Source organism: Sciurus carolinensis, chromosome 1 (genome assembly GCF_902686445.1).
Source record: "Sciurus carolinensis chromosome 1, mSciCar1.2, whole genome shotgun sequence".
Taxonomy (NCBI): Eukaryota; Metazoa; Chordata; class Mammalia; order Rodentia; family Sciuridae; genus Sciurus; species Sciurus carolinensis.
The window spans coordinates 45,577,515-45,649,603 of record NC_062213.1 but is presented as its reverse complement, the minus strand read 5'-3'; positions in this window follow the sequence as shown (position 1 = coordinate 45,649,603).

The window sequence follows — 72,089 nt, the reverse complement described above, 5'->3', positions numbered from 1 at the left end:
CATAGTATTTAAATCATTTTTTTTTCTGAATTTCATTAAAATACAGTAAAATCTTTTTTAAGTCATGAACTCTCTTTAATTAAAAAACAGCTTTATTGAGATATAATTCACATGCCACCCTACTAATGTGTACAGTTGCATAATGTGTACAGTTGCATAGATTTTAGTCTATTGGCAGAGTTATGTAACTAATACCACAACCTAATTTTATAATATTTATTCTTCATTCCACCCTCCTCTAGTCCCTGTCAATCATTAATCTATTTGCTGCCTCTGTGGATTTATTTGTTCTAAAATGTTATATAAATGAAATTATGCAATAGATGATCTTTTATGATTGGTTTCTTATAAATAGCACAATGTTTTCAAGATTGATCTATGTGGTACAATGTATTAATACTTCTTTTTTTTTAGAATGACAAATACATGTATATACTGCATTTTTTCACTCATTCATTTACTATGAACATTTAGGTTGTTTGTACTTTTTGGCTATTATGATGCTACTCTGAACAGTCATACAAGTTTTTGTGTGGACATGTGCTTTCATTTCCCTTGAGCATGTACCTAAGAGTCATATAGTAACTATGTTTGACATTTGTTTTTTGGCACTGGGGATTGAACCCAGAGGTGTTCTATCACTGAGCTATACCCCCAGTCTTATTAAATTTTTACTTTGAGACAGGATCTTGCTAAATTGCCCAGACTGACCTCTAATTTGTGATCCTCCTGACTCAACCTTTGGAGTCACTGGGATTATAGGTGTGCAGGGATTACAAGTGTGTGCCACTGTGTTCAGCACATGTTTGATGTTTTGAGGAAGTGCCAAACCATTTTCCAAAATGATTGCACTATTTTACATTCCTACCAGCAAAGGATGAAATCCCAAATGTCTCAACATTTTTGCCAATACTTGTTATTGTCCTTTTTTTAAAAAAAAAATATAACTGTACTAGATGATGTTCTTTTGATTTACAGTTCTTTAATTACTAATTGTATCTTTCCATGTGATTATTGGCCATTTATATGCTTTTTCTTTGCAGAAATGTCTATTTAAATCTTTTGTTTATATGGAAACTTGATTGTCATTTTATTGTCAAGTTGTAAGTTTTTATGTATGTTGACTGGAAATCTCATGTCAGATATTGATTTGCAAATATTTTCTGCCGTTCTGTGGGATATCTTTTCATTTTCATCATAGTATCCTTTGACACACATATGTGGCAAATATAATTCCTTTTGTTGATTATGCTTTAGCTATTGCTTCTGGGACCCATTCCCTAATCCATGTGACATTCTACATGTCTGCATTGTATTGTATTAGGTATTACACTTAGTTCTATGATTCATTTGAGTTTATTTTTATATATGGGTTGGAGGTGGTGGTCCAACTTCATTCTTTTGCATGTGGGTATTCAGTTGTGCCATAATATTTGAAGAACACTATTCTTTCCTCCATTGAATTTTCCTGGTATACTTGTTAAAAATCAATTGATCATAAATCTAAGGGTTTTTTTAAAAATGGATTCTCAGTTCCATTCCACTGATCTATAATTCTACCCTTATATCATGCAGTCTGAGGGGAAGATGCAGAGGTATACAAGCCTTGACTTTAAAGTTCAAACAGAGCTTAAAGGTGCTCACAACTGAGGTTGTTATCAAACTGTTCTTTCAGGAGGCATCTCCATGACTGCCACACTCCATTTTATAGATAAGCCAAGATGAAGGAAAGCAAAACGCTTGCCAAATGTTACACATAAATCTCAGGTTTGAATCCAGGTCTATCTGAGTCTAGATCATATGTGCTGAGTCATGATATAATACCTCTCTTTTAATCAATTCCATGGTTTAGTACATTGTAATTTCTCAATAAATATTAGATAGTTCCTTTAGAATGGCACCATTTTTTTTCCAGTTTCCTGGTATAGTAAGCTGAAGTGATCTTTGGTTTGTCCCCTTCCCTGACTCTACTTTTTCCCATTTTTTTTTAAAAATCAGTGCATTATAGTTGTACATGCTGATAGAATTTGTTGTTACACATTTGTACATGCACACAATATAACAATATAATTTGGCCACTATCACTTCCTCCCTACTTTTGATTGACAACTGATTCCTCTCCATTCCAACTCTTTAGTATTCTTTATAATTCATTCATCTTTTCATTCAGTGTGGTAGGCTTTGTTGAAACATATTTCACCTGAATCACATGAATGGACTTCTAACTGGCCTCCCCACCTCCATCTCTCTCTATTGCTCCCCATTGACTACAAGATAACACTACAAAATTACTCCTTAGCATAGAATCCAAGATTCTCTGCTCTTTTCTTACATCTCTGTTTAGGACTATGTAGCCCTCTGAATGGCATTTTTATGCACAATGATACATTTATTAGCAATGTTCTTTCTTCTTTATCCACCTTATACACAGCTGCTCATCTTTTAATCCTTGTTTCACATTTTATGTTAAGAGTGACTTTCAGTTATTGCATTTCATGTTCACATTAACCACTTAATTTGACTACAAATAATTCATTTTGAAGTTTGGTTTTAGTCATTATCAAGGAATCTTTCCCTACTTTCAATATAAATGAATGCTTCCATGCATTAAGTTTAATGAATATTTTCTTATATGTTTCATGGTTTCAGCAAAAAGGTTGGTGAACTAGCTAAGCAGCACCCTCAGACCAGTAAATAATTGCTTGGCGTCATAGTAGACATGTCAAAGCTAGTGGGGAGGCTTGTATAAATGTCTCATTAGATATCTTTATAAAGTCCTAAGATTTTTATAATAATTTATTTCTAAATCAGAGTGAATGCACGATGATGTTGGGCTCACGTTCTAACCTTCAGATGTACCTTCTGAGTGAGAAAGGAAAGGGTGGACTAATTCCTATTAAGCAGAATTGTGACCATGCCAATGTGGTACTTGTGTGTGTGTGTTGTGATAGGAAAAAGCAGTGCACAGTGCTACCTACAAAGTTGTCACACAGCTCACACCACCAGGTAGCATTGCAAAGATTGTGTAAGGACACCCTCATGTGCCCAGAAGAAAGAGGAATCTCCTGTGATTTCTTTCCTGACATTTTCCTGTTTGACTAGTTTGTGTCTGGGCTGGGGAAATCATTGCCAGAAGTCAGTGCCGCAGCTGTGAGGCTAATGTTCAATGCCAATTACATGAAGTCACTGACTCTGACCCGACTCGCCCTGATTAGATTTCCTTTGAGGGCCATGTGCTTGAACCATGCAGAAGTATAGTGGTCCCCACACAGATCCTCTCTCCTTAATCCTTAATCACTTCCTCTACATGAATGTGTTTCAAAGAAGCTGGATGTATTGGTTAAACAGGAAGTTGCCCAAGGGTCTCTGCCATTAAGATCACAACAGATTCACTTTTTTTTTTTTGTAGATGGCCTGAATTTTCACTCCTTCCTATGCAAGGACCAGCTCTGCGAGTTTTCCTGAGTCCCTCTAAATGATTAGATTTCTGAAACTCCCGTACCTCTTCCCCTCCATACACACTGGAAGACAACTCAGCTATTAATTCTCTGTCAAAACAGGACTCTGTACCACTGTCTAATTACAGCGTCCAAGGCAGGAAGATTGGCAAGAGATTTCAATATGGAGAAGTGAGATTCCAAATTGTTTTTATTCTTACCTATTGATTTTTGTTTTATTTGAACACTTTGTGAGGCCCCACTGATAACCTCCATCTCCCCATCCCCCTTTATTATGGTACAAAGGATTGAACCCAGGGGTACTCTACCACTGAGCCACACCTCAGACCTTTTTATTTTTTATTTTAAGATGGGGTCTTATTAAGTTGCCTTGGTGGCCTCAAATTTGCTATCCTTCTACCTCAGACTCCAGAGTCACTGGAATTATATGCATGTACCACCATGCCTGGCCAAGATAATTTCTTTCTTTTTAAAAAATATTTAAAATTTATTCTAATTTGTTGTACATGAGAGTAGAATGCATTTATAGATTTTGATAGATCATACATAAATAGAGTGTAATCTCTCATTTTCCTGATTATACATATTGCAGGATCACATCTGTCATGCAGTCATACATGTACATGAGGTAATAAAGTCTGTTTCACTCTATCATTCCTTCCTCCATACCCCTTCCCTCCCTTCACTCTCTTCTACCTATTATAAAGTAACTCTATTCTTCCCTAGCCTGCCTCCCTTACTGTAAATTAACATCAGCATATCAGAGAAAACATCTGGCTTTTGGTTTTCTGGGTTTGGCTTATTTTGATTAGCATGATGTTCTCTAACTCCATCCATTTACCAACAAATGCCATAATTTCATTCTTCTTTAAAGCTGAGATAACTTATTTCTTAAGAAAGTTAAGAGTAACTTCTGAAATTCAATAAGGAAATCATGCTTCCAAACTGGCATGAACAGGATATATGAGATACTAAACTGGTCAAATTATGAATTAAGTACTCCTTCTTAGGAGTTTTCATGGGTTGAAATCACAAGAAGATTCATTTCCAACATGATGAAAGGCAGGGTAAACTGATTTTGTTTTTAATCTTCAAAGAACAGTGAAAGTGGGAGTAATATGATTTCTATTCTGTAATTTGTCATAATGGGTTTGAAATATTATTTAGTCTGCCATTTCTTCTGCAGTATGTATTACTTTCCTAAGTTGGCTATAACAAATGGCAATAAATGTGAGTGGGTGAAGACAAAAGAAATGTATTCTTCCACAGGATCTTAGAAGTCTGAGTCAAGTTGTTAGCAGAAGCATGTTAGCAGAACCATGCTCTCTCCTAGTCTCTGGTGGTTTCCAGTAATCTTTGGTATTCCTTAGTTTGCAACTGCATAATGGTTTCTGCCTCCATTGTCACATGGTCTTCTTCCCTCTGTGAGCCTGTCTTCATATAATTTTCTCTCTGTATGTCTCTGTGTCTTCTCTTCTCCTCCATACTGGAGGAATCATCCCCCCCCCCCATTCAAACATGGCCTACTCTTGGCATACAAATAAATTGCATTTATAAAGACTATTTCCACATAAGACACACTGACAGGTGGCAGTCATTAGTATTTCAACATATCTTTTCTGGGAACACAATGCCACCCACAACACATATTATTGCCTTCAGAAAAGAAACCTCTGTTGCTGTTGGGTTTTGAGAGTCTTTGGGGGCTTAGGTACAGGTAGCATGATCAAAAGAAAGTGTCAGATATTAAGATAAATCTGGCAATTATATATTCATTTTATTGTTATCTCCTTTAAAGTATCTATGAAGGAAACCAAATTTTTGTTCCATGATGTTCTCATTGCCCCATGTGTTTCTGGATACTTATCTTTATAAAGTGACTTAAGAGGGTGAATTATTTGAACATCTTCAAATTATGGCACATGTTCATTCTTTAAAGTAGCAATCTGCTGTAGTGGGGAAAATAGACAGTTTTGCTAGAAACTGGGGTTTCAACTTATTTTTCTGAGGGATGTTTAGCTCTGGTTACTATCTCTAAGCCAAAGAAAACTGGAGTATATTCTTATGTCAAAGAGTCTTGCTCTGTGACCTCACTGTAAAGATGCAGGAAACTTAGTCTGTCTTATTTTCCTCATCTCCAGTCCACGGGTATGTGGTGGTTGGGACAAATGTCACCATGTGACACTGGTGACCCAGTATGAAGACCAGACCTTCTTCCTCAGAGGTGCTGTTTAGTGGGGTGTTTCTAGGTTCAGGGACAGAAAAGGGAAGTTTCCCTTCCTCACTGTCTCAATTCTGTTAGATTCATTTGCCACTACAGTATATTCTTTATCAAGGAAATCAAAGAGATTTCTTACAAATATGCCTAACACTTACCTTCCAAGTTTGTAAGATAGGTGTGCTCTGACAAACCCTGTGCCCAGGGACACCCTTTTGCTCTTTGGATGTCTGCTGGAGAGAAGAGGAAGCTCCACACCCATCCTGAGCTCCACCTCCACTACCATTTGGAGGTGAAGCATGGAGAATTTTAGAATGTGGGTCTGGTGGCAGACCCATCTTTGCATTAGCAGAAGGTTGAACAATTTACTTAACTGCTCTGTGCCTCAGTATACTCAGGTATATAATGAGATATAACAGTACCTACATCAGCATTAGGATGAAAATAGACAATGACTTATGATGGTGCAACTTATGATTTTTTGACTCTACAATGTCATGAAAGCCATACACATAATGATATGCAGTATGATGCTCTCTCATGAAGCTGGGCAGCAGAAGTGGAACCACACCTTCCTTCCTCATCACCACTTGACCTTGAGGAAGGACCCATACTCTACTATACTGTATTGCTAAGCTCTGATGTTCAGTTGGTTAGGCATATTAAGTGAAATTTTGTCTTAAAACATTTTCAACTTGTAATGGGTTTATAGTGACACAACCCTATCACAAATCAGGGAGAATTTATAATCAGAACAATTGCTGGCTCTGCTCTATGAGGGCTTCCAATTCCAACTAGTACAACAGTAATAATCCCAGACTGAACTTCCACTCTCCCCTATTTTCTCCCCTTGCCTTCAGATCTTTTTTCTTCTGTGCTTCACCCTGAAATGGGGATTGGAGGATCACAGGGCTCTGTTCTGGGTGCCCTAGCACAGTCATCGTCACCTTTGCCTACTTGGTAAAATAGACTCTCGACTTATGTGGTTGCCCCTTTTGATCTCCTGTGATCCATTCTTCACAGAGGAGAGTAGTTTTCTAAAACATGAATCACATCATAACACACCTCTGCTTAAAAGGCCCTGATGACTCCCCAACTTTCTACACTTTCTACCTTTGTCTACACATCTCATGTCCAGCCTCTTCAGTCTCTGTGGCTATGCTGCCCTTGTCACCCTACATTCCAAGCTCACACCTCTCTGAGGACGCTTGTGATGAGAGTAGATGCCTAGAATGCTCACCCCATGTCACTCTTGAATATTTTCTCTAAGAGGCCTTTCACAGCCAACTAGTTCAAAATTCATACTCTGTCACTTCAGCTTACTGAAGTTCTCCTCATTGCACATATTACCCTAATACTTTCCTGTGATATACTAATTTTTATGACTTACCACCTCCCACTTAATGTAAGTTCCACGGGAACAGTGATTTTTCCTAAGTTATTCATCATACTGTCTTCTTCACCTGGAACAGTGCCTGGCAGAAAGCAGAGACTCAATAAATGTGTATTGTTAGAGTCATATTAACATTATTGTTGTACATTATAAATATTATAAATATTCATTGTATCTACCACAAGGTTCATTTTTGTTGTTGTTGATGAATAGCTTTACAGGGGGAGAATACAAATAGGGAGAGGACTAGGGTGAAAAGGCATTGAAGGAATATGTCAAAATATTCCATACTCAAAACACTTTTCTACTGTCTCATTATTCTATCTTTTAAAATATATACATTTTGAATGAAAAAATAAGCCACAAACTGAGAGAAAATATTTGGGAAAGATACATATGATAAATGCTATCCAAATTTTTCAAAAAGCTTTTAAAACTCAAAGGTAAGAAAACAACAACCTGATTACAAAATGGGTCAATAACATTAACAGATGCCTTACCAAGGAAGATGTTCAGTTGATGGAAAAGCATATTACTCTAGGGAAGTGCAATTAAAACAGTGAGATACCACTGCATACCTATTAGAAGGGTCAAATCCAGAATACTGATATCATAAATTGCTGACAAGGATGTGAAGTAACAGGAAATCTCATTGCTGATGGAAACACAAGTGGTATGACCTCTTGGAAAGGTAGTCTGGTGATTTCTTTGAACCCCTTGTAATCTAGCAATTGTGCTGGTTGATACTTACGCCAGAGTTGGAAACTTATGTCTACAAAAAACTTGAATACTGATTTTTACAGTAGCTTTATTCATAATTGCTAAACTAGGAAGCAATCAAAATATCCTTTGATAATCAGATAGATAAACTGTGGTATGTTCTGAGAGTGGAATATTATTCAGTGCTAAAAATAAATGATCTACTGAGCCATGAAAAGGCATGGAGGAAACCAAGTGAAAGAAGTCCAACTGGAAAAGCTATGTATTGTATGATTCCAACTCTTTAACATTTTGGGAAGGCAAAACTGTGGAGGTAGTAAAATGATCAGTGCTCACAAGGTTAGCAGGGAAGGAGAGATAAATAGGCAGAATTAAAGAAGATGCTTAGTGTTAAAATACTCTGTATGAGACTCTAATGGTGGTTATATATCACTATACATTTGTCCAGTCCCAGAGAATGTACAGCACTAAGAGTGAACCCCACCATAAACTATGGATTTGTGGTGATGATGTGCTAATATAGGTTCATTGAGTATACAAAAGTATCCCTGGAGATGGGTGCTGGTGGTAGGGGAGGCTACACATGATTGGAGGCTGGGAGTAAATAAGATATCTCTGTACCTTCATCTCACTTTTGCTGAGACTCTAAAACCATTCTAAAAGACATCATTACCCTGTGTACATGCATGATTACACGAATGGTATGAATGTACACCATAGAAATGAAATAATGTATCCCATTTGTGTACAATGAATCAAGATGCAGTCTGTAAAAAAATTAAAAATATATAATTTTAAAAATTATCTTTAAGCTATTTTTAAATGCACATTTGTATTTCATTTTATAGTAATCATTTTTATTTTAATAAATGATTCCTCCAATAAATTTCAAGTAAAAATGATGAACTATGCTGGGAATGCTGGCAAGATGAAATATTCAATTAATATTAATTTTTCTTTTATTGTATTCCTTTCCAAGAAATGTGACTTTGAGAAATAAATATTCAAGTTTCTACTTACATAAATAGTCAGAAAATGTTTGGAACACACTGTCAACATTGGTAGCTTCTGACAAGAGCATGGGAAGATAGCATGCCTGAAGAGGTCTTCATTCAGATTTTTGTTCTAGTTACTACTATGAAGCTTGGAATTCTTTTTTCTTTTTCTTTTTTTCTTTTTGATACTGGGGTTGGAACCCAGGGCCTTATGCATTCTAGGCAAGTACTCTACCATTGAGCTACATCCCCAGCCCCCCTAGTTTGTATAGTTTTAAAGGGATATTTTTTAAAAAAGTTCATGTATTACATGTGTGATTAGAAACAAATAAATGAATGGAAACAAGGAAGCAAAAGAAGGAGTGCTCTGTTTTTAAAATTGAAATAAAAAATGAGAAAACTAGAGAAATCTAAGTCTAATTTAAGGCTAGTAAGTTAAAAAATGACAATGTTTTATTTTGACAATGATTTCCCCTCTTTGTTTCTGATATTTTGACAAATGAATAAGCTAGGTGAGGTGGTGCACATCTATAATCCTTGTGATTCAGGAGGCCGAGGCAGGAGGATTGCAAGTTCAAGGCAAATCTCAGCAACTTAGTGAGGCCCTAAGAAACTCTATGAGACCCTGTCTCAAAAGAAAAAATAAAAGGGGCTTGGGATGTGGCTCATTGGTTAAATGGCCCTGGTTTCAATCCCTCATACAAAAAACAAAAAAACAAAAAAACAAAAAGAATAAGCAATTTGTTTTCTATTATGGCTTCAAGTTGACTTGAAAATATACCTGAAAAATATAGCCATTAGTTATTTAAAGCATATTGGGCTGGGGTTGTAACTCAATGGTAGAGTTCTTGCCTAACGTGTCTGAGGTAGTGGGTTCAATCCTCAGCACTACAAATAAAATAAAGGTATTGTGTCTGTCTACAACTAAAATAAAAGTATATTATGAGCAATAAAGGAAATGATTAATTTATGTAAGTTTTGATTGGGTTATTAGAAAATTGTATGACTTAAAGGAAACTCTAAAAAGAAAGTTCTGAAAATTGACAGCATTTTATAACCAGAGGAAAATCAGTTCCAAGTAGTTTTCACAATGTTCATACAAGTAGCTATCCTACTCTGTTTTCATTTGGATAAAGTCATGAAAATTAAAAAGTAAACATGGTAGGGATTCTTTGTGGTTTAATTTAATATTATAATTTTTTCATCTTTAATAAAAAACCTGATTATTACATGAAAAATTAAAGAATTTTTATTTATTTTATCTCACTTATTTTTGTCTTAATTTTCTAGTCAAACAATTTTATGTTCTAAAATTAATGCATAAGAATTGAGGATAAAATTATATACTCCATTTGTTTTGTCTTTATTATTTTCCTTCAATTGTTTTTAATTTCACTTTAATTTTTTCTTTATTTTTACTTTTTCAAAACAAGTGTTGCCTTTTTTTTCTTTTTCCTGATGTTGGTTCTAATAATTATATTTTTAAAAGGTGAGGTGAGTCATTTTGGGGAAAAAGAAAACATTTTTAATTTATTTTTTGGAGTCAGAAATTCAATGAACATGTGTAGAAATGGTATGTATGTTATGTTTCCAAATAGAAGGCAATAATCTATGTGAGAGCCACATGGAGACAGATGCTTTGAAAGATTGCTATATTTATATACAAGATTAGAATTTATCACACAGTAAGAAATAATTGATATCTATTAAGCTCTTAAAAATTAACAACACAGAAGAAATCATACCTTAGTTATAGCAAAAATATGATTTTCAATCTAATAGTTTAAAGATTCCAGTTATGAATGAAAAACGAAGTACAATTAGTGAAGTTTAAATATATAATTCAGCCATTAATATTTATCTCAATTCCAAATTTCAAATTGATAATAGGATTATCATGATATGATTAGTAAAACAATTATAAAAATCAAAAAATATTATAATTATTAAGATATAATTTTAATTATTAAAATACTATAATTACTAAAATATATGATAATGAAGTAATTATTATGTATATAACAAAATATAGTGATTATTTTTAAAATTTTGGATATACTAAACATTATGACTATCAATAATATAGTTTTTTTTTACAGTATCAGTTTCTTATACAGATATAAAGCCTGAAATGTTGTCTCCCCACAAACAAACAAAATACCCTACAACCTTACATTATTTTCAATGAATTTCTATCTAACAAGAGAAAGTCACACTCACACTTAAAGTTTGTTTTTATAACATTATGAATAGGTATTAAAATAAATGTTATTAACATGGCTATAAGAAGATCCTTTGAGTATAGATTTAAAGTTGTTACATATCTATTTAGGGGTATAAAATCATTTGAAATCAGTAGGGCAAGTAAAATTAGTACTAACTTCATAGGTAAAGATGTGTTTAGTATATATTTTTTGCCAAAGTCACACAAATATCCATTATGAGGAAGAGCTAAAAGCCAGTTCTTCTGATCCTTTGTAAATTCTATTTCCATTACTTTAGCAGCAGGAGTCTGTTACATAATATGAATCAGGAAATGTGTGTTTTAAAGTAAAATTGAGGAAAAATTTATGTGCAATAAACTGTATTTTTTTGGTGTCCAGTTCAATGAGACCTGACCAATGCATATAGTTGTATAACCATATATGTCTATATGCAAGACATATAGAATAATGCACCACCTTGAAAATTTTTCCTTGTGGCCTTTTGTAGGGCCTCTAACCTCTAGCTTCTAACAAATACTAATCTGTTTTCTGTATCTATAGTTTTATTTTATTTAAAATATAATATAAATGGATCATGTGGTCTATGATCACTCATGTCTGCCTTCTTCCATTTAGCATACTTTTGATACTCATCCATGTTGCTGAAATAGTAGTATTTCATTCTTTTATATAGTTTAGTAATATTCTCTTATGTGGATGCATCATAATTTAACTTTGCTTCCGGTGGTAGACATTTGGGTTGTTTCTGGTTTTGAGCACATTTTCATATGGATTGACAGATGTTTTTATTTTTCTTGGGTAAATATATAGGAATTATCAGGTAATGTGATAAGAGTATTTCTATTTCTACAAGTAATTGTCAAACTTTTTTCCAGTCGTTGTATTCTTTTAAATTTACATCAGAAACTTTGCATGAAAGTTCCACTTGTACCAAATCCTCATGAATACTTGGTACTATGAGTCTTTTCATTTTATTTATTTATTTAATTTTTTTATTAAAATCTTTTTTTTATTTTTACAGACTACATTTTGATTCATTGTACACAAACGGGGTACAACTTTTCATTTCTATGGTTGTACACAATGTGAATCTTCACACCATTCATGTAATCATACATATACATAGGGTAATACTATCTATTTCATTCTACTATCTTTCTGTCACCCAACCACTCCCACCCCATTTTCCTCTACACCATCCAAAGTTCCTTCATTCTTCTCTTCCCCTCTCATTACCTATCCTCATTATATATTGTCATGCACTTATCTGAGAAAACATTTGGCCTTTGGTTTTTTGGGCTTGGCCTATTTCACTTAGCATGATATTTTCTAACTTCATCCATTTACCAGCAAATGCCATAATTTTATTCTTCTTTATGTCTGAGTAATAGTCCATTGTATATATATACCACAGTTCCTTTATCCATTTGTCAATTGAAGGGCATCTAGGTTGGTTCCACAATCTAGCTATTGTAAATTGAGTTGCTGTGAACACTGATGTGGCTGCATCACTGTAGTATGCTGATTTTAAGTCCTTTGGGTATAAACTGAGGAGTGAGATAGCTGGGTCAAATGGTGGGTTCATTCCAAGCTTTCTGAGGAATCTCCATACTGCTTTCCAGAGTGGCTGCACCAATTTGCAACTCCACCAATTTGCAACTCCACCAGCAATGAATGAGTGTGCCTTTTTCCCCACATCCACACCAACACTTATTATTGCTTGTGTTCTTGATAATAGCCATTCTAATTGGAGTTAGATGAAATCTTAGGGTGGTTTTAATTTGCATTTCTCTAATTACTAGGGATGATGAGCACTTTTTCATATATTTATTGATCACCTGTGTATCTTCTTCTGTGAAGTGTCTGCCCATTTCCTTAGCCCATTTATTGATTGGGTTCTTTGTATTTTGAGTGTAAAGTTTTTTAAGTTCTTTATAAACTTTGGAGATTAGTGCTCTGTCTGAAGTGTGTGTGGAAAAGATTTTCTTCCACTCTGTAGGCTCTTTTTTCACATTATTGTTTCCTGTGCTGAGAAAAAATTTTTAGTTTGAATGTATCCCATTTATTTATTCTTGCTTTTATTTCTTGCTCTATGGGGGACTTGTTATGGAAGTCTGGTCCTAAGCCAATGTGATGGAGATTCAGGCCTACTCTTTTTCTTCTATTTGGTGAAGGGTCTTGGGTCTAATTCCTAGATCCTTGATCCATTTTCAGTTGAGTTTTGTACAGGGTGAGAGATAAGGGTTTAATTTCATTTTACTGCATATGGATTTCCAGTTTTGCCAGCACCATTTGTTGAACAGGCTATGTTTTCTCCATTGTAAGTTTTTGGCACCTTTGTCTAGTATGAGATTACTGTACTTATGTGGGTATGTCTCCATGTCTTCTATCCTGTACCATTGGTCTACCTGTCTATTTTGGTGCCCATACCATGCTGTTTTTGTTACTATTGCTCTATAGTAGAGTTTAAGGTCTGGTATTGTGATACCTCCTGCATCACTCTTCCTGCCCAGTATTGCCTTGGCTATTCTGGGTCTTTTGTTCTTCCACATGAATTTCATGATTGCTTTTTCTGTTTCTGTGAGAAATGTCATAGGGGAGTCTTTCCATTTTAGACTTTCTAATATATAGTTAAATCTCACTGTGGTTTTAATTTCATTTCCCTAAACACTAATGATTATGAATAACTTCTCTTGCGATAATTGGCTATTTGTTTACCTCCTTTGGTACAATGTCTATGCCAACATTTTTCCATTTTACAAATTGATTTTTTGTCTTATGTTTGAGTTTTAAGACATCTTCCCAAGTATGCAAGTGCTTTATCAAGTACATTTTACAAATATTTCATTCCAGTTTGTAGATTGCTTTGTATTATCTTAACAGTGATTCTGGAAGAACAAATTAATTTCAATGACAGTTGATTTGTCATTTTTTTTCTTTCAAGATTTCTTAGTTTTTTTAAATCATCTTATTTCATATATCTTTATACTAATACAAGTTTTAAAAAATTTTTCCATTGTTTTCTAAAGGATCAAAAATAATTTTAGCTTTTGCCTTTAGGCCTGCAATTCACTGTGATCTCATTTTTGTGTAAGGTATGAGTCATTTGTTAAAAGACTGATTTTTTTTTTCTAATTATTTTGGCATTTTTATTGAAAATCAATTCACCCTATAAATTTGGATCCATTTCTAGAATCTGTATTGTTCAACTAACTGATTTTTCTATTGTCTACCAATACCACATATTTTTATCTTTCCAAACATTATTGTAGTTTTAAAGTAAGTCCTAACACTGGAAAAATTAGTGTTTCCAATTTGTTGTTTTTGAAAATTATTTTATCTACTTTATATTTTTTACAAGTACACATAAATTTAAGAATTTTTTTTTCTATTATTGTAAACAAATGGGATACATGTTGTTTCTCTGCCTGTACATGGCATAAAGGCATACCATTTGTGTAATCATAAATTTACATAGGGTAATGTTGTTTGATTCATTCTGCCATTTTTTTCCCTTCCCCCTCACCCCTCCCACCCCTCCCCTCCCTCTATACAGTCCTTCCTTCCTCCATTCCTGCCCCCCTCCCTAAACCCAACTCCAACCCCAACACTAACCCCTCCCACCCCCCATTATGTGTCATCATCCACTTATTAACGATGTCATTCTTCCTTTGGTTTTTTGGAGATTGGCTTATCTCACTTAGCATGATATTCTCCAGTTTCATCCATTTGCCTGCAAATGACATAATTTTATCATTCTTTATGGCTGAGTAATATTCCATTGTATATATATACCACAGTTTCTTTATCCATTCATCAATTGAAGGACATCTAGGTTGGTTCCACAATCTGGCTATTGTGAACGGAGCAGCTATGAACATTGATGTGGCTGTATCTCTGTAGTATGCTGATTTTAAGTCCTTTGGGTATAGGCCAAGGAGTGGGATAGCTGGGTCAAATGGTGGTTCCATTCCAAGTTTTCTAAGGAGTCTCCATACTGCTTTCCAGAGTGGCTGCACTAATTTGCAGCCCCACCAGCAATGTATGAGTGTACCTTTCTCCCCACATCCTCGCCAACACCTGTTGTTGCTTGTATTCTTGATAATCGCCATTCTAATTGGGGTGAGATGGAATCTTAGGGTGGTTTTGATTTGCATTTCTCTTATTACTAGAGATGTTGAACATTTTTCCATATGTTTGTTGATTGCTTGTAGATCTTCTTCTGTGAAGTGTCTATTCATTTCCTTAGCCCATTTGTCGATTGGATTATTTGCATTCTTGGTGTAGAGTTTTTTGAGTTCTTTATAGATTCTGGAGATTAGTGCTCTATCTGAAGTAAGATTGGCAAAGATTTTCTCCCACTCTGTAGGCTCTTTCTTCGCATTGCTGATAGTTTCCTTTGCTGAGAGAAAACTTTTTAGTTTGAATCTATCCCAGTTATTAATTCTTGATTTTATTTCTTGTGCTATGGGAGTCCTGTTGAGGAAGTCTGGTCCTAAGCCGACATGTTGAAGCTCTGGACCTACTTTTTCTTCTATAAGATGCAAGGTCTCTGGTCTGATTCCGAGATCCTTAATCCATTTTGAGTTTAGTTTCGTGCATGGTGAGAGATATGGATTTAGTTTCATTCTGTTGCATATGGATTTCCAATTCTCCCAGCACCATTTGTTGAAGAGGCTATCTTTTCTCCATTGCATATTTTTGGCACCTTTGTCTAGTATGAGAAAATTGTATTTATTTGGGTTTGTGTCCATGTCCTCTATTCTGTACCATTGATCCACCTTTCTATTTTGGTACCAATACCATGCCGTTTTAGTTACTATTGCTTTGTAGTAGAGTTGAAGATCTGGTATTGCGATACCCCCTGCTTCACTCTTTCTGCCAAGGATTGCTTTAGCTATTCTGGGTTTCTTATTCTTCCAGATGAATTTCATAATTTCTTGCTCTATTTCTGTAAGGTACATCATTGGGATTTTAATTGGAATTGCATTGAATCTGTATAGAACTTTTGGTAGTATGGCCATTTTGACAATATTAATTCTTCCTATCCAAGAACATGGGAGATCTTTCCATCTTCTGAGGTTTTCTTGAATTTCTTTCTTTAGTGTTCTGTAGTTCTCATTGTAGAGGTCTTTCACCTCTTTTGTGAGATTGATTCCCAAGTATTTTATTTTTTTCGCAGCTATTGTGAATGGGGTAGTTTTCCTAATTTCTCTTTCTGAAGATTCATCTCTTATGTATAAAAATGCCTTAGATTTATGTGCATTGATCTTATATCCCGCTACTTTACTGAATTCACTTATGAGATCTAAAAGTTTTCTGGTGGAATTTCCTGGTTCCTCTAAGTATACAATCATATCATCAGCAAATAGGGATAGTTTGAGTTCTTCTTTTCCTATTCGTATCCCTTTAATTTCTTTGGTTTGTCTAATTGCTCTGGCTAGAGTTTCAAGGACGATATTGAATAGAAGTGGTGAAAGAGGGCATCCCTGCCTTCTTCCAGTTTTTAGAGGGAATGCTTTCAGTTTTTCACCATTTAGAATGATATTAGCCATGGGCTTAGCGTAGATGGTCTTTACAATGTTAAGGAATGTTCCCACTATCCCTAATTTTTCTAGTGTTTTGAGCATGAAGGGGTGCTGTATTTTATCGAATGCTTTTCTGCATCTATTGAAATAATCATGTGATTCTTGACTTTAAGTCTATTGATATGGTGAATTACATTTATTGATTTGCTGATGTTGAACCAACCTTGCATCCCTGGGATGAAACCCACTTGATCATGGTGCACTATCTTTTTAATATGTTTTTGTATGCGATTTGCTAAAATTTTGTTGAGAATTTTTGCGTCGATGTTCATTAAGGATATTGGTCTGAAATTTTCTTTCCTCGATGTGTCTCTGTCTGGTTTAGGTATCAGGGTAATATTGGCTTCATAGAATGAGTTTGGGAGGGTTCCCTCCTCTTCTATTTTATGGAATACTTTGAGAAGTATTGGAATGAGCTCTTCTTTAAAGGTTTTGTAGAACTCGGCTGAGAACCCATTTGGTCCTGGACTTTTCTTTGTTGGTAGGCTTTTGATGACTTCTTCTATTTCATTACTTGAAATTGGTCTATTTAAATTGTGTATGTCCTCCTCGTTCAGTTTAGGCAATTCATATGTCTCTAGAAACCTGTTGATGTCTTCGAAATTTTCTATTTTGTTGGAGTATAGGTTTTCAAAATAGCTTCTACTTATATTTTGTATTTCAGTCGTGTCTGTTGTGATATTTCCTTGTTCATTCCGAATTTTAGTGATTTGGGTTTTCTCTCGTCTTCTCTTTGTTAGTGTGGCTAAAGGTTTATCAATTTTGTTTATTTTTTCGAAGAACCAACTATTAATTTTGTCAATTTTTTGTATTGTTTCTTTTGTTTCAATTTCGTTGATTTCAGCTCTCAGTTTAACTATTTCCTGTCTTCTACTACTTTTGGTGTTGGTCTGTTCTTCTTTTTCTAGGACTTTGAGCTGTAGTGTTAGGTCATTTATTTTTTGAGTTTTACTTCTTTTATTAAATGCGCTCCATGACATAAATCTTCCTCTAAGTACTGCTTTCATAGTGTCCCAGAGATTTTGATATGATGCTTCTTTTTTCTCGTTTACCTCTAAGAATTTTTAAATTTCCTTCCTAATATCTTCTGTTATCCTTTCATCATATAATAGCATATTGTTTAATCTCCAGGTGTTGGAGTAGTTTCTGTTTTTTACTCTTTCATTTATGTCTAACTTCAATCCATTATGATCTGATAGAATACAATGTAGTGTCTCTATCTTCTTATATTTGCTGACATTAGCTTTGTGGCATAATATATGGTCTATTTTAGTGAAGGATCCATGTGCTGCTGAGAAGAAAGTGTATTCGCTCTTGGTTGGATGGTATATTCTATAAATGTCTGTTAAGTCTAAATTATTGATTGTGTTATTGAGATCTATGGTTTCTTTGTTCAATTTTTGTTTGGAAGATCTGTCCAGTGGTGAGAGAGGCGTGTTAAAACACCTAGTATTATTGTGTTAAGGTCTATTTGGTTTCTAAAATTGAGAAGGATTTGTTTAACATACATGGATGAGCCACTGTTTGGGGCATAGATGTTTATGATTGTTATATCTTGCTGATTTATGCTTCCCTTAAGCAGTATGAAATGTCCTTCTTTATCCCTTCTAACATTGGCTTGAAGTCCACATTATCTGAAATGAGGATGGATACTCTAGCTTTTTTGCTGAGTCCATGTGCATGGTATGTTTTTCCCCATCCTTTCACCTTTAGTCTATGGGTATCTCTTTCTATGAGGTGAGTCTCTTGCAGGCAACATATTGTTGGATCTTTCTTTTTAATCCAATCTGCCAGTCTATGTCTTTTGATTGATGAATTCAGGCCATTAACATTCAGGGTTATTATTGAGATATGATTTGTATTCCCGGTCATTTGGTTCATATTTAAAATTTTTGACACATCTTGGTTCCTCCTTTATTTGACAGTTCCTTTAGGATAATTCCTCTCTTTGCTGATTTGCTTCTTTATTTTTTATCTCTTCCTCATGAAATATTTTGCTGAAAATGTTCTGTAATGCTGGATTTCTTTTTGTAAATTCTTTTAGCTTTTGTTTATCATGGAATGATTTTATTTCATCGTCAAATTTGAAGGTAAGTTTTACTGGGTATAAGGTTCTTGGTTGGCATCCATTTTCTTTCAGAGCTTGAAAAATGTTGTTCCAGGCCCTTCTAGCTTTTAGGGTCTGGATTGAAAAATCTGCTGATATCCGTATTGGTTTCCCCCTGAATGTAATTTGGTTCTTTTCTCTCACAGCCTTTAAAATTCTGTCTTTATTTTGTATGTTAGGTATTTTCATTATAATGGTCCTTGGTGTGGGTCTGTTGTAATTTTGTGTATTTGGAGTCCTATAAGCCTCTTGGACTTGATTTTCCATTTCATTCTTCAGATTTGGGAAATTTTCTGATATTATTTCATTGAATAGATTGTTCATTCCTTTGGTTTGCTTCTCTAAGCCTTCCTTAATCCCAATAATTCTCAAATTTGGACTTTTCATGATATCCCATAGTTCTTGGAGATTCTGTTCATGATTTCTTACCATCTTCTCTGTTTGTTCAACTTTGTTTTCGAGGTTAAATATTTTGTCTTCAATATCTGAAGTTCTGTCTTCCAGGTGTTCTATCCTATCGGTTATGCTTTCTATGGAGTTCTTAATTTGGTTTATTGTTTCCTTCATTTCAAGGATTTCTGTTTGGTTTTTTTTCAATATCTCTAACTCTTTATTGAAATGATCTTTTGCTTCCTGAATTTGCTCTGTTAACTGTCGATTGGTGCGATCATTCAATGCCTGCATTTGCTCTTTCATCTCATCGTTTGCTTCCCTAATCATTTTAATTACGTACATTCTGAACTCCCTTTCTGTCATTTCTTCTGCCATGCTGTCGTTGGATTTTATTGATGTAACATCTAGATTTGTTTGTGGCATTTTCTTCCCTTGTTTTCTCCTATTGTTCAGGAATCAGTGGGTCATTAAGATATTGCAGATTTCCTCTATCGACTTATAATGTCCCTGAAGATTGCTAGTATATCCCCTCTTATCCTTCAGTAGCCTGAAGTCTTGGAGGAAGTTGATAATGCGGAGCTCCACGAAGAAGCTGCCTCTCTAGGGGTGGTGACCCTCAGGTGGCGTATATTCCCTGCTAGTGGGCAGAGGTGCCTCCACTTGTTGACCAATGGTCATCCAATGGGGAACTCGGCTTTGGGCTGAGGCAAGTCCTGTTTGTGCCTGTGTCTCTGGTTTTACCGTCCCTGTGGGAAAACCTCCCCTGGCAGGGAAGACTCACTCGGTGGGGACGTCTCGCTGGTCAGTTCCCCTCCTAGAGGTTCCCCTCAATCTACAAGTACCGCCTGGGCTGGGCTGTCTTCCTCTGCAACGTTCCCAGGGGCCCGCACCTACCTTCTGGGCCTGGGAGCCTCACCCTTTGCAGGTGAGTCTCCTTAAGCTGCCTCTCCCAGAGAATCTGCCCGCAGTCCTGGAAACTTCGCTCCGCCCCTAGGTGTGTCTCTGTGCGGCTCTTCCAGCAAGAAGCCACCTACTCCTGGGACCCTGCTCTGCACCTAATCGCCTGGCTATGCGGCTCCTCCTCTGAGTCACCACCTGGAGCCCTGTACAATAGCTCCGATACCCAGACACCCGCCACACAGCTCCTCCTCCGGACAGCGGCCCGGTTTCCGACGCAGTCAGTAGGAGTCCAAGCAACTCACTTCGTGTCTCCTCCTCCCGCCAACTGCCCGTAGCCCTAGGCAGTCACTCCAAGTCCAAGTGACCCGCCCTGTTCCTCCTCCTCCTCCTCGGGGTAGCCCCCCGGGTGTGGTGGCTCCGAGACCAAGTGACCCACCGCGCTCCTCCTCCAGGCAGGCCACTGGTGTTCAGGAGCGGTTGCTTTTAGTCCAATCAACTCACCACTCGCCTCCTCCTCTGGCAACCGCCTGTAGCTCTGATGCAGTCACTCCTAGACCAAGCGACCCACTGCGCTCCTCCTCCAGGCAGGCCACTGGTGTTCAGGAGTGGTCGTTCTGAGTTCAAACATCTTGCCACACAGCTCCTCCTCTGGCAACTGCCCGTGGCTCTGATGCAGTCACTCCTAGGTCAAGTGACCTGCCGCGCTTCTCCACTTCCTCCGGGCAACCCCCCAGTGTTCAGAAGCGGTCGTTCTGAGTCCAAACAGCTCGCCACTCAGCTCCTCCTCAGGCAGCCGCCCGGGGTCCCAGTGGTTGCTCTGAGTCCAAGCGCTGTGCTGAGCCGCCTCCTCTACAATGATCCCAGTTATCCGTGTTTACCGCTCCAGTGGGGGGAGGGGCGTCTCGCTGAGCAACTGTACTTCACAAAGTTCCCTGTGTTCCGGGGTTACTGCCCCATCCGGGACGCCTCCCCAATGGGAGAGACTCACCAGGCGGCTTTGAGTTGGTCCCAAGTCTCTCACTATCTCGTCTTTTGAATCTTGCGTCCTGGAGCAACGTGAAATGCAGCTGCCCTCTAGTCCGCCATCTTGAAAACCCCTAAATTTAAGAATTTGTTTGTTAATTTCTACAAAACTATAACAGAAATGTTGGTTAAACTTGCATGAAATCTATAGATCAACTAAGGGTCAAGTGATAACTGAGGACAATCAGCATTATTGATTTTTCTGATTCATAAATATGTTTTATTTTTCCATTTATTTAAATGTCTCTCAGTAGCATTTTTATAGTTCTCAGTATATACATCTGGGACATAATTAATATGACCATAAAGGGTACTCGCCTTTTAATTTAATTTCCAATTTTTTGTTGCCAGCATGTAAACACATAATTGATTTTCTACTTGTATTATTTCCTAAATGTACTTCTTAGCTATAGTCAGGGTTCATTTTTTTTTTTTTTTGTAGGTAGATTCCCTAAGGTTATCAACCTATACAATGTTATCTGTGAAGAAAGATGGTTTTACTTCTTCCTTTCCAATCTACAGTTTTCATGTATTTTTCTTATTTTATTTCACTGGTAAGAAACTACAGTAAAATTTTGAAAAGAAATTGTGACACCAAAATCTTTGCTTTGTTTCTCTTCTCAGAGGAAAGACTCTACGCTCTCCACTACGTACAAAGTTAGTTTAATGTCATTCACAGATACCCTTGGTCAAGTTGAGGATGTTCTCGTCTATTCTATTCTGTATCTCTATTCTATAATGAGAGTTTTGATTTTGAATGGGTGTCAATTTTTCCAAATACTTTTTCTTTACTTATCAAGGTAAGCATATTCTTTTCTGATGGTGAATTATACTTTCATTTGGAAGAACTGATCATAATGTTTTACTTCTGATAATGCATTATTAGATTTGCTAATAATTTATTAAAGAACTTTTATAAGTTTATTAGATAATGCTTTTATTTTTATTTTAATGTCTTCGTCTTGTTTTGGTATAAGGGTAATTCTGGTCTCATAAAGTGAGAAGCATTTTTCCTTTATTTCCTGGAACAGTTTGTGCAGAATTGGTATTACAACTATAATTTTATTAATAGGATTATTTTGAATACAGACCCTCTTTATTAAACTTAAGTTTTCTTTGTGCAAAGGTATCAACTTAAAAACTAATTTTTCTATAACAGACATAGTGATTTTTAGATTCTCTGTATTTTTCTTATGTGAACTTGGCAATATATATCATTCAAATAATTTGCCCACAAATTTGAAGTTTACAATTTGTGACCATACAGATGTTTGTAGTATTCCTTTATCTTTGTAATGTTCCTGAACACTGTAGTAATCCCTCTTACATTCCTGGTATTGGTGATTTATATCCACTGTCCTTTTTCTCTTGTATGTCTAACTTGAACTTTGTATATAATTCTTTGGTCTTTCTAAATAATCAGGTTTTGGTTCCATTAATTTTTCTCCATTTTTTCCCTATTTCCCCAGAAAGATATTTTTTTAATCAAATAATTATATTAAATAGAGAACTGAAAAAAGTTGAATTGTGTCTTCCCCAGGGAGCTATTAGGAAGATCAAATGAGATGTTTCACAGACTGTAAAGATTTTGCCCTAGCTACCGTTTCCCATAAAAGCAGTTACTTTTAATTTTTTAGCTATTTCTTCCATTATTTACATTAAGCTTAACAGTATAAAGTGACCATAGTAATACATATAACATCAACACTAAATTTAAATGATTTCACTTACATAGAACCTTAGGGCTATTAGTAAGAATGTTAATGGTTATTTTATAGATGTGTTAAACCATAGATTTTCATAAGATGTGGGGTTGGGCAACAAAAAAATGTTTTGGCATAAAGGATTTTGTGATCACCTTTTTAAATTTTGCCTGTCAACAAAAGTCATCTCTGTAATATCAGGATACTCAGAGAGAAGTATGTTGACGTATATGCAGTAGAAATGTCTCAACACCAAAATTGTATTGGCTAAATCAAATGTTTCTTTCAAGTTTCATTTGGAAATCTTAGCCGCCTTCTCTAGTCTCACTGCCTAGCAATGCTTTTGTGAGGACAGGAGAGTTAGTGGCCCCAATCATTCTCTGAACCTGGCCTCTGGATAAGCCTGGTAATAGGTGGGCACTGATTCACTTCTTCTTCACAGGGAGCTGTCAGTTGTCAGAGGGCAGTTATGTGACCTAGTGGGCTGCACTGAGAGCAAATTCTCTCTCATATTGCCAGTACGTTCTGCACTGCATTCCTAAGACTATCTGGAGGGGCAGAGACCCAATTTTGGGGATAAGTTTGTCTTGTCCAAGATGTCTTATTTTTACTACCTGCCTTAAAAGTTCAAGGGGCAAGAAGGGTGAAGCAGGTATCACTGGTTATTCTTATGATCACATAGTAAAATGGATTATTAATCCCATCTTCTTTTCATGACTATGCTAAAACATGGATTGTCAAGGTTCAGGTATTACCAGAGATTATAGAGTTTAAAAAAAGGACTGTCTACATGCAGGATGTTACTATTGGAGCACCCAATTTTTTTAAAAAAAATTTCAATGGCACAAGAAAACATAGACCTGCTTAAATGATGCTGAAAAGACTGTTTAAGTAATTGGATACATTGTCAGTGGCTGTCAGGAAGAAGGTCATAGAATACCACAACTCAGTGGCTCTTTATCTGGACTCAGTGATAAATGCCAGGTTCAATTCACTCAGTCAGCTTGCCTCCCTAATGATATGCTGAAGCATTAAATATGGATTTCTTCTTTGTCAACAGTGCATCATGTATAGCTAAAATGAGTGGCAGTTTTCCATTCTAATGTAGTTCTTAGAATTTTTTAAAGTAGTAACTTGTACATGAAGTTGGTTTGTGACATTGGCTGTGACTATAAATTTTCAATTTTGAAAAATTCATGGGCCTAACAGAAAGAAGAGTAGCCAAAATCCTTGGGTTAGAATACTTGCTACTACCATGTAAACTACCTAGTAATTCCTCTATACCTCAGTTTTATAAATTGTCAGTTTGTGATGAAAATATCTTTCCCATGGAAAACTGTGAATAGAATAGAATAATACATACATAATACACAGTAAGTCCTCAGAAATGTCTATCCTGCTCTACATGTTTATGCCTTTAAAATGATTCTATGAAATTCAGTTGAAATTTTACTAGTTGAAAATTTTCTAAATAAATCAGCATAAATGATAATTATTGACACAGGAATACTCGTACAGTACTGGTGAGAGTAGATATCAGTTCAATCACTTTGGAAATCCATCATTTGAATGTAAAGGGACATACCCTGAAGTCTGATCCCAGATAAACTTTCTTAATTCTTAATTATTGAAATCTTTATCACATGTACCTGGGGATCACATCACATGGGCCTAAAATAATGTGCCATGTGGCATTGTTTGTAGACAGAAAGACATTATATACACATTCCTTTGGGTGTCTATTTTTCATTAAAAATAAATATGCTTAAAATAAAAAAAAATTAAAAAAAGAAAATAGAGGAAAAAAGGTTCTACAGCCAATTTCAAGATTAAGTATTTCTCCCCAATTTGACTACACTAAATAGATAATAATTTTCCAATCAAAACAAGTATGTTCCTAAAATTATGTGGTAAAATAATTTTGTTTGTGTACATATATATTTCATACTTAATTTTCAACATATCCTAATTATTGAAACTGAGTTTTCTGTTCTTGTATTTTTATTAGGAAAAAAAAAAACATTAAATCTGATTTTATAATTAAACTTGTTTCAATTTCGGTGGTTAGAATTCTGGATTCAAAGAATAAAGAGTTACATAAGTATTCTAAGTTGTTTTCTAAATACTCTCTTCTGACATTATTGGGCAAGTAACCAAAGAGGAAGGAGAAAAGCTGAATAATCATCTGAAAGTAAAAGGTTTAATCTATGTATCTAAGAAATGCAAGTTTCCATTTCTGGCCACTATGCTGACAACTGATTTTTAAAATATTAATTACCCATGTTGAAAAGGATGTGAACATATAGATACCCTTTTATATTGCTGGTATGAGTGTAATTTGTCATAATCTTTCCTGAGTGAAATTTGGCAGTATGAATCAAGAACCTTTAAAGTATTTATTTATATACTTTATCCTCATGATTCTATTTAAGGAAATTTATACCGAAGAAATAGTGAGATACTCATATAGATTATATACAAGTGTTTAATCTAGAATCATTAAAAATAGCATAAAAATGAAAATCCAGTTTTCCAAAAATAGGATGAATTCAGGATTATTTTCAGGGTCTAGGAATCAATTGCTATATAAAAATCTACCACCAAAGTTATAGTAGTTCAAATAAAACATTACTACATCTCATGATTCTGTGTGTCAGGAGCAAGTAGTGATGGATTGTCTCTGCCCCATAATCCGTGGCCCCTCAGATAGCTTAAGCTCAGGGCTGGAAATCCAGCCTCAGTTTGACTGGGCATCTGTCCTTCCCTCTGCATTGTTTCTCTACGTGACTTGTCTTTGCTCCCTCACAGCATGGTATGATCATTATGGTTCGACATTTCACATAGCAACTCAGTTCAAAAATGAATGCTATGAGAGAATAGAAGCTTCCAATTTCTTATGGGCTGTCTAGAATGTGGCATGGTGTCCTTCACTTCCTCCATAGTCTCTTGGTGAAAGCAAGCAATCACAGATCCAAAATCACAAGGAGGAAACTTCAACTTACCTTGTGATGGAAGGAATGTCAAAAAATTTGTGGAAATCTTTATGATATTTTATGATAAAATAACCATTAAAAAGCCCTATGCTGCTAATTATTGGAAAGCAAAGAGGGTGCTTAATGTGTATATTACTATTTTGATTGTGATTATAAGAAAAATAGCTGATTTTCAAGGAAATTCCAAAAAGAGGAAAATTATTTTATATAATGGTGGATTTTGAACCAAAATGAAAACCTTCAATGGAAAACTCTGCAGATTGACAGGTATTTATATGTAATGTTTTGAAAGGTTTATACAAGCTGTTACCATTTTATAGATTTATTTTTGTGAGCACCAGAATAAATTGAACTTCATTAACATCAAAGTAAAAGAAAAATTAGTGACAGAAATTAGTCGAGGATAGAAGGAAATGGTGACAATCTCTAGGAAAATCTATAGCCTAAAAGAATGGGAATGAATGAAAAGAATAAAGAAAATTTCACAATTAATGAAGAAAAAAATTAAGAAAAAGGGCAAAAATTTTACTTCTGTTTTTTTTTTTTTTTTGTACTAGGAATTGAACCTAGAGGCACTTTACACTGAGGTACATCGCCAGCCCCCACATCTTTTTTTTTTTAATTTTGAGACAGGGTCTTGCTAAATTACTTAGGGTCTAAGTTGCTCAGGCTGACCTCAAACTTGCAATTCATCTGCAAGTTGAAAAGCAATCACAAGGAAAGCAATCACAGATCCAAAATCACGAGGAGGAAACTTCAACTTACCTTGTGATGGAAGGAATGTAAAAAAATTTGTGGAAATCTTTGATATTTTATGATAAAATAACCATTAAAAAGCCCCACACTGCTAATTATTGGAAAGCAAAGAGGGTGCTTAATGTGTATATTACTATTTTGATTGTGAGTCTTCCTGAGTCTATGAACTTCCTGAGTTTCTGGTATCACAGGTCTGCACCACCATGCCTGTCCCAAAAGCATATTGTAAGAAGAAAAAATGTGGCCATTTCAAGAAAATTAGTGAGAATTAAAAATAAGAGATTTTTATAATCCCATTTATTTGGAATATAAGTAAGTTATTAATGTAATTTTTAGAGATATTTTTGAAAGTAAAAATTTAAAGTTGAAAATGGTAATACAAATGGAGTCATAATTAGAATAATAGTCAAGTAACTTATGGAATGTATTTATTGGAATATCTAGTCATCAGATTCAAAATTTTAAAGTCTAAGAAAAACTTGTTATAAATAACAGAGCTAATTGTAAAAGCGGACTTTATAAGCACATTAAAATTAATATTTTTTGTAAAATACAAAAAAATTGTCAATTTAGATATAAAAATACAATGACTCATCGTTTCTTTGTAGTTTTGTTTGATGTTGCAAATTTTATATTATGTGGAAAACTTAAGTTACTACAAACAGGTTAGCAAAGGTTAAATTTTAATATTTAAAGATGTCTTATGTGTTTGTTTTATAATCAACCAATTCATATTTTTGAAGGTTACTTTAAGATATAAGGAAGATAAGAATATATAAAATGATATACATATAAAATGGTAAGATACCAATTTTATAAAATCACTCTCATTCTTCAATAATCATAGGTTTTGCCAACTACTATATTATAGCTGTAAAACTAAACTGTCATCTTTTTAAGGACATACAGTTCAGTGTAGTACCTTTAACCACAAAGCACAATTATAGCCTTCCCTCACACAGAATGAGAAATAATAACTATTTATATGTTACTCTCTTCATACATACAAGAAAATTAGGTCCACCATAAAGTTCAGAAAATAATGCTAAGAGTTAATGAATGGGATGGCATTAAATCAAAAAACTTCTGCACAGCAAAAGAAACATTAAGAATGAGAAGTAAAAACACACAGGAGAAAATCTTTGCTAGCTACTCTTCTGACAGAGGACTAATATCCAGAATATATAAGGTTCTCAAAAAAACTTTTAAAAAGTCCTAATTAATAAATGGGCAGATAAACTAAATAGACACTTCTCAAAAAGAAGAAATACAAATAGCCAACAAATATGTGGAAAATATTCCTCATTGTTAGAAAATTTAAAAAATACGAATTTTAAAATTACACTAAGATTTCATCTCACTCCAGTCAGAATGGTAGACAAAAATACAAACAATAGTAAATACTGGAAATGATGTGGGGTAAAAGAAACACTTAAACTGCTTTTGGGATTATAAATTAGTACAACCACTATGGAAATCAGTATGGAGTTTCCTCAAAAGACTAGGCATGGAATGATCATATGACCCAGTTATACCACTCCTTAGAATTTATCTTAAAGAACTAAAGTCTTCTTACTATAGTGATACATGCATACATACCCATGTTTATAGCAGCACAATTCACAAGAGCCAAACTATGAAACCAGCCTAGTTGTCCATGAACAGATGAATGGATAAAGAGAATGTGGTTTATATATACAATGGCATTTATTCAGCCATGAAGAAAAATGAAATCACGTCATTTGCAGAAAAATGGATAGAACTTTAGGAGATTATGTTAAGTGAAATAAGACCCCAAATCCAAGAAGTCAAGGGTTGTATATTTTCTTACGTGGAAGTTGGAGAGGAAAAAGGTGGGGGATGAGCTCATGGACATCAAAGGGAGATCAATAGAATAGAAGAAAGGAGTGGGAAGAGGGGAGGGAAATGAGAAATACTAGGGAATGATATTAGCTAAGTAGTATGCTTACATTGTGTGCATGTATTAATGAATATATAAGAGTAAATCCTGCCATTAGGTACAAATATAATGCACCAATTTAAAAAAAAGGAAAAAAATAAAAAGAATCAAGTCGGTAAAACTTCACTTTTAATCATGATATTTTGTGAACAGAAAAAAAACTATTCTAAAATCACTTTTGTTTTGAAGTATGGAAAAATAAAAGTGGTCCAGAACTAGGTGTACAATTTTAGGCCAGTAAAGCATTGAATACATAAAATCTGAAGATTATAAATTGGTTTCAGTGGATCATGTTATCCAGTAGACAATGCAAAAATTATGTCTATCTTTTCTATTCCAAAAGGTAGTTAATGTTCTCTGATAGTGATAAGGACAAAGGTCACAAGGTATGGATAAAAGAAATTTTATTAGTCATTTGATTTGGATATAGTCTGTGAGGGTTAATTTTTTGTATAAAATTGACTGGGTTAAGGAATATCCACATAGTTGGTAAAGCATTATTTCTGGATGTGTACTATAGGTTTCTCAGGAAGAGATTAGCATTTAAATGTAAAGATCACCCTCACCAACGTGGATATTATACAACTCATTGAGGGTCTACATAGAACAAAACCTCCTTGTTGTTCAATCTTTAGACGGGGGGCTTATATTAGTGCCTACCTCTTACAACATCCCCTCCAGTATCTCATGCCTTTGGCCTTGGTCGAAGAGTTAGACCCCTGGCTCCCTTGGTTCTCAGGTCTTGGACCCAGATTGAGTTATACCACCAGCTTTCCCAGTTCCCCATATTGAGAATGACAGGAATTTCTTAGTCTTCATAATCATGTGAGGCAATTTCATAATAAATCCCTTCCTATCTGTTATATATCTAGGTACTATTGATTCTTTTTTTTCTGGAGACTCCTGACTTATTAACATACGGTCCAACCTGAATCTTAAAGAGTCCCACCACATTAACTGATTGATCCAAGAACTTGAAGCTATTTAGTGAGTTCAGGGCTTTTTGACTATATCAAACATCTCTTACATGCCTCACTTGGATCATCTCAGCCTTGACTTCTTTCTCTTGGGACCTGGGCCACTTGCTCTGCACAGTCACTTCCTAGAAAACTGTCATTTTTTGCTACAACACTGTTTCTAAAATTTAAGCATGCATCAGAGTCATCTTGAGAGATTGGCAAAACATAGATTGTCACACTCCATTATCTGGGTTTCTAACTCAGTAGATTTTGGGTGAAACTGAGAGCTTGCCTCTCTTACTGGTTTTCAGACGATGCTGACGCTGCCAATTCAGGGACCAAACCTTGAAAACCAAGGCTATTATACAATATTTGTATGTGTCCCTGTGTTTAAGTCTTGTATGGAGGCACTTATACCCATAGGTATTAACAGTGTCTCCTAATTCCTCCACATCCATTTTCTGGACACTTATTGAACTTTTAACATCCATTCATAAGACAGCTGGTCAACCTTCACCTGGTGGAGGGGTAGAGAGCTCACTTTTCTAACTGAGCCAATAAATTCTCCTGTGACAGCCCAGCACCTTTCCTGTTTGGACTGAAAATTGCTCTCTTCTAGAGATTGCTTAGCCCAATAGATTAGAAAATCCTTCACACAATGTCATGATCTAATGAGATTATTCTTTAACCTTCAATTTCCTGTAACATTCCAAATGCTAGGGAACTATTAAAACCACAGTACAATCATAAAATGGGTACTAATGATCTTTGAGTGACAAATGTATTTGAATATAAACCATTAGATAGAACAAGAATTTTAGATACATTATTCTGATTTATTCTAAAAGTTGTGGTTTATCCTTCATATGTGTTTCTGCATCTGTGTTTACATATATCATTTTTTATATGAAAAAAAATCAATAATATAGCATTGGGTTTCCAAAGAGTTTACAATTACAATCAGTAGTTAGATAATAATATCTCTAATGTTGGGGAATAGTAGCGATCAGCTAAAGGGAAAAGGCAATAACTACAAAATTAGCCAGGTAGGAGTCTCACCTACATTACTCACTTGATTTTTTCTCTGTTCTTGTCTCTCCTTTGAGATGAAGATCTAGCCAGAAAAGTACTATCTTATAGCTATATTGTAATAATGTAAGTAGACACATCCTAGCACTTATTAGAACATCTATACCTTTTTTTTTTTTTTAACCTCTGTATTATTCTCCTTTGTGTCAAACAGAGGCACATGGTGGAGAGAGAAAAGTTATTCATGCAGTCTACTTGATCACATACTTCCCCACTGCCTGGCTAGCTTAGAAAGGAGTCTAATTTGCTGATGATTACAATTAGGGGGGAATGATCCATTACATTAACTTTAATGAGCTGCAGCAGGTCACTTGGTTACGGGTGGTACCACACAAAGGTCGCAGTTCAGGGTGACATGAAATCCCTGACAGTATCCTCCTGACATTTGTGCAGTGGCCATAACAAAGGAAGGCTTGCCGGTTTGTAATCATAGAAATGGCTGAACTTCACTGCCTCTTTCCATTTGGACAAGCTTTAGTGTTGCTATCTAAAGTGCTTAATAATTTATAAACATAGCTTATGTAACTGGCAGTTATGATGCACGGCATTAACTTAGAAGTGGTCTTGTAGTTGAAGGGATGATAAAGAGTTTCTACATTTATTATATTTCCTCTTGCTTGATTTTAAGGGTACATTTAAACTTCAGCCAGTAAATTCAGGAACTCTGAAAACCAATTAATGATTTAGTTAAAAAGTCTGCAGCAGAATGTAATAGACTGACTTGTCTCTGGGCACGAGCAAGATATTTCTATGTGGAAAGTTCCATTTTAAGATTTATTAATATTTTAAATTATAAATGAAATATAAGCCTTTCAAGAAAATGAAATGATAGGCAAAAGAAGAATATTTGCTTTACCTTACATTAAAAAGGGTATTTCACTATGATAATAAGAATTTGGCCTTGTGTATTTCTAGTTAAGCAATAAATACACTGATGATTAAGCCTTATATAATATTTAGTATAATATAAAAAATGTTCTTGAAAGACTTCCAGTTTTCTTATAAGAAGCAAATAAAAATGAAACCTCAAAAGCATGCCTTCTTTTCTCAAACCTAAACGTGTTTCAAGAAAGACTTTTGGATTGACAGTAAACACTTGAACATGTAACTGAAGGTACTAAGCATCCTTATTCCCAAGTAGAAAATATCTGAATTATCAAAACATGAATGGGTGAGATCTAGGGGTTAAAAAAACATGAGATCTTAGTCTGCAAAGGGAGTCCATTTGAACGTGACTTCCGTGTAGGCATAAATCCCCACCCACCTCCCCACTGGAGAGGATAAACGTATTGTAGGTGAAGAACACTCACCTAAGGATTTCAAGCTCACAGCAATCTTCCAGCACCATTATCATAAATTGCGAGCTTGGCAAGGGAGAGGAATTCGCTCTCTGAAGCTCCTCCGCCAGAGTTTCTTTTCTGGTTTATGTTTACACCTGTGCTGCTGCCCTTGTGTCTTTGTCAACACAGCTTCGTTTTCACCCGGTGTGCTTATTCTTATCACATGAGTGTTGCCACTGCATGCCCAATTATTTGTCCTCATTTCTATCTGCAAAGGGAGAACAGAGAACTTGGAAGTGCACAGTCAACAGGTTTGACGGAATAGAATCTCTCCTTTCATATGGCTACAAAGCCTTTAGCCAAGGCTAATTGTGGGTCAGTCACTTAGATCCTCAAAATGAAGTGCCTAATCATTCCCACAATGGTCTAATTGTGGTTGCAATTAGCTGCAGGTGTGATGTTTGCACCTGCAGCTAGTAGAGTGATGAAGTCATCCAAAACAAGTTGCCTAGGCAGAGTCTCAGGGTCATTGGCTTATACCTCCATAAACACTTGAAATTAAAGACACCATTTAACTAACTTCCTTTATTGTTGGTTGAACTTACACTAGCCTATCCTTCTGAGTTTGTTGTACTATATTAATTTCTATGTTCTTGGAAAGAGAACCTGGGTATTTGTAATTTTTTTTCATTTGAACAAAATTTTTAAACAGTTCCTAGAAAGAGCTGGCTGTAATGTCTCAAAGCTTCCCATTATCTCTCTTGGATGGTGTTTTAGTCAGCTGTTTGACCACTGTGACTAAAAGACCTGACCAGAACAACTTTAGAGGAGGAGGGGTTTATCTGTGGGGCTCATGGTTTCAGAGGTCTTAGTCCATAGACAGCTGGCTCCATTCCTTGGGGATTGAGGTGAGTCTGAACATCATGGAAGAAGAGTGTGGTGGAGGAAACTGGCTCATGTGATGATCAGGAAGCAGAGAGAGGGATCTCCACTTGCCAAATACAAATATACACCCCTAAGCCACCCCCCAATGCCCCATCCACTCCAGCCCTACCCCACCTGCCTTCAATTACCACTCAATTAATCCCACCAGATAATTAATTCCCTGATTGGGTTAAGGTTCTGATAATCGAGTTTCTCCTCTAAACCTTCTTGGATTGTCTCACACATGAGCTTTTGGGAGACACCTCACATCCAAACCACAACAGATAGAAAGCCTCGTTTCTGCAAAGAGGGGATAAAGGAATAAAGCAAAGGTTTTGTCATATTGCAAAGAGTCACAATTTGGGGACTGGCTGTTTAGACACCCTTCGCTATCTATTCACATAAAATCCAGCAAGTGGTTCATGTTATCTAGTTCACAACTATAGTATTATTTTGAATGGTAATTTTTCACGGCCCATCCATGTTTTCTCATGTACAATTAGTTCCTTAGTACTTAACACAGTCCTTTTTGCCCATTATATAGTTATTAAACAGTCTTTTAAAAAAATGAAGTGGAGGATAATGGAGTGACATGATCTGTGGGTCATTGACAGTTTTAATTAAGTAGATTTTTTTTTTGTTTCTTTATCTCTCCTTCCAATCTCCTTTACTTAGAAAAAGAATTAACCTGCAATTCTCAGTTTTCTCTGTCATGGTCCCTCCTTGGAGTGCTGAGATAACTGAGTTGACATTGACTTGGTAGCCTGGCTGATGGATCTAGCTGGTCATGACATTACACAGCACTTCAAGGGGCATAGCATAAAGTTGCAGGGCAAGAGTGCTTGCTTGAGTGCTGGACTGAGGAGGAGGTAACTCTGCAGATTAGCTGATCAAGACGTGACCTGATTAGCTGGCAATGCCTTTTCTACCCTTGGATCTATTTCATGAGCACTGAAGCTTGTATCAACAGACTTTGAAAGGATGAAGACATGGATATTCTCCAATTGTTTGACTTCTGACCTTCCAGATGACCTGTATTTCTCTAACAGACTACAGGCTAACAGGTCACAGCACAGCATGTATAGGACCGGACTGATGAAGACCTAGCTGGGATCTCACAGCATCTTGGTGGATCACAAAGTAAAGAACAAGGAACTTCATACAGACCCTGAGGTTAGAGGTCAACAGGATTCTCTCTTACAACTTTATTAGGCAATCATCTACTAAAGACTTCATTAAGTGGAACATCATCCTTACAACCCTTAATAACCACAGAGAGAATGGTCTTTGACTTTGAAACAGTCATCATTGATGACTTCAACAAGATTGTTGTAATATTCTAGAGGATTAGCAAGAATTATTTTAGTCTCAAACTCTCTGAAAAACTTTTAAGTAGTGTGCCTACTTTTAAATCTTGAGAAAATGACTATCTTTTAAAATATAATATCTAGTTAGTATAATACATGGACATGACAGATGCCATAGATTTGATAGAAATTTTCTTCATTTCAAAGAGAAAAAAATCAGTGTCCTTTTTTATAGACAGCATCAAATTCCTCCACGAAAAATCATATTATATATATATATTTATGTATATGTATATAAAACAAAACTTTATAACATTTTGCACTAGCAAAAGGATTATTCTGCATTCAATGTGTTAATTTCAAAAATTGAACTAGCTTGAACTAATAAAAGCCCAGGTGTCTAAGTGCCTTATTCCTACAAATTCCTGTGTCTCCTGGGTTCCAATTCTAACTTTCTATAATTTGGATGAGTGATTTTATTAGAGGAATTTTTCTTCCATATTTACAAAATAACCTCTAAGGAATTTTGCTTCTTTATCTATGAGATGCAAACCCAGAGGTTGGTCTTTCCTGAAGCAACAACAGGAGTTGTTCAAACTACATACGTACCCTTTTTTTTGTACCAGGGACTGAACTCAGGGGCACTCAGCCACTGAGCCACATCCCCAGCCCTAATTGTATTTTATTTAGAGACAGGAACTCACTGACTTGCTTAGCACCTCGCTTTTGCTGAGGCTGGCTTTGAACGCTTGATCTTCCTACCTCAGCCTCCTGAGCTGCTGGGATTATAGGCATGTGCCACCACACCTGACACATATGTACTTTGATAGTTCATTTACACATACTTTTCTTAGTTTGAATATATGTTCAGAAACCAGAGAGATCATTGTTAGCATAAAAACAATGAAAAAAATTGATGGATCAGCAGCTCATACCTAGTTTGGGATTCTTTGAGTGAAGACTTGGTTAAAGTTTCAGGTCCAGAGCTGTAACATCTCCAGAGATTCCAGTTTTCTTTTAGCAGTGTTCTCCTTATGATGTAGTTTGCAGGAAAATCATTATGGTATTTAAATAGAAGGCTGTATTTTTAGTGGGCTATAGTGTGCCCTTATTTCTAAGCTCAGACATGGCAGAGTCGATCCAGGGTGCTATGCTGCCCAGACGCTCCCCTGCCAGGACAGGTGCTCCTTTCCTTGATTTCCAGTTGTGTTGACATCAGATGGCTCATTGCTGAGTTCCTTCCCAGTACTTGCCCTCCACCAACAGGGAACTGACTTGTTCAAGCTTAAACCCTCTTCCTCGGGCAGTACACACTCAAGGAGTAAGTGTTGCAGGGCAACATGCCTGACTCCCTAAACTCGTGTGGAGCAAATCTAAAGACTCATCCAATTCTAGCCTTCCTCAAGATTGGCTGTGATCTTTGCGTTTCTGTTTCACTGTCCCCTTTTACCAACTCCTGCTTTCACCCCTCTTTTATCAGTTCCCCAATAAAGTCCTGACACTTCTATTATTAATTATTTTGAGTCTCAAGGAGCTCAAAGGAACACAGGAGTACAAAGTTTAGATGCTCCCTGAAACTTTCTTTCTCTTTTGCAAACGCTGCTCTTTTATTCTCTCTCCGTGTATGTGTTTGTGTGTGTGTTTTAAAGCTTCTACATTCAGGCTCTGCAGATGGACCATTTTAGTAGAACTTCTGTTAATATATTTCTAAATCTTTTAGTGCTAAGCCAAGCACCTAAAACTAATTCTACTAGGCTATTGCTAGGCCATGAGATTATCGCCCCAAACAGACTTGGAAACAGCATGTGCTGAGAGCAGAGGAGCTAATGGGGAAGACCATCTTAGTGAGCACACACTAAACCATCTGCAAGACCTCATGTCTCAGAATGCTAGTGACCGGGTGACTGCACTCTCTAAACACAAAAGGAAATGTTTCAAAAGTCAGGCGCCAAGAATGATTTGTTTTGCACTTAGTAAATCCCTTACAAAGCAGTCAGATGTATGGATTGATCTCCTGGAAGGTTTGCCCCTCTGTCATGCATACATGGATATATGGCCCTGGGGGATTCTTCCATTTCCTGAGAAGATAAATGGTGTATGGTATAACTAAAACTTAGCATTTGCATGTTATTGGGAGATAATTTGGGGTTTTCTGGAGGGAAGCTTCAGGGATATTATAAAGAGGTTGTGTGGCAGAAATATGAAAAAGAGATGGACAGAAAACAGGGAGAGCAATAGGAAGGAATCATGCCCCATTTCAGTCCACACTGGCTCTCTGACTACATCATCTATTCATTCATTCATTTATTCATTTATTCTCCCAGTTATTCAATGTATGGTTGACTGGGTTAGAAATATTGGATATTCAGACTGACACTCATTTAGAGTAACAAGTGTGGCAAGTACATAATTTCCAAATCTGACCAGTTTAGCCTAACAAAAACCCATATGGCTAAGTGACTTATTCCTAAAAACTTCTCCCATACTTCTATTAAGAAGATATCAAAATGATGGAAATGAAATGACTATTAATTTCTTGACAACTTGTGGAATGCCCTGGCAAGCTATCTTGCAGGTAATACTTGAGGCAGAGTGGGCATTCAGTCAAGCATTGTGACACAGCAAGACAGCTCAAGGACAGCAGTTTGCTAGGCTCTCTGAACTGTGCAGATGGGCAGCACAATGGACGATGAACAGTATGGCTTGTGAATTTCCCACTTGTGAACAGTCAAATTGGTGTGCACAAGTATTATGTTCATCTGAAATTAGGAGACTTTTGTGATTTATTTCTATTGCCTGTCTTCCATTGTCCTTTTACTGTCCCTTTTCAGATGCATTTGATGGCAGTAGTGGTGATAGGAGAAGCTCCTAAAAGCCAAGAAGCTTACTCATTGATTGTATCCACAGTACTCCACACTGCCTGGAACCATGTATTGATAAGCAAGTCAGTCAGATAAGGTCCTTGCTCTCAAATGGAGATGATATGCTACTTAAGAGTATTAGGTGAAACAATACCTCAAAGCAGAGAATATGACTGTATACACATTTGCCTATAGAGTTTGTGTTAGGTTTTGTCTGGGCAAGAATATAGAATACTGCCTGGTAATATGAGGGTATTGTATTTTTGAGGTAATGTAGTAGCATTATGATATGCAAGAGATGCATGCCTGATGTTGGTATTTCTGTATTCTGATTAAAGAATGATGTGTATGGACTTGCCAAAGTTTAAGGTTTAAAAGGGTAATAGATGCTCAATTTGAAATCAGAGAATTGAAGGAGCAAGGGTCAATACATTATTGTTTTCTAGTGGTCGGTGTTTCAATTTTCAGTACTTTGTGTAACACCAACACCAGATGGGAAGTAATTAAGACCACGGAGACATGTACTATGGACCACATGTACTCTTAGCATAAGGGACTGTTGGAAGTAGATTTCTTAATGTGTTCTCCAAGAGGGATAACATCCCTATTGGTGCCTCAGAAACTTCCTAAACCATGTTTCTATAAGAAGTCTCCTTCAAAGGATTAATTTTAATGAGAGGAGTTATCAACATTTGAGCAACATCTTATGAAGTGAACTGGCCTTGTTTAAGCCTGTAAGCCCTTTAAATTAGGAGTGCTTCCCAGAGCAAGACATGTCCCAGTTTGGGACCCTGACCTTGGATTGGAGAGAAGTAATTGGATTATAAATGCCCAATGCTATAGCAATCGTCTAAGACCCAGGCAGTATTTTTGATAGCACCATGGAACTGTATAAAACTACATATTCAACATTATGACTGGTACTTTTTAGCTCCATTTTTAAAAAAACTTAAAAATTTTCTCTAGGTGAGAGTAAATGTATACTCTTTGCCATCTGCTTATCATATATATCTGCACTTTAGAAACTTGTATAAAAGTGATCCAAAGATTTATAAAGTTTAAAAAAATGTATATGTCATTTGTTTTGGGAAATAATCTCTGGGGAACTTTGGTTTATAAGCTTTTGAATTACGTGAGATAGTGCGTGCTATTTAAGCAGCCAATTTGTATTCTGTGATGAGGATGGTTTTTGACTTTGATGGCCTGATGCATAAATAGGAAGAGGTATTATTATTAATCCTTTCCCCATAAGGATCCTTCTGATTGCGTTCAATAATGGTTCTATGAAATTAACCCATCTTAAAACTCTGTGGAAAGAGCTGAAAGAAGCAGAAGACAGGTCAGATCACAAGATAAAAAAGCTGATCATAGATCTTCTTTGATAACCAGTTGAAACTCAGAAAGTTCACATTATAAGAAACAAAAAAAATCATCAGGTAACTGAAAATATAACATCAGCCATTCTTCAGGAAAGTTACTAAATTTAACTGATGAACTAAGGAGCTTGAATACGTATGTAGTTTTTCTTTTGATTAATGTTTCTTTTAGGAAGCAAATGAGGGTATGTAGAACACTGAACAGACCTAAGGGGGGAGAAAAAAAGCAATCATCTTGAGTAGACATGTGTGATATATTTATTTTGAGATGCAGTTCCTTAGATTTTAAATATTTCTAGAAACTAGTCAGAGAATGGGATATTATAAATAATAAATTTTTAAAAATGCTAAATTGAATTGGAAATTGAATACCCATTTTCTGAAAAGACCCTTAGAAAAGTCACAGATACTATAATTTTATTCCCCCTAAGGTGGCTGTAAGTTTATAATGTGCATGAGTATGATTTGCATCAATTTACTTGCATGAATCAGGATTTTCAGCCAAGGCAACAGTAAAAACAGAATGAATCATCTCTCTAATTTGGCCAGAAGGTAACTTTTGCCACTATTTCCCTATTTTAGAATTCTTGGCCAGAAAGCATTGCCCTTGAACAGTACAAATTTGGAGTTTATGTTCATTATATATAAGATCTAACACATACAAATAGTTATGTTGCTATGTAGGGCATGCTTACCTGATTTACCAAAATATTTTAGCAAAATAGTGACCCAAATGTCAGTTTGGTAGGGATAATATAATACAGTGATTAAGAGTAGGGACTATAGGTCAGACACACTGACACATACTTAGATCTGAATCATGCCTCCCCAACTTGCCAACTGAGAGACTAACAGGAAATTACTTGAGTCCTAAGTAGTAGTTACACTGTGTCAGAGTTGTCAGTAGGATGGAATAAGATGTGTATGTAGAGGTTGGCATGGTGTTTGACATACAAAGTAATCTTTATCTACTGAAAATAGTTGATTTGGACAATTCTTTTGAAAACACAAAGGAATTCTTTCCCCTGGGCACTTTTTTTTTTTTCCTATGCTGGGGATTGAACCCAGGGCCTTGTGCACACTAGGCAAGTATTCTGCCACTGAGTCACGTACCCAGCTCCCTTTGGCACTTTTGAGGGATCACAAAATAATTATTTGATAATGGAATGAAATATGTGTGTGTGTGTGTGTGTGTGTGTGTGTGTGTGTGTGTGTGTATTTAATTACTATTTGTTAGCTCAATGATAAATGTATATGTATATATAAGATATATATGTACACATATACACATATATACATATATATATCTGCAAAGTATACACCACATTAAATTTTTATTGTTGGAAGAGTTAAGAACCTAAAGCTGTTTTTTATATTGGTTTTAATCCATTCCTTTCTTCATGAGTCTAGTTTTATTTCTCCAATTTGTATTTCCCAGTTCAATTTCTCACTGTGGTTTATCCCTGACTGACTGCTTCCTGGTGTCAGTGCTGATCTTTCAACTACATGGAGGTCTCAAGCCCATTGCCCCAAGTTTAGACTTCGGAAGATGTATCTCCGCTTCATTAACCTATTTATCTTCCTATTTGCTTTAGCAAAATCTTTGGGTCCCAAGAAAGAATGATGCATATTATAATCCATTAAGTCTTCCTCTTTCTTTTATGTATTTGTCCTTTCAGCATTTGTTGAATTACTTCTAGGTTGCAGGCTCAATGTTAAGTTTGGGGAGATAAACCTGACATAATCCTTCCACTAGAGGCACTGGTGGAAAGGTGCATGTCTGTGGGTAATGAGAACATAGAATATAAGTGAATTTGATACAGAATATAAGGAATTTCCATGCTCTAATCTTTAAGGAAGTTAACATGGTCTTGAAAGGCTTTCTGAATCATCTCAAAGACAAGACTGGCAGGATGAATTAGCCTGACTTAGAGGAAGAGAGAGAAGTAGAAAAGTGTGTTCTGGCTGGAAACCAGTGCATGCAGAGACATGGGGGTAAAGAGAGAATGGTTTCCTCTGAGAATTACAAGTGAAAAAGTTTCTGTAGTGTTCAAGGGTGGGGAAGGTAAGCCAGAGTCATATTATCTTCTCTTAGTGCAATAAAAATCACAATTGACCCTTTATGAATCTTAATGCAAAAAAAAATCATAATTGACACTTTCGTAAGATCTAATTCCTTGGAATTGAAATATCTATCTGGTTACTTTTTTGATGTCCTAGTTGAAAAACTTTGTCACTGTTTTTTGAGACAATGTGACTTCTACCACAATCAGTGTCCAACAGGTATATTCCACAAGCCCATTACAGCCCAGGGAGTCCTCCTGGGTGGACTACACCTCACTGTTCCTGTCATAGGAATCTCTGCAGTGAGCTTGGCACTGTCTTTGGAGTGACTTTCTTCTCTCCAGACATCAAAGGCATTTGCTGAAGTTCTATCTGTTGATTATACCATAATCACGTATCATGAGTGATAAGAACCAAAATATGTGGACTCAGTGCTTTATACTTTGGCAGATGGTTCTTAGCTTCTAAATTTTTATCAAATTTTGAATCCCTCATTAGGGTAGAGCTGATATAATTATGGAAATGACAACTATTCTTAAGTCTTCCTGTAGCTTTGATTTAATATTTAGGGTAACATTAATTGTTCCCAATGGTGTCTCTTATTAAGGTGATCCTAGGGTTGTGATTATAAGAATGAATGCTAACACCTCCAATTTCAGCACCTAATCAGGCACTTTCTACATCAAGAATACTTTCCAAATATTTATCCAATCAAAACAATAGGCATGAAGACTTGGGAAAAAGACTAGCTGAAAAGTCTAAGACAAAGACATCTTCATGGCTATTGGTATAGCCGCCTCTAACGTAGTATAGTGCTCTGTGGAGAGACTGTGTACGTGAAATTCCTAACTAAATTGCATTTCATCTAGAAGTCAGGAGCTGACTTGGTCAACAAGAACTGCAAGACTATTAACAATGAGAGCAAATAAAGAGGGGTTGGGAAAGTTTTCCAGTTGCTCCTTTGGGGTTTCCAGCCTCTGTCAGCCTAGGTGGAAGGAGGAAAACAGTGGCAATTGCTTGTGATGCTTTTGCTGTGAATTCTGCTGGGTTCTATGTGTTCTGTGTAGTCATTTTATAGGCCCTTTCATCTCTGGATCAACGAAATGACTACAGGACATACACAAATGGGATGGGATAATGTGTGAGAGAAGGTTTTGTGAATTTTGAAATGCCGTATGTCTGCATATCACATTCTTGTTGCCAGCTTCTGTCTGAGGAATCATTAGGAAGCTGTGAAGTGAAGTGATTCAGGGTGTGTGTTTGGGTCTCAGCTGGCCTGTTCCCCACTGTGTTGTAGTGGGTGAGTCATCAAGCTTCTTAGGGTTCAGCTCTCCCCTGCAAAATGGAAAGAATGACAGACCTTACCACTTGGGAACTATATGTAGTCAATACTGAAGTGTGGAAGGACAAGGGGAGGAACAATGAGAGATGAAGTGGGATTTAATTTCCAGCTCCAAACAGCCTCTCTAGAACATGGTATCCTTGACTGAAAACTGAAAGTGATGCTCAAGTCTGAGAAATGTGTGAGAATTAAATGGGACAGTCTGTTCAATACTCTTAGCCCAGGGATTAGAACTCAGTAAAGCAATACATTGTATCAGATTCATTGGAGGTCCAAACCCTTTCCATGTTTGTTGCTCTTGATACTTGGGGTCAAGGACCCAATAAGATTTTAGCTACAATCTGACGAATTTGTTTTCACATGCACAAAATCCCTATTAAATGTAAATGGTAAAATGTAGTCACCTTGTTTGCCTCATTTTACATGGGAGCCAGTCTCAGCTTCTGTTAATGATGGTGCTTCACCTGATATACAGTGTGTGATGTTGGTAACTTTAGTAGGCAACAGTAGCAGCAGACTGATGAGTGAGAAGAAGGACATGAGACAGCTTTCAAGGGCAACCATGGCCTTAGCAGGTGTAGACAATGGTGACTTTAGCTGGTGCTGTGGTCTGAACATTTGTGTTTTCCCCAAATTCATATGATGAATCCTAACCCCAAAGTAATGGTATTATGATGTGAAGGTTTTGGGAGGAGGTTAGGTCAGGAAGGTGGAGATTAATGGGTTTAGTGTCCTTATGAAGGACACCCGATGGTGTGTCTTTCTTTCTCTTTCTCCTTCCTTCCTCTTTCTCCTTCCTTTCTCCTTTCTTCTTCCTTCCTTCCTTCCTTCCTTCCTTCCTTCCTTCCTTCCTTCCTTCCTTCCTTCCTTCCTGTGCAGACATAAAAGGCACTATCAATGAGGAAAGGCCCTTGTTAGATTCCAAATCTGCTAGAGCCATCACCTTGGATTTCCTTACCTCCAGAACTGTGAACAATAAAATTCTGTTGTTTATAAATTACCCGGTCTAAGGTATTTTGTAATAGCATTCTTAATGAAATAAAGCACTCAGAGAGAAGTATGAAACAGTATCTCTAGAATAGACATCGGCCCTCGAATGTGGCCTTGCAAATAATAGTAGCAGGGAGTCAAGGCACCACTGTGAACCTCAGTGTTGGATCTGACTTCCAAGTCCTGCTTGAGACCCATTTTCTTCTTCTATTGTCAATTATTTTATGCTAAATAAATTAAAACTAGATTATGAATAAGAAGATACTCCTGGCTTCTGGTAGAATTTTTAATCTTCTTCTTTTTTTTAACCTCCTTTTCCTATATCTCTTGACCAAGATTGAGGAAGATAGATAAGGAAGCGGTTCCCATAAGCTAAATCTATGCAGTCTAATACTATGGTGAAGATACTGGTGACACTTGTGGTTTCAATGTGGCCCAAGAAACTCCAGGCTTACAGACAGAGAAGCAGACTATGGGAGGACTCATTCAATCACTTGACAAATATTTCTTACAACTACTATGTGCTTAGTCCTGTTCTGGGAACAAGAGATACAGCAGTGACTACAAAGAGCAAACTCTTTATCCTCCAGAAACTTAGATTTTACAGTGGAAGATGTGTTATGAACAAAGATAAAATAGGTGGCAAAAAAAAAAAAAAAGAGAGAGAGAGATGACTTTCAGTGGTATGGAGAAAAAATAATGTAAGAAAGGTGATGGGAGGAAGGGGTTGTGCTCTTCATGGAACTCCAAAACAAAAATGTTTGGCATTTGGTTCTATGTCTACTTGATTGTGTGTAGTTATGATGAAACTATCAAGAGGCAGCTGTTGGTACTGTGAATCCTAGCAGTGAGATCTTCCCAGCAGAGTGGGAATTCTATGTTCCACATCTGAGATGGAGGGTAACCTCCCTACCTGGGTTTCTGTCCTTGAAATATGTTTTTTATTCAGTATTAGAGATGCTTTCCTCTGGTCCCCAAACATGGCCTCTCATCTTCACCTGATGACCTCTAAGCTATGCTACCAACTTCAATGATGTGGGAGGCAAGCACACATGTACAGTGTGATAAATATAAAGCTTTGCCCTCTACAATCACATCACAGAATATACTAACTGAGAAAATTTGATTCTATTATGAGTCATCATAATGAGATAAACCACAAATCTCAGTTTAGTATAATATTTCAGTATCTTTTCTTATAAAGCTTTGTAATGAGAATTGCTTATAGACAATTTCACTGTTAGGAATTTTGCTTCCTTTACTGTTCTTTCCCCATTTCTCTGATAGGTGCTAATAAGCAGTGAGGTAATCACGTTTGGGCTTTTTTTAAATAAAGAAGGAAGCCAAAAAGTCAGGTTTGTTCCACTAAGGAACACTCAGATTTTAAATCATAAAGAGTTAACTGCTCTTTCTAACTTATGACTGACTCTTTCAGTGATGTGGCTCATTGTATATTGTGCTTTTCTTTAACTGTCTGAATTTTACGAAGCTGATGTAATCTTTGGCACTAATTGCCAGTACTTCAAGAAAAAGCTGTTGATATAAGAGAATGTCATCTTTTCATTTTTCCTAACTGCACTTCATGCCCCATGTTATATACACATAAGATCCAGAATATAACCACACACTGGAAACATTATGGAAAGTTTCCCACTAAAGTGGTGTGACTGTGTGTAAGAGTAAAAAATACCTTCACTCAAATGGAAATGATTTATGACCAGGCAGGACTTGAATTGGGGGTGGCCCACAGAGGATTTAGTAACCAAAATAGTGTCTAGAAAGTATACACATTTGGGAAATATTATTGAGATTTTTATCCTGTCCTTTTGCTAGTTTGTTGAACAAATACTTCCCTTACAGCAGAAAACAAAAATTAGAATTTGTTTAAATAGAATGAGTTATTCACAAATTGTCTTTTAAATAAGAAAACATTTGTTTTGTTGGCAAAATTATATACTTTAATAGCTCAGTTTTTAAATTCATTTCATTTTCTGTGCCAATTGTTTTTCACTTACTCAAAAATAACATTCATGGTATCATTATCTTTTACAAAGTTAAATATATACTAGTGAAAGCTAACAGTCTTGAAGTGTTTTTTTTTTCAAGAAAGGACAAAAATCTATGGTGATATCTTTTTAGTTTTTATTAATTTCACGTGAAGAAAGAAAGGGCCAAATCTTTATAATTTCTATTTTCATGTAGTATGGAAAATTATAAGTGATCCTTTGTATTCTGGCAACAAAATTCAATATTGTTTTTTATTTTATTTTAAACATTTTCTTAATACGTAAGATATACATTTTCTTACTATATAAAATGTGTAAAATTTTAATATTTAAAAATCAACTTAATTATATTTTTACTCTTAACAAACACTTAACTATCAGTTTTTAGATGTCAGGAATTACACTCATATTTAATATCTGTCAATATTACTTTGCTCTTTGTAGGAGTCAATGCATATGAGCTGAATTGCTGAAGGACTTACTCAACTTTACAGAACAACTGAATGGAAAAAGTAAATGTGCATCATTTAAGCCCAAATCAAAAGAGCACTGGATACGGTGCAGGTCAAGTTTGAAGACTCAGGTACCAGTAAACACAGTTCTACCCTTAATCAGCTATGTGATTTCAGGCCAGTCAATTTAGTTTACTTCCAGTACAATGAATACAATAATAATAACTTATCTCAGAGATTGATTTTGAGAATCCAATGAGATGCACTGTATAAATATTTGTATAAGCCACAAACATTAAGAACAACTAAACCGTTATTTTCCATGTGTTGTAGAACTGGTTCTGATACTAAGTCACTATGGGAATTCCAGAAGTCACTTCTTTATGAACCATAGACTCATTTGGAAAATGAAGGTGCAGGATTTAGTGAACAAACTTCAAGGACATTTTAGGTAGGACTCTTCGGTTCAAGCAAGTCAGAGAACAATCTCCTCTCTTCAAGGAGTTCAATAAGAATCAATTAATAGGAGAAATAGTTATGCATTTGGCTTTAAACATTACCTCCCCTTCTAACTAGAATGTTCTACCAGTTACCTCTTCACATGATTTATGAAGGTACCTAATTGTTTTAACAGTTCTTAAAGAATATTAAAATGAATTTTTGCTATTTTCTCTAGAGTTGTAGTAGTTGTTTTAAAAGGTATTTATTCTTATCTATTAAAAGTTTTAGTATGCATCCCAAATAATAAATAAATACTTATGTATAAGATTATGCAATTATAGTTATTTATAAATGTACATGTAATTATGTACATTTTGAAACATGTACTCTATTAATTAGAAAAGAATATACTGAGGATGAAAAAATACATAATATCTCAGGGTGCAATATAAACAGTATACAGTTTCTCAATAATGATATGATTTTTTGGTTATTTTAAATAGTCCCATCAATAATTTTGAATAGTTAGCTCTGTTCTTGTCAGATCTGGTTTGATAGACATTATCTATACACTACTATGCAGCAAATAGTGTGATCATGTCAGGGATAGGAAGATTACTAAGTCTACCCATTTTTTGTTTTTTCTTTTACTTTCAGGGAAAAAAAAAAAAAACACTTGTCCATTTTTTTGTGACGATTTGTTTAATTAATGCTAAATAATATAATCTTTCAACCAACTTTTCTGCACAACCTCAAACTGTAGTACACTGCAATATGATTTAGAAACAAGTGCAGGCTCCATGATTTTCCACTTTTACTGCAGAAATCTTGCACAGCAGATGGGACACTTGGTCTTCTGATTCAAAGAACTGAAGAGAGGTATCAAGAGAAGGCTTCAGTGATGACTACGTGAGAAATATAATAAAACTCAATTTTTTCTTATTTCAAGATTTTAAAATCTATGTAAATAAGATTGATCTATCTATCTATTCCCAACTGATTTAAATTGTGAACTTTTTTCAAATGTTTGAGATTCCATTTGAAATATAAAAATATTCCATAATTACATATCCTCTCATGTTCATATGTTTAGAAAAAAAATATGCATTGTGGTAAATTACAGTAATCTCCCTCATCCACATTCTTGGACCTCCAGTGGATACCCGAAACCATGGGTAGTACCAAACCCCATACATGCTATGATTTTCCTATTCATCTGAATAGTAGATCTTAGCAACCCAGATACGCTGTTTGTTCCCTTTTATTATTGAGAATGCTCACCATTTTACTTAAAGGAAGTACTTTGCATCTTCTCCTTGGGCAATTCCAAATTGCCAGCATCATTACTCCTGTGCTTTGGAGACATTATTAAGTAAAATAAGGGTATCTTGAACACAGCCACCATGATGCTACAACAGTAGATCTGATAACTGAGGTGGCTGCCAAGTGACTAGCAGGTGAGTAGTGTATACAGCATGGAAGTGCCGGACAATGGCATGATTCACCTGCTGGATGAGATGGAGTGGGACAGAGCAAGATGTCATGTTAGTGTGGAATATAATTTATTTTTATTTATTTATTTTTTCACATGTAGTTTAATATTTATGAATTCTATACGTCTGGAATTTTCCATTTAATACAGTGCTTGACTGCAGGTAACTGAAACCATGGAAAGTAAAACCATAGATAAGGGAGAGGGACTATGTATATTTATACATAGATAAGAAGGAACTGTGTATACATATTTATTACAAACATGAAAATAGAATATTTAGATTAAAGGGGTCAAGATAAAATATACATAAGAAGAAGCTTTAATGTTTGATTTTCCTGCTATTGCTGGTTGGTGTACATGCTACTTTGTTTTTATTGTTTGTTTGCTTTGGTGCTGAGGATTGAATCCGGGGCCTCCCTCATGCTAGGCAAGTGCTCTACCACCAAGCTATACTCCAAGCCCTGTGCACCCTATTTTCAAAAACACTGTTTTAGGAACTATTGGTTGAAATTTCCCCTTGGTTTTTAAGCAAGGCAGGAAAGATATGAATAATCATAAAGAAGGAGCTGACTACGGTAGGTGAATGTGTTTATGACTTCCCTTTTTTCCCACCCTCCCAGGAGCAATTGTGCTTAGAAATGTAGGCCAGAGTCTCTGATTCCCTTGGTTCTATTCCTATCATCTGAATTCTCAAACTCCCAAATGGACTAAGGACTTCAAGTTTGATTGGCACATCGTCTAAAAGAGACCACTTTATCTTCAAATTTGTCAATTGAGATGAAAAGCAGGCCCCTGAACCCTTAAACTAAGGAATAGGGTCATTTTTTCAGGGTTGGGCAGAGACATGGAGAACATGAGAGTTGTTGAGAATGATAACTCAATCTTCTAAAGCATGGATTGTATTAACTGAGCAGGTGATACATATTGCTGTTTCTAAACTTTACTGATACTTCTGGTATAAATAGCATCTATAGAGACATGTGACTATTAAGTAGTGAGCTTATTATATATTCTATTTAACCTACTAAATGATATACCTACTTCTTTTCTTTCATAAATTTAATTTGTTATTGCATGCCCATATTTGCTGGAAGTGATTATATTGATTCAAAAGCTAAAAATTATTTATTCTGTTGCATAAATAAACTGTTGAATACTTATGACTTTTGGATAAGCATGGTCAAATGATAATTGCATTCACATTTTTTTGGTATCAATTTTCTGTTACTCTAATTTGTTCAAACACTTTTATGTGCAATAGTCTCTCATTAAATCAGGCATTCCTTAAATGGTATTAATTAGCATGTGTAAAATCTACCTTGAAAAACTCATTTAATTTTACAAATTATACTATTCTGTGATAGTATCCCTGGAGCTTCATCAAGTCTCTGATTTCTAAATAATTTTGAAGTAAAAAGCATTTTTAATAAAAAGTACACTAAAAATCCTCTTCTTGATCATAGTTAGAAGGAAGACATTGCATTCATCTTTTTTTTTTTTTTTTAAAGTACTGGAAATTTAACCCAAGGTACATAACCACTGAGCAACACCTCCAGCCCTTTTATATTTTATTTAGAGTTGGGTCTCACTAAGTTGCTTAGAGTATTGCTAAGTTGCTAAGATGGCCTTGAACTTGTGATTCTCCTGCCTCAGCCTCTTGAGCTGCTTGGATTACAGGCATGTGCCCTCATGCCCAGCTCAGACATTGCATCCAACTTTCAAGTATCTCTTGGAGGTTTTATCTATCAACCTACAAAGGGTGTTTTAAATACTATACTGTGTGAGGCCTGGTTAGTAGGGCAAGGTCTCTATTTTGAAATGAAAGACTTTAGCAGAAGAGCACTAAGGTGCAAGTTAAAGGTTGTTGTTGATGTAAAAAGACACTCAAATTCTACTGAAATCCAGGGGACAGGAGCCTTGGGATAGGAGTAGAGGGAGAGATTAAAGCAATTTTTATGGAGGGTTAACTAGTTTATCTCCACTGAGGTGAACAGAACTGAACACTGTGTCTGAAAGAGGAAACTTCATGAGCATTACCATGGAGAGCAATGTTTGGGGAAGTTGGTGTAGTATCGCCAACCAATGAGATTAGTGGGACATGGAAAGAATCACAGAAAATAAGGCAGGATAAACAGTTTGGGGTCGTAGTCTGCCTTTGATGGTGGGGATAAGTTCAGATGATGAATCCTGTAGCATAGGAAAGAGACAGTACTGATGGCAGTAGCTACTGAAAACAGTCATATTAAGACCATTTTGGGGCTCAGTAGGAAAACTTGTGGCTATGAGACATTATGAGAAAGATGAGGAAAAAATGGCTGTTATTTTTCAGATATTAATCTGAATTTTCCAAGCAAAGATGGAACATGACCAGATCTATAATTGGAAGAACAAAACAAACAAAACACCATTTTCATGTCAGTGAGAAAGATGGATTGGAGGGGAAGGAAATTGAAGGCTAGTTTGAAGGATATTATAGTACTGCAAATGCGTGATGATATAGTATGAATTAGTAGAGTTAGAGGAAATGGAAAGGAAGAGGACACTGAAAAAACTTTACAGTGGTCAATTAAACATTTGATGATTGATAAGATTTGGAGAGTGAAAGAGAAAGAGAAGAACAAACTTGAAGCCAGGACCTAGTCTGGGAATTTGAGTGGTTCTGAGTCAATCATTTATTGCTGTGTAACAACTCTGAAATTCAGTAACTGAAAAATCATTTTATAACCTTGTAAATCTGTGGGTCAACCGGGGTCCTCCTGATGTTCTTTGGGCTTGTATATGAGACTGTCTGCTCACATGGGGGCAGTTAAGGCAGTTTATCCCCTTACTGAAACCCAGGGTAGCTGGGGATCTCTCCATTATACCTCTCGTTCTCCTTGTACCAAGTGTTAGCCAGGGCATAGTCTTGTGGCAATGACATGACCATGAGCATTATTTCTCACGGCTGCGAGATGGCCAAAGGGAATATGGAGAGACTTTTTAAATTCCAGCTTTAGACAGAAACGGTATTTTGTCATTTCTTGCTACATGCCACAAACTACAGAAAGTCACATGACTAAATACTAGTCAAGGGGTGAGAAAGTTCATTCTGCCTACATCGAGGCCATGGTAGGAATGTGGATACTAGGATGATCAAGAATTAGGGACAATGAGAAGAGTCTACCATGACATGGTATGGACATATTTTTAAATGCAAAAGATAAGTTTGGGAATAAATCCTTAAGAAGAAGAAAACACTTTATTTTGTTGTTCTCTGTGGTACCGATGAATGAATGTGGCAACTGGAGGATCAGCCAAAGGATGATTAAACTTAAATAGCCCATTTTAAATGAAGAACTATAGCTCTCTAGGTTGTTTTCACTGGACTACTTCCAGGCAGCCCCTCTGCAAATGATTTTGAGCCACTAAAATCAGGAAAGGAGGCATAGGAATTTAGTATGAGGAGAAAAAACTATCATGAGGAAATTATCACATTCTCCAAGTGAAGTTTTTATTTATTTGATGAAATAACAGTAAAGTTTTAATTAGTTTGGGCAGAGTTGCCAATCTTAAGTTATTCAAATTCCAAGTTAGTTCTTTTTAAAAATATTGAGAATATTTGGAGTTGCTAAAATGCAGTGGATGATAATTTGAATAAATGAAAAAACAGGAACAATGAAAGAGTACATACAGGTTATGTTGTTTCTCATCCTATTATGAATAAAAATCTTGACACTTCTGGAGGAGTTAGAGAAAGCACTACACTAGAATTTTTATATTTGTTACTGTGTTGCTGACCAATGTACTTTCTGCAAGGATGGCATTCATGGTTGTTTAACATGCTTTTTGAAAGAGAATACTGCAACACAGAAAGAAAAAGGCCCTGGGACACATGAACTTATACTGTCAGTGAAAATGCCATTAAATTCCTTAACATTTTAAATATCTCTAAATCTATCTATCTGTCTTTATCTGATAATGACAAAATAGATTATATAACAAGTAATGTACAAAACCTACATAAGGAAAACTATAAAGCATAAAAGTAGATTTGAAAGAACAGAAAAGAATATCCATGGTTTTGATTTTAAAATCTCAACATCAATAAAAAGTTCTGCTCTTTCCTTGTTAATTTATGAATTAGTACAATTTCAAAAACTCTATCACATTTTGTTATGGGGCCAGACAATTGGATTATTAAATTTATTTGCAAGAGCATGAAAGGAAAGATTATCTAGGCAAACCCTGGAAAATAGAGGAGTAATGAAGGAGAACTGACTCTAACTTTGAATTATATTTTAAAGTTTCTATAATTAAAACAGAATGTTGTCTCATGCATAAAGTCAAATTAATACAGCACATTCAGAAAATTCAGAAATATTTCCAACATTACATAGGGAATGTCAGTATAAAGTGCAATCCCCAATTAGTCAGGAAAAGATGAAATTTTATTAATTGATGTTAAGATGACTAGTAGCCATGTAAGGCAATAAAAATAGATCTAATTCTCATATCCTCCATTATGCTAAACTCTCGATGTGTTAAGAGTTGCAAATATAACCAATTCATATAGATACTGAGAAAATGAAGTTTTCTTCTATAATCTGATAGTGTGGTAAATTTTCCTAACGATGACTCAAAATACAAAGACGATAAGGAAAAAGATTGATATATACATTATTGTGCAAAATCAAACAAAACTTTTATATTGCATAAAAATAAAAGCTAAGCAATCTATGAAGACAAATGACAAATTGGAGAAAAAAATGTGAAACTCACTTTACTGCCAGAAGATTAATAGTCCTAACGTAATAAGATCTTCTGAAAAAAAGAGGAAAAAATTTGAAACTTTATGGAGAAATGGGTCAGAATTAGAAACTCACAGTTCACATAAGTATGAATAATCCTGAAACATGAAAAGATGTTCAACCTTACTCATTAAAAGAGAAATGCAAATTAAAACTTCATTGAGATACGATCTCTAACTTGCCAATTAGGAAGGAATCCAAAAACTGACAACATAACCTGTCGGTGAGGCTGTGGAGTGAAAGGCACACTCATATATTATTGATGGAAATTTGACAACATTTAGAAACTCCAATCTGCATTTATCATAAACCCCAGCCTAATTTCCTACTTCTGGAAGTATATTCCAAAGATACAGGAGAAAATATTTATATATATATGTGTATATATATATGTGAACATATATGTATATATATGCATATATATACACACAAACATATATGTAATATACCAGATATATTATATATGATACATATATATATGACTATTGATTATAGTATTTATAATAGCAGTGGAAATGATTTAAATGTCTGTAATAATTGAGACCACTTGAATAAATCACAGTTTATCTATACAATAGAGTACCATGCATCTATTTAAAATAAATAATATCCTTATAAATTGTTAGCAAATGATTTTCAAGATACATTAAGTGAAAAAAAAGGCAAATAAACAACATTCTGCTATTATATGTGACATATGTAAATCACTGAAGTAATTAAAAAATTTTAAACCAAGATTCTTTTAACTTTTGACTACTAAAAAGATCTAGAAATAATTTTTAGCTAAAAACAATGAGCATTCCTGACCCCCAGACTGTAGTCTATAAATATGACTTTCTCCTTCAAAATAGACTTCTTGAACAAATAGCTGACTCTGGACACTGACAGTTGTAAGATGAACCTGATATATCTTGTAGCAGAAAACAGGAAACCTTGAGGGACAATTGGGACTGTGTGACAAGGGATCTTGAGTCTTGAGGGGTTTCCCACTGGGCCAAGAAGGAACAACTTAAGATATAAATAGAAATAATAACTATAACAAAAAATTCTCCCTTTATAAAATATGAATCAAAGTATTCCCACCTCTGAAAGAAACATCAAAAAAATCAGATCAAGTCCCTAGACTTATTTGCCAGTTTATAGGAAATATGAAGAACACAGCAAAATATTAAGTGACAATATACAGACGAAATCTGCAAATTCTAAAATGAGGACAAAAGACAAAGATCTTTTACAAAAATAAATCTCAAGGAGAAATAAAAGAGAATGAAATATGGGTTAGAAGAGACTTAGGAAGAAAACCAAGTGAGTGAAAAGTGTGGACCTTGACTAATTTCCATTTAGAACGAAGCCACTCATAAATAAAAATACACTTATATGAAGTTCGAACATTGCATACTGAATATCAATAAGGAATTGCCATTGATATTTTAGGTGTAGATAATAGTATTTTAAGAGAGTAAACAATATATTTGAAAATATGTATGAATGAAATGATATATTTGAGATTCGCTTCAACTTAATCCAATGGGGGCAAAATGGAAATTTTCAGATGAAATGAGTTAGTGATTCTTATGGACTTGGGATGTGTCTATCACTATAGTATGACTTCAGTTCTTTATGATAAATACCAAGGAACTGTACAACTGAGTCATATGGTGGTTCCATTTCTAGTCTTTTGAGGAAACTTCATACTGGTGTCCACAGTGGTTGTACTCATTTCAATCCTACCAATAATAAAAGTTCTCCTTTTGCTCCTTATTCTCTCCAGAATTTATTATTGTTTGTATTTTTGATGGGTGCTAATATTCTTGAATATCTTTCCATTCATCTTTTGTCCATTTGCATTTCTTCCTTTTTAGAAGTATCTGTTTAGTTCCCTTGCCCATTTATTAATCCATTTTTTTATATCAAGTTTTGGCATCAAAGTCTGATAATCCTCTATCAAAAGAGTAGTTAGCAAAGATTTTTCTCCCATTATGCATACTCTGTTTTCATATTTTTGTTTCCTTTGTGGTGCATAACCTTTTAAATTTGATGTTATTTTTTTTTTAATTTTGGCATTATTTTGAATTTTAAGGGTTCTACTGAGAAAGTCATTACCTGACTCTGTATGTTGGAGGGTTGACCCTATGTTTTCTTCTATGAATTGCATAGTTTCTGGTCCAATTTCTCTGTCTTTGATCAATTTTAAGTTGAGTTTTGTGCATGGTGAGAGATAAGAATATAGTCTCATTCTTCTACATATGGATAACCAATTTTCTCAGCACTATTTGTTAAGGAGTCTGTCTTTTCTCCAGTGTATGTTTTTGACACACCTGTCAAGGATCACATGACTGTATCTGTGTGGGTTTGTCTCTCTATCTTCTATTTTGTACTCTTGGTTGGTGTGTCTGTTTTTATGCCTCCATCATTCATTTTTTGTTACTGTAAATCCATAGTATAATTTGAAGTCAGGTATCATGATGCCTCCAGCATTGCACTAAGGTAAACAGCAGGTGTCAACTATGTTATTAATAGGAGCAATAACCACAACAGCATGAATGTTGGGGGCAAGAGTTATATAGACCAAATAATTCTAAAAGAAGGTAAAAATAGAATTAATTAAGGGGAAAGAAAATATGCTAGGAAGGTAAAAGAAAGCTTAGAATGTTCTAACTGTGAACAGGGAGAAAGCAGAAGAGATGTTACAAGTGATGGTTGTAAAGTGGGAGAAAAAATAGAAAAAAACAAAATAAAGGGAAAGACAACAAGAGAATTAAGCTGTTGGGGGAAAAGAAATGAGAAAAAGAACAATTGGAGAAACAAACAAAAACAAAATAAAAAACCCTAACTCTCAAAAAAGATAAGGAAAATTACTATCATAAAAAATGTTAATAATGGGAAAAAATAAACAACTATCTATATGCACATCTCCAATCAACACAGCAAGAACACACACACACACACACACACACACACACACACAAAATAAAGAAAAGAAAAAAAAAGGAAAAGATTTTTAATGAAAATGGTGAGGTGGTCATTAACCGTTGTGAAGGAAGGATGGTCGTTCCTTCTTTATGTTTCTTCTTGAACTGTGTACTTAGAGCAAAAGGGAATGAGAGAGAGGAAAGACAGGGCACATGAGGGTGGGGTATGGTTAACCCCTTCCTCTTTTCATGATGCTCACTGAGCTGGTGGCTGAAGTGGTGTGATGCTGAACTGGCTGAAGTATCTCTCAGTTTCCCTTCTCACCAGTGAGTGTAAGGTAGGATGTAGCGGGAGGTACATTTGATTGGGGTTTTGTCTGCACAGACCAGATGGATGTAATCCCAGTTTGGGGCTTCTGCAGAATTCTGAGAGGGGAGTTCCACCAGCTGGGACTTAGGTCTAACATGGTCTTAGAGACTTTGTTGGGTGGTGTCTGCTTTGGAGAAATTGGATCAACACACCCAAAGGGTCAGGTAGAGGTTGGGAGTCTGGATTTCAGACGCCTCTTGAGAACTCTACTTGACCCTGGGGCTGTAGCTCAGTGGTAGAGTGCTTGCCTCACACTGGGTTCAATCCTTAGCACCACATAAAAATAAATGAATAAATAAAGATATCGTTTCCATCTAAAACTAAAAATATATTAAAAAAAAAAAAAAGAAAAGGATTCTACGCGCAGGGCAGGGAAACCAAGTCGCTCCAGGTCTCACACATTCTACTGCTCATGATTGTAGCTTTCCCAGGCTTAGTTGCTATGGGTAATCTTGCCCACTTATTCAGCTTCCCCGCCCTCTTTGGCTTGTCACATATGCTGCCATCTCAAAGGGAAAGTGAGTTACACTCCCTTTCTTGCTTCTGTCTAGAATCCCCCTGGGGATTCTCTGTGCCCATTTCTCTCACATTCTACTAGGTGTGTCCTAGGCCAAATGGTAGGTGCTTGCTGGGACAGAATGGCAATGTTTACTGCACTCTTCCAAGCTCACCCAGCAGCAGGCCACAGCAAAGACTCCTTAAGATACTTCCTTCTCTGCTTGCCAGTTATGAAACAGTACTTTTTAAACACCAGTTTGCTGTGTAGCCTCTGGATCAACTATATTCAGTTGCTTTTCTGATCTATAAGCTGTGTTTCTCTCTCTGTTTCATTCTACTCTTCTGCAGTGAACCAGTCCCAATGCCACTGCTACAGCCAGCTTGACTCCAATGGACACTTTCTTATTCTTGGGTCAGTGCACTGAGTTTCAGAGTCTCTAAGAGACTGATTTTCCAATATTAAATTTCAGTGAATTCTCTCTTTCACCCACCTTGCTGAGGAGCAGCACTCCTACTGTTTGAATTCTGAGCCTAGGAGGAACAGGAAATGCAGCTTCCTCTAATCCACCATCTTGGATCTCTTTATATAGTAAAATGTTAAGAAAGAGAGGAAATGCCATGAAAGTACTCTACTTTCTCATGTTGCCAGATCAAATAAAATTTGCGATTATATTTTAGGATTTTCCTCACCATATAATCAGTAAACAATAAGGTGACAAGATGGCCTTAAACTCAAATTGACTTGGATGCTACAGAATAGTGAGATGGTTCAAATGTCTACAGAGCTCCAAATGCTACTGCCTGGCTTTTGTAGAAGTGCCTCAAGTGTCTTATATGTGTATGTGCCCTACTTACCATTCAGATTGATGTAATTTTACAAGGAGTTCTTGGGATGTAACTGGGTTTCTGACATCAAGGAAAAGTGAGAAGAGACATTCACCTAGGGAAATAAATAGCAATAGAGCTAAGAGTTAATTGTTGATTCAGTGAAGTAACATGGTGGTGTAGTTAGGAGCAAAGGCTTGAAGTTAGTTTATTGATTATTCATCATTTGCTATTTTCTATTTACTAGGTGGGAGACTTCATTATCAGTTTTGTCATATGAGAATTATTTCAAAGAATGCTGACCTAATAGGGTTGTTTTAATGATTACAGAAGTTATCCAGTACCTGGCCCATATGAAAGTACTCAACCATTTTAATACAATGATTATTACTGGAATTACTGACTGAAGCAGAATCCCAAACTCAAAAGAGGAAAAGCAGAAAAAAATTTAAAATTCTCTGTGGCGTGACACTATATTTTTTTTTTAGGAACCTCAAATTTATTCTAGACGATGCATATTTCTCAGGTAGGTCAACTTAAAACCTGAACTGATATCTGAGAAAGACTAAATTCAGGTTAAAGTAGACAACCTGTAGTGTACTAGGTCTTAAATGTTAGCTAAGAAAGACCTATCCTATTGCTAAACCTCAAACCTTCTATTCTTTTAGAAATGCCACTGGTAAGGAAGTCTGACAGGCTTGTATTTGAGTCACTTCATTTGTCTTATAAATGGAAACCAGAGATCTACAAAAAGACTAAGTATATATAAAACAGGGAAAAGTATAATGTTATCAGAAATGATGAGGGAATTTTTAAAAAGAGAGGAAATTTGAACCCGATCTAGAAGGATGAGTTGGAGTTGTCAGGAGGATCAGTGGGTAAAACATTCCAGGCAGAGGCAGCAGAATAAGGAGAAGGTACGGAGACTGGAGCATTTGGCTAGCTCCCCTAAGTTCTGCAGTGCATGGGACAGTCCAGGATGAGGCTAGTGGAGTGTAGCTCTTAGAGGACTTCCTTATCTAGGCAGCATAGAATGTACTTTTAAGGTAGGGATTATTCCAGATTATAGAAGTTCAGAGAGAGATCCAGTGAATGACTGATATAAAAGATAGATATGAAAATAAAATCAGTAAGGCAAGTTAAAAGACTTTTGCAATATTCCGAAAGAAGAATTTCAAGTGTATCTGGTGAGTTAATAGTGGCTGTGTAGACATGGCAAGAAATTTAAATTCAAGAGATTTTTGAGAAGGAGAATTGGCAGGAATCAGATATAATTCACAAAAGGAAAATAAGCTTCCAATTTGGGGGAGCAGAAATCATTTTATTATCATAATGCAGCAGGATTGGGTAAACAAAAATTTCCATAGTGGACATGCTGAGTTTGAGGAATGCATACTTTTATTGCCATCAGTGTCATGACCTCACTCTGATTAATGGGACATGGGAGATACTAGGGAAAGGTTAGGTTGGAGACATATTAGTTTTCTAATAAGGCTTAGAAAAAAATCAGGGGAGCGTAAGAGTGGAACAGAAGGGTGGGATTTGAATATCCAGAAAAACAAATCTAAATCTATGGCTCAAACTTGTGACTTTTCTGGGCTATGTATGGTAGTAAGCGTTCTGGGAAAAGTGTGTTCTCTATTATCATATTGAGAGGATCTATATGAAGACTATTAAAGAGATTCCTGGAGGAAAATTAAAGAAATCAAGGTCAAACTGGAAGGAAAGTGTCAAATGTGCAAGGTGGCCAAACCTGCTTTTAAAAATTTCTACTAGTATTCCACTCCTCTGGGATGCAGATGGAAACACTGAAGCCAAGGGATTGAAAAATGGACAGTTTTGTCAACTGCTGTCATCTGAAGGGATTCAGGTAGGCTCACTTCAGAGTGTGCACTCCTCAGTCTCTGTGGCTAGGTCTAACCACAGGGCCTCGGACAACAGGCACAGTTTACTTTTCAACTTTGCTGGCTAGTGTGAATGACCTGCTAGTTTATCCCACTAGGCTCAGGTTTCTCTCATTTTTATTTTATTATTACTTATAGGGAGGAAGTAATTCAGACTGATTGGAGGAAAGAATTGTGGGTAGGAAGAAATCTGAATCACAACTGGAAAAAGGTAGTGGTTGCCAGATCCTGGAGAATCTCTAATGTTAGGCTAAGGAGTACTGATTATATATTTTATTCAATGCACATTGTGGAAAGATTTTGATCTTGGGTTGCTTTTGGTGATTTTTAGAGCCCTTTGCTTAGAATATTACAGATTGTTGAAGGAAAATGAAATTGCATAGAGGGTGAACAGAAACTGCAAAGAAAAATCCAAAGCAATGAAGCACAACAGTAGATGGTTGAGAGATCTGTGTAGTCACAGATCAAGCTGGCAACAGAGATCTGAACAAAGCTATTTGTGGAGCCAAGGGCAAAGCTGCAATCAGTGATAAGCCCTGGAAGCAGAGGCCACAGGGTAGAGATATTGCTGGTTGTAGATTGATAGCCTTAGTTCATTGAAAAAAAGATGCCATAGTTTCAAAATACAACGTGAACTTGGAGCATACACCAGGAGACCATCCTTTGGTGCAACTATGTCATAAAGAGATTTTTTTGATAGTTACCACATAGTCCTCTTAGAACTGGTTCAGGTTTTCAAGGGAACTTTTCAGAGTGAGCAATATTTCAGTGAGCTCCAGAAATGTGTCATTGAAATTGGTAAGTGCTAAGCATGATCTTTGCCTGTTCCAATCTTGGGGAGACTTTGTTAATACACTATGCAGCATTTGATTGCTTCAGTTTATAGAGAATGAGACAATTGAAGATGTAGATAATTCTTAGAACTTATTTCCCATCGATATCTTTGCATTATAAAGTTCTGCTGTGCATAAGACTCAGTTATTTGATGCAACTTCTATGCTTCGATTCTTTTGGGATATTAATAATCAGAGAAATAGAGTAAGAGGGAACCAAAGCAATGAACTTAAGTCTATGCTTGTGTTCTTTAGAAACTAGAGCATAAATCAAGTGATGGTATGTTGCTCCATTTGGACAGCCTAGGGAAGAAGGTCCTTTGATCTGAGGCTCACTACCATAAGATCATTCACTCTTCCGTAGACCTGGCATCTGTCCAAGCAATAATCAAGTACAATTGTAAAAACAAGGCTGTACTAGTAAGGAGGTGATTGCCAGAAAGTCTCAGACTTGACATTAGAGTCACCCTTTTGACTTGGATGGCCATGTTTTCACATAAGAGTCTAAACAGCTCTTGAAATCTAAATATACTTTTAGGCTACTTAGAGACAATGACCCAATGATGGGAATCTGTAACAGGAAAGGTGAGAATAACATACTCTAAGAAACCATTACAGTGAAAATGCTAGGGAGCAGTATGGGCATTCTTCCAATGTTGTGCAATAAAGAAAATGATTATGAGATATTTATAGTTTTAAAAATTAGATAATGACTGTTCATAAAGGAAGAACATTATGTAGTCAATAAATAATTGAAGCTGCATTCCTCTCTACTTCTACTGACCTTTCAGTCAGGAAAATGAAAATTCTTTCATTAAGCTTAAGATTGCCATCAGTTTGTTTAAATCTTTTGAAAGAACTTCTTGGGACTAATGTGTCTGGAACTCTCATTGTCATCGATAGGAAATCTGCCAGTTTCAGGACAGAAAAAAAAGGATTATGTAACTAGAGAAAACCTATACTATTGGAAATTATTCCAAAAGTTAAAATCAGCTCCTTCAGATTTTATATACAATGATAAGTTTTAAAAGTCAAATTGCCCGGTGTTCTAATGCATTCCTACACTCTCGTAAATAGGGTGAATTCCTTGATTTTTCATGCCTCAACTCATCTGTAAAAAGGGATTGATGTTTGCCTCACAAGATAGATGAGGATTAAGTGAGATAATACATGTAACATATTTAGGAGTGTGCCTGCATATAGGGAACCCTCTATATATGTTAGGTATCATTATTGTGTGGTATAATATTAATTCTAAGGTGGAGTAATCATGGATTGGAGAATAAATGAACAGGGTATACTACAAGAGTTATCAGCTACAGCATCCACCAATGGTGACCAATGAGCCATTTTTTTCTTATATATGTGTAACCAAAGAATGACAGTTGATTTCACAAGATTCATTAGGCAGAGATCTTCCAATGTCAGAAGCAGTGAAGATAAATCAATGTGTGAGTCTGAAAGAAATGTAAGACAAAGGCAAGATTAATTGCTAGGCAGGATAATACATCCCTTAAAAAGATTACTGTGGAATGACTGAAGGAACACCCAACAGGAGTGAGAAAATTCATTTACTTCCCACTAGCCTGCAAGTTTCTGAGACTGGGCACTATGTCTCCTTCTGAATGGAATGCTTCATGCCTGTGACGTGTGTGATTGACGGGAGGCATTCAGCAGTGGCTGAACAAATAAACGACAGAACCAGATATCTAATCTTAGGCAATTCACCATTTACATGGATCCCACCCTGAAGTTGCTCTCTTTTATCTTAAAATGATGGAAGAGTTGTACTAGTAACCTTTAAAGTACCTCAAGATCTTCATACCTTAAATATCTTAATTATAAAAAGTGAGGAATTTCCTGAGAATCAGAATTACTATTTAGAAAAAGGGAGTCTCATAGTTTAATGTTCCTAAGTCACCTGGTGATCGTGTTAAAGGTAGATTCTGATTCAGCAGGTCTAGGAGGGGCTTGAAATTCTGCATGTCAAATTTCCACATGCTGCTGCTGATTCCATTCCATAGAACACACTTTTTGAACAGTAGGGGTTTGGGGGTTGTTGTGAAAATCTTCTGGATTATTAAAAATAAGGAAGATTGTTTTAAGACAGTACAAATACTATTGTGGTTCAGAAGAAGGATGAAAGATTCTTGTTACTTGAAGATTCCATGAAAGACATGATACTTGATGTTTGATTGAACTTGGAAACTTTTAATTTCATATTTCATTGATTATTTACAGAGACCTTATTAGACTCTTTTAAATCTCACAATAACTCAAATGAGTTGACATGGATTTTGAACTCTATCTTGCATAACAGGAAAGAGACTCACAAACTGGTGATTTTCCTACCTGGTGAGTAGCAGTGTTGAGGTTGGTACAAGTTTTCTGGCTCAGAGTGTTTTTGTTCAGGCACATCACATTTCCTTAATCTGATAGGGAGTACTATGAACTTGTCATTCATGAAATTTGACATTGCTCACCAGGACCCGAATAGGAAGGAATCTCTAACGAACAAAAGCCCCACATGATGTAACGAAACCTATATAGAAAATATAATTTTCTTCTTACTTGCCAAATCTTTTCAAGATTCAAAGTCTTAGATTGGGAATATCCAAGTTAGGGTTAAAAGAAATAGAATCAACAGTTTCTAATGTATCTATTTCTAATAGGGAAAAGTAACCATGAAAAATATCAATGTATTCAACATCTATGCAACCAAAAATTTGACAACAGATTTTTTTCTCCAGTCCTTCCTCCATCAGACCACACTAGTGCTCAGGCAGTTGTTCTAAAACTTTGAAAAGGTTCTGGCTTTCACTGTAATGTTTTTCCCCTCTCAGCATTCATGAAAGTCAAATGTATAAAGATAAACATGTCTAAGAAAACATCAAACATTAATAGTGTATTTGTGACCATCATAGCTCTGGTATTTAGGCGTTACTCAAATTATAATAAATGCTTTCTTCAAAACCTTTTGTTCAGCTGATTGATCCTAAGCATCTTTGCTCCCTAGAGACTTACGAGTAGAGTGAGTAAAATGTAAATTTATATTTTCGTTTTCCCATGTGGTTCCAGGTAAATTTTTCTTAGAAAACAAGAAAGATTGCATTAATTCTTACAGACGCAAAACAATTCCCATGTCCTTTGCTTAACTCTACTTTGGTTTGTTGGGTTGCCCATAGAAAGCATCTCTGAAAAATAGCATATTCAGTAGAACCTATATATTACTAATAGCCAGGGCAGAAGTTCTAAGACTGTGTTCTTGGTTTCATGGCCTATGACACCCAAAAACACATATTTGATGCTAACTTCTAATTTTCTGGCATTTTTCATTTGTATGAATTCCACTTTTGTGGGCTTGCCTGTAAAAAAAAAAAAATAATCTGAGCAGCTTCTTCAGAAGTTGAGAAAAATCTTCTATCCTTACAAATGCTCTCTCAAGCAACAGGGATGGTACCACAGGCTTTGAGACAGATGGTAGCCAATCCAAATTCAGTATGGTAAGCAGGCACCACTCAATAAAACTTTAATTGCTGCATATGGTATCTGCTAACTTGTTTAGAAAATGGATATGCAGCATTAGCTCAAAGCATTTAAATGGCCTGATAGCACTGGACAGCATGTTGGGCTGCCACCTGGAAGACCCAAATTTCATAGCAGATGTAACACTAGAAGAATAAAGCTGGTGGTTGATAGTCCTGGAATGGAGATGACATAGTCAGCACCCAGCTGTTCCCCCCACCCGCGCTGACTCCTATTGCTTTGGTGTCACTTCCACCAAGTCCTGAAATCACTCATGTATTGTATTCTCCTCCCAAGGAGAGGAAAAAAATAACTAAACTATACCATAAGGCTGAAATGGGAAGGGGTTCATGTTCCTACTATAGCCTGGGAAACATGGAAGATGCCTTTGAATGCAATTCGGGGGGGGCTGGGGGAGGATAAAGATCTGGATAGAGAATGCCCGACATATGTGCAAATTTGTGCCAAAAGATGGGAGCCAAGACAGAAGAGAAGGTTCCTTCTGAGCCTGCCGAAGAGATTCTTGCAATTTATCATTTGCATTTATTTGTCTTGCCCTGGCAAACAATAACACTCCAACCCAGGAGGTCAGCTTCTCATCCCCTGGCTTCAGAGATGGATGAAGAGTGAGGCTTATCTTTAAAACAGGGATTTTTTTTAACACTCTCCCACCAAGTTGGGTGGCAGCGTAAGGAGTAAAAAGAAAATAGAATCTCAAGATCTTAGTCTATTTAAAGACAGAGGATATTAAAGGAAGGAACAAAACTAATTGTTTTTCAGAAAGATTTTGGAGGAATATTCACTTTTGAACATGAGTGCTCCGATCGACCCCACCCGATCTAAATTAAGAAAACCCACAAATGCACTTCCCAGACATACTATTGATTTCTGACCTGTAAATTACTCTCCATCAAAAAGGTTTTGGTGCAGACTAGGGGTTTGGAGTAGCCCGGGTACTTCTCAGCTGCAATCTGCATAATGTTTAGTATTCAGTGAGTTAAAGCAGGCAATGAAAGGGAACTGTCAACGCAATCTAGAAGATATAAAGAAATGAAGGGGGGGGGGGAGCCGTATGCTAATAATCCACTCAGTAATTAAGTGAAGATCGCTGCCAAGCGCCACTGCCACTTTCAAAGGGTAATTTGTACAGGAAATCATAGAGTCATTGTCAAATCATTTCAGGATAAAAGGAAAGTCATCAACTGAGATAAGATAAATGCTGGGTGTCTGGCAGCATGTGCCCTAGGAAATGCCTTTGCTTTTTAAATTTTTTTTCCCTTAAAAAAAAAAAAACCTTGCAAAAGTGGGGCTAGAAAAACTTGACAGGTTGAAATGTACATTTACTATTAATAATAGGGGCACTCTATGCATGGATGCGTTTTTAAATAGGTTACTTGAACAAAAAAATGGTAAAATAAATCAGTTAAGAGGACTTAACTCATAACTAGTATGTTGTATGTGGTTTTTCTGTTCCTCCCCATCCCCCTTTGAGCCATGGAGAAGTTCTCAATCATTTCCCTTTGCTTTTTTGTTTCAGCTAAATTATGGTATTTTAAAAGTATTAGGAAACATCATGTTCTCTCGGAAAGACAATGCTTCCCTTTCTGGAAAATTAATTTTAAAAAATCCAAGGGAGGGAGAAAATCATCTTTTCCACTTATGCTGTTCCCTTTTATGCTCTGAAAAATCAATATTTTAATGTTGATTTTGATTTATTTCACAGAAAATCTTGCAATATTAATGTGTGAAATTTGTGAAGAATGTCTTTTTCTGTTAAAGTGGTGAGTATAGTAGTTTTAAAAATGTTATTGTTATAGAAAAATCTCAACAAAATGAGATGCGAAGTCTATATTTGTCATTCAAATTTACATGCTCCTCCCTCGTTGACTTATTCTGACTTAACCTGTGTTAGACAAATGTCTCCAAAAAGCATCAATTGAGGCATGCATTTGTGGGTAGCTATTTTTGTACAGCTAAATTGATTCCTTGGATGAAATGTTTCATCCAAATATTTCCTTAAAACTGATGTCTTCTGTCATACTGAAAGAAAAGTTTGTTTGCTCTCGGGAGCAAAATGTCGCAATTTTTTAGACTTACTGTTAAAGGACTCTCTCTGTAATGGCATTGCTCCGTCCAAAAAAGCATGGATGTGATGATATGAAGATAATGGATCTTCACGGGATGCCTGCACACAGGAAATATGTAATGTTTGTTCACTCAAAGTATTTCCTTTTTGTTTGTTTTTCATTACTTGGCAAGAGCTTTTGGAGATAAAACCATATATTTTATAATGTAGAACTAATGAAGTTATTAATTTAAGCAACATATAAGAAGTGCCTGCCTTTGTACAAGCACTGTTATTGACCATACTAACAAAGTATATGTTGAATGAGAGAAGGAAACACACATGAAAATATTCTATTTGCTTGAAAATTTCCATTCTGTAGACCTTGACTTTATTCACATTGGTTTTTAGCATAGGATTGTTACTTGGTTCTTAACTTCAAGGATATTTGATTGATTTAATCTTGAGTTCTTAAAATTCCTTCAGACTACCTATGAACTTGTAAGTTTGTCCTTTCTCCCTCTCTTCTTCTCTAATCCTCTCTCTTCCCTTCCATCCATTCCTTCCATTTTTTGTCCCTCCCTCACTTTCTTTTTTCTTCTTATATATGTACCATCTATTCAACTGATGATTACCATTCAACTAATGATCACTATCCATGCAGTTCTCCAGAGCAACTACTATGTACAGTGACATCAGAATAGGAAGGATTTGTGGCTTCGAAGTCATAATTTAATGAACTCGTCGTGGGAAAAAGGAGATGGACTTCAGATAAAACAATCATCTTAAAACACAGCATTTTATCATAAGGAGTTAGGCAGCCAGCGTTTATAGAATTTATTTAGGATATAAACTTAACTTTATTGATTGAACAAATTGGTTATCTGATTTACCTAGAAATCTTGTCTCTTTCATTAAATTTAGTGACTCAGGAAAGCAGTTGAGGAGAGAGGCATTAAGCAGACATACTAATAAGGCTGAGCTGATCATAAAAGACAAAAAAAAAAAAAAGATCAACTATAAAAGCACTAGTCTGGGCCCTTTTAGTCTAAGGGGAAGCAACTTTACACAATGGATTCAATTCTATTGGAAGGGTACAAAAACTGCCCATCTTAATAGTGGCCCTGAATTGTGATGAGCCTTTTAAAACATATTAGGTTTTTGGTTATTCATTGTAAGGTTGAATTTTGGGGAAAAACATTCATATTTAGATATTGCTGTATCTTCCTTGAAACAGAAACAAAACAAAACAAACAAACAAAAAAGACCTCAATGTGTGTGTAGATTCCGTAGTGGGTTGGGGTGTGTGTGTGTGTGTGTGTGTGTGTGTGTGTGTGTGTTTCGTGATTCAATTGGACCATCATACCTTTAATACATTTTATAAAAGTTTGCAAAATGCAAATAAATTAAGGATGTTGAAAAATTTATCCACAATATTTCAAAGCTATTAATATATATTGTGATTTTCTGTAAAGGAGTTAAGAGTATATAATGTTTCCTAAATATATTTGATCATAATATTCCTTTTTCAAGGAGCATTTTGGGAAACTAGTGACCCATGAACAGATCACTTCTCATGAAAAAGAAAATAAGTCAAAACTTTTATCTTATGAGGCTTGAGAATGTTAAAACAATCTTTTTATATTTACATCTTTGACAATCAAACCAATTAAAAATAGAGCCTTTGTTAGAGACTCTATACTTGAAAGTTTTGTATTAAAAACTGAGTGTTATATCATAGGACTGATCTAAGAAATTCACAGACACCATCTATTCCACCCTTTCAACAATTCTATATAGTAGATGAGCTTATTCCTTTTCTAGAAATGAGTGTGCTAGGACTTACTGTTAAGAATCTTGTTAAAGGTCATGTACCTTAAAACTGGTAGAAGTGGGGTTTTAAACCTGGGTCTGTCTGATGGCAAAGAAACACTCTGTTACAGGGCTACCTTCTTTTGGGGATGCAACAAAATTTGTTTACTAACATATTTGTAAATGATTTGAACCTAATTTGTAGAAAAGTCTCTGAGACACCACAGGAAAAACCTAAACCTAGAAAAAGAACCTTTTTTTCCTTAGAAGAATAAGTAATCCTTGCATATTTGAGTAATGAGAGCAGAGTAAGGACAAATTTGTTGTTATAAAACAAATGAATTCTGGTCTTATCAATCCATGCCGTGGAGTCTTAGAGATAAATACCTTTCACAACATGATAAAGTTTCTTTGGATGTTGATCTTACAAAAGGCCAAAAGCAAGCAATTGTCAGTACTAGCTCTTCAGCTGCTTAGAAGCACAGAATACTCTTTTTGAGGACCAAAGTTAAAATAATTTTTCAGAACATCAAAATCAACGCTCTTCATCGTAGTTAAATCTCTTGTGAAACATCATTAGAGATCATCTTCAGTGATTAATTTTACTTTACACTTTAAAAATATAAACCTCTTGAAACACTGAAAACAAAAAAAATTATTAAGGAATATAAATTGACATGGTTACTAAATATTGTGGGAGTGGGCCAAAACTTTTACTTTGTTAAGCAGATACTTTTGTAGTTCACTATTCTCTATGATGATATCTCAGTGAAATTGAGGAAGCCAATGACCTTTAATGTAGCTAAAATGTTTTTACCTTGGGCAAGTAGACAATTCATTTCTTAGAAGATGTTGACTAGTTTCTAAAGATGGCTGCCATCAATTCCTTCTTTCTCTGTATGTGTAGGCCACTTCTCCCATCAAGAATATATTCTATTTTCCCTCCTGATGCATCAGGGATTATCTTTAGACTTACTTTGATCAACAGAAAATAGAGAAGTAGCACCATGCCAGTTTGGGGTCTAAACTTTACAGGGACCGAAATTTTCCTCTTCCTGGGGAATTCAACTACCATACTATGAAGAAATTCCTAGCAAGACTACTAAATGAATAAAGATTACATGGGGGGAGAGAGAAAGAAAAAGAGAGACAGACAGACAGACACACACATAAACACACACACAGAGTGGCAGGGAGGGAGAAAACAGATAATATATTGAAATGTCAGGCATGTGGGTGATGTGGGTGAAGCTCTCCTGGTTGTTCAGTCCATCCCATTGGCAGCTAAAGCCACCTGAGTGAGTGGCTACATATTTGATGAGCAAACCAATTAAAAAATAGAGCATTTGTTAGAAACCTTTGGTAACCCAAAGTTCAATATTTTAATTTCATTTGAGCATCCTGAACAAACATAAAAATACACAGAATACAGTTAAGAATTGAAATCATTCTACATTATGTAACTCTGCCTTTACCATCTATTATATTATATTCCAAACCAACATCTAGTGGTTTCAAACAATAATGCTGTATATTTTCTAATGATTCTGTGGGTCCAGAACTTTGCAGGACTCCACTGACATTAGCTACAGCTTCATGTCCAGTATAAAATATCAAGATTTGGATTCAGTGAGTTTATCCTTAGTAAGAATATGTATAGTTTATAATTTATTAAATGAATTTCCCTTGGATTAAAAAATTTTAAGTATTATATCACAGCTAAATATTTTCAAAGAATGACAAGGGAAGACACTTAATCTGAATTAACAATGACCAATTTGCTTGAAATATAGATGTGTTTGGTAGATGACAAGCATATTTGAGAACAGTGATTTTTAGAAACTAAAAATCCTAAGCAACTGCGCTATTTAGAACCAATTGCCATAGTGTTCCTGAATAATTGCCAGTTTTCCCAGCAGAGAATTTTATTTAGTATGGATGGTTTGCAGTAGCTGGAAGGTCAACTGGCAATGTGACTTGCATTTCTTCATCAGCAGGTCATGACCCAAATCACTAAAGAAAAAGCTCTCTATTTTTCTCAACTCCCCTAGACTCAGACTTCTGAGTGCATGGAAATAACTTCTGAAGCCTGATGGTACAAGTGGCTCAATCACAGCCCTTCTCATTTACTCATTTGGAAATTAAAGTGATTTTCCTATCCCTCCTGGAAATTCTAGGCCTCTAGCCACTGCCAACATATTAGAAAATATTAGTTAGCCCAGCACTTTCCTTTGTTTAAGTAGAAATTGGTGAAAATTATTTTGCTCAACACTAATTAATATTAAATAGGAGTAGGTTTAAAATAGCACCTTTTATTCTCAAGGTATCACAGAAGAGGTTTACAAAGTAATGAGTTAAAATAGTGGGAGCAGCACGACTATGCTGGCAAATGGATCTGCCATTATGTGCCCAACAATAGCTCACGCACGTTTAAGTAATTAATGTCCTTCAGATGTACTTTATCATACTTACTTTTCACAGTGTTAAATTATTACCCTAATTTTTATTCCTAAGACTTTCCTATTTATCTGGCATTGAATTATTTTATTGAGCATATTACCATTTATTTAAAAAAATCACTATCATTTCAATTATTCTTGAAGGCACTTTCTAGTTCATTGCCCTACATATAATCTCAGGAGCCACTTCTTGGGTATTATAAAAAAATTAAAAATAAGAATAGTATAAAAATTTAAAACCCAACTTGAATGTAATCTATTAGTTGCATGTTGCTACAAAGCTAAATAAGTCTTTCAAGTTTAAGGCAATTCATTTTGTGTGTGAAATGTTTGCAATTATTATTATTCTCTTATTAAGATACTATAATCCATAGTATTATGTTAAATATTAGATATACAGTACTTTATTGAAGATATGTGAATTTAGTCATTTGTTTTGTTATTTTTAGTAATAAAATATGATTAGTTGGAAGGTAAGCTATGGAATGTTCATGATTCATCTTTCAAAATGGATGCAATAGTTCTACGCAGTGAGTAGCCAGAGTTTCATAAAGGTGATTACCGAATGCACAAAGTTGAAAACAAACCACAATACACAGAACAGTAAATGCTGTGGCAATGAATAATTATGGGTCTTACAAATCTTAATCGTTTTATGGTTTATCATAATAGCAGTTAAATATGTTCTTTGAATTCCTTTATCTGTAACAATATTTAGATTTTTTTTTCAAGCTTCTGTTGGTGATATTTTCCAAATCAAGTGAAGGAAAAGAAAACTCAGCCATTAGAAAACATAAAGCAATCTGTAAAATTATAAAGCTTTTCCCTTTCTCTCCCCCACTCTCTTCCCCACATCAAATGTAAACCATATGCCAAGGCTACTCCTTAACTATAACTGACTGTTGTTACTGTAGTAATCAGTCTCTGTCAGAGCAATTACTTAAAATCATCCGTCCTGGTTGTTTTTCACAATCCATAGCACACTGAGCAGAACAACGCAGCTGACAATCCGAATGGCGCAGATGGAATTATCATACCTCACACCCCGTCTGACTGACAGTTACCTGCAGGAAGCAGGAAGGACCTATCCTCTGGAAGGGCAGCTTTCTCATTGCAAAGAGGGAGAGAGAGCCCTCGCTGCACCTTTGTCATCTAGGGAATCAGCAGAGACTTCCTCCTGCCATGTGCAAAATAAACAGTGGCATTATTCTCTGGGGTGGGCAGAAGGGCAGGCATTACCCATGTTGAAGCACTGGTTTTAAGATATTAAACAGGTTAATCAATAGGTGTTCCGGCCTCTGTAAGACCCTCATTAGCAGGCCATATGGACTGAAATTCATTAGCCTCTCTTGCCTTTAACCAGATCAATATTTCTGGGAACTGTCCCAAAGTACATTGTTCAGAAAAATGCTTGTTTCTTATATGTACTAACCAATGATAGTTGGGTGTTACATGATGCTTGTGTGTGTGTGTGTGTGTGTGTGTGTGTGTGTGTGTGTAAGTATGTGTGACAAGAGATAGTTGTGGGCTTAGGAGATTGATGGAGTGTGATCCAATTGTATCCATTAGCACAATACCATTGTACCTGTAGGTGCAAGGTTTTGGAGAGTGGTCCTTTTAACTAAGCAAATATTATCCTTCCTTGTCCTGCCTTTTATTAAAAATCAACCAACCCACAAAATAAATAAAAAGGCAAGGAAAGTCTTCGGAGGAGGCAGGATTTTACTAGTATGGGAAACTGAATCAAACAAAACACAAAACAGGCTTTTTTTTTTCCCCCTGAACTGCTGATGTTCCCTAAAAGCCCTGCCTCTCTCCAAGTGGTGCCGGCTTCAATCAGCCTGTTGGAACCTGCGGAGTCAAGCCGCTCTGACAGAGCATCTGCTTTAATGAAAGTCACTGCAGGCTTTAGGCGCCTCCGTAATCCTAAAAGCTAGAAATGTATTCATATTCATTCTGAGCAAATTCAGCTCAAAATAATTAGAGAAAGAAAGAGGGGATAACTTATGGGTTTCCATACTTTGCTCTTGAACTATCTATACCAAATGAAGCACAGGGGCACATAAGTTTAATGACAATAAGTTTATAACATATAGACATTTTGATACATAACACCTCCACACATGTATATTCTTTTCATATATTTCTTTGACGGACAAGATTCAAAACAGTAACAGAGAAGGAATTCATTTGTTTCGGTAGGGGAATAAAAGCAAATTAGAAGAGCTGAATTCTTATGACATGCAGATGATTAAACTTACATTCATCATAAACATCAATGGGCCACCAACAGGGATTGTTTCATCATTTTCCATCAATTGTGTGACTGTGATGTGCCCTTCTGCTAGACTTCTTAAAAGTATTTCCCTATTTGGAATTGGGATATTAAAGTTACAGGATACTCCTGGGTAATCGGAATTGACTGTGTAGCAATTCAGAAAGTGACCCAATACAGAAGTTACTAAAAAGACTTCACCAGATATAGGTCTTCTGGTTTTCTTTGTTTCTTGGGCATCAGAGTATTTCAATGTGAAGAAAGTATAGTTATTTTAACTTTGCATTCTGTAACATTTGGACAGCAATCTGGAAAGTGCTTTGTAACTGAACCCTGGTAAGAGCTAGGAGACCCCTTTCTGCAAGGACAGAGGTAACTCCCCACCTGCAGTCTTGGAAAAAGGGAAGGTGACAGGGATGACTCCCATGTTGGGTGATTTGGGACCTGCAGGAATGAGAAGGACATAATTTTAGCTAACAGTTCATACCTGCTCTATCCAATACAGTCTCTACTAGCTACATGTGCTATTGAGAACTGAAAATATGACTGATCTGAATTGAGTTGCACTGTAAGTTTAAAATGCACACTAGATTATGAAAATGTAGGGAAAAAAGAATATTACATAATTTTTGATAATGATTACATATTATGATAGAGTTTGGATATACTGGCTTAAGTGCAATTAAATTATTTTTTCTGTTTCTTTTTTACCCCTTTTTTTCAGTGTGGCTAAATTAAATTGTCATTTAAAATTATAAATGTGGCTCACACTGTATTTGTATTAGAGAGCAAAGGGGTACATGATC